At 38.3% G+C, this 72,089-nt stretch overlaps 2 protein-coding genes across 3 annotated transcripts in view; one reads left to right on the plus strand and one right to left on the minus strand.

Annotated features, from left to right (window-relative positions):
- Positions 1 to 4,206: 4,206 nt before the first annotated feature.
- On the minus strand, positions 4,207 to 41,072 carry QPCT (glutaminyl-peptide cyclotransferase). Its single transcript, XM_027865370.1, has 7 exons — positions 40,876 to 41,072; positions 25,232 to 25,378; positions 20,574 to 20,852; positions 11,461 to 11,637; positions 10,183 to 10,282; positions 8,430 to 8,546; positions 4,207 to 4,876 (listed from the first exon to the last, which is right to left on the minus strand). Exons 1-7 carry the CDS (start codon positions 41,014 to 41,016, stop codon positions 4,731 to 4,733), a joined length of 1,107 nt encoding a protein of 368 aa, XP_027721171.1. The 5' UTR covers positions 41,017 to 41,072; the 3' UTR covers positions 4,207 to 4,730.
- Positions 41,073 to 56,666: 15,594 nt separating this feature from the next.
- PRKD3 (protein kinase D3) overlaps positions 56,667 to 72,089 on the plus strand; it is a 96,689-nt gene continuing 81,266 nt past the window's right edge. Inside the window, exons 1-2 of one of the 2 annotated variants that reach the window (XM_027865122.1) lie at positions 56,667 to 57,046; positions 69,305 to 70,282. In XM_027865122.1, coding sequence (XP_027720923.1) covers positions 69,995 to 70,282 — 288 coding nt within the window. In that variant the 5' untranslated portion in view covers positions 56,667 to 57,046; positions 69,305 to 69,994. Of the gene's footprint in view, positions 57,047 to 60,711; positions 60,794 to 69,304; positions 70,283 to 72,089 lie in introns of those variants that run through there. The other variant, XM_027865121.1, reaches the window with a different exon arrangement.

Here is a 72,089-nt window from a genome sequence, read left to right on the forward strand (position 1 = left end):
CCTTACAATTGTTTCTGGTCCATCACCACTGGGATCCACCGCAAATGCCCTGAGACAGACCAGGCCTTCCTGCCAAAGTTACTGCCTACTCCCAGAAGCACTCTCAGTAGGAGCCCCTAGCAATGTGGTATGAGGGAGAATGGTAAACAAAATCAGACAAGCCCATAAGACCTGTTGAATCCAAATCATTTTGGTCGATCTTACACAGTGCCTTCCCTCTGAGATTGCTCTCCAACTACTCTGTCTATATCTTGTGTGTTTGTATATATACATACATATATATGCAATATATATTGTATACATGTATATACAATATATATTCATATATGTACATGTATGTAGTTGTCTGTATGTTGTTTCCCCCTACATATAGACATGGGAACTCCTTGAAGGCAGTATTTTTGCCTTTCTTCTCACTGGTTAACATAGTATTCAGCGTAGAGTAAGTGTTTAGCAAATACTTACTAATTTGCTGACAGTTTACGTAATCTCAGTGAGGTAGAAGTATTAGCCCCTCTGGCTGGGTCACCTGGGACTTTCCAAATCTTTGACTCATTTCTGATTCTGCTACAGAGCACAAAGTGATACAAATGGACCTCTCAACATCCCAGAAGGGACCTTATGTAGTACAGTCCATGCCTGAAAACGTTTTGCACTGCGACACACTTGACAAGTGGTGACTTCCAAAGGTTCTATTAAAGATGCTGCTTAGGGGCAGCTAGGTGGTGCAGTGGAAAGAGAACTGGCCCTGAAGTCAGGAGGACCTGAGTCCAAATCCGGCCTCAGACACTAGCTTTGTGATCCGGGGCAAGTCACTTAACTCCAATTGCCAAACAAAAAACAAAAAACAAAACAAAACCAAAAAAAAGATGCTGCTTAGCGTATTTGAGAAAGAGCTGAAAATTATCATTAATTGATGTGGAGACTATGTCACCACTTTAAATTTTTCTCCTTTTGGAAAGTATCTATCTTTTTTCTTCAGTCACGGGAAAGAGCAGGGATGGAGGAAGAGGAACAAACATGTTTACAGCCCCTACTGTGTGCTAGGCACTGTGCTAAACCCTTTATAATTATTATCTCACCAGATCCTCACACCAACTCTAGGAGATTGGTGCTCTTTTTATCCCCATTTTACAGTTGAGGAAATTGAGGAAACAGAGGTTAAGTGACTTGGCCAGGGTCACATTGCTAGCATCTGAGGTCACATTTGAATTCAAGTTATCCCGACTCCAGGCCCAGCACTCTACCCTCTGCACCACCTGGCTCACAATGGCAACAATAATAATGTTATTTTACATCCTCATAGTTCTTTACAGTTAATAAATAACTTTCTTTGCAACAACCCCAGGAGGTAGATCTTCCAAGTATTATTGTTCCCAATTTATAGATGAGAAAATCATAATTCGAGAGAACTGAAAAACCTTGCTTAAGGTCACCCAGAGGCAAAGCTGGGACTCAAAGCCAGGTCTCCATATCAATGCTAAAAATGTTCCTTTATTAATATTTTCATTTGAACTAATTTTCCTTGAAACGTAAAAAGGACTCTGTTTATTATAGGCTTGAAGATAATATACAAATTGTCCTCTTTTGAGCTGTACACTGCTTAAAAATGCACATAGAAATCTCTTAAATACAGTACAATATTTCTAACATACTACTTTTATATCTATAAAGTAAAAAATAATATCCTCTCTGGCATGAATTACATGGAGCCTATTTCAGATATTAACATCAGTGCTACCATCTTAACATTTCTCCATTTTGGATGTTATAATTTGCTTTTTCTACATCATTGCATAGTTTTACAGAATAAAATTTTAGGAAATGCCATTTGAACAATAAAGGAATAAGCAACCATCTAAGCTGCTTAATTTCTCCCCTTTTTCCCTATTTCAACATATCCTCCAACTTTATCTTCTAAAAATAATTCAGCTCACCCTGACTCAATGGATTATTGTAAATCTCTTACTAATTTTTCTTTGCTTCTCAAACCACCGTTTTTAGTTTTATTTGATAAGTTGCAATGATAATTAGGTTACCTGTCATATCTCCTTTCAATTTTTATTTTAATATCATTATTTTAAAGGTTTTCTAAAATGTAAAAACAGTAACATGTTATCATTGAAGCCATTCCAAATGTTCCTCTTCTCAAACAAGGATTAAGGGTAAACCTCCTTTAATACTATCTCATAGCTTAGATTCTTTAGCCCTGGAATCATTTCTGTTGATTTGTGTTTTGTCTGCTCTGATAAGATAATACCTTTTCCTTTGGGTAGAAAAAGGATTCTGAACATAAACTTTATGGTTTGGAGATAATCAACAAGTGAGCTGGGACTAGAGAGATAATTTATTTATTTACTTATTTTTGGCTAGGCAACGACATTAAGTGACTTGCTCAGGGTCACACAGCTAGTAAGTGTCAAGTGTCTGAGGCTGGATTTGAACTCAGGCCCTCCTGACTCCAGGGCCAATGCTTTATACACTGCACCACCTAGCTGCCCCTAGAGAGGTCATTTAGTACATGTTTTCAGATGAGAAAAACAAAACCTAGAGGGTTTGTGATTTGTAATAAGTGGTAGAAATGGGGTCTGAACTCAGTACAACCAGCACACTTTCCTCTGTACTCCACTATCTCAAAAAAATGTATTTTCCTTTTTTTTTTTTGATGGCAAAGAGGAAATTCTATGACATTTCTTTCCATATGTCTTATGAAAGCATGATATTCATTTATACATCTTCAAAAGCAAACTTGTTTTTTAAAATCCTGGGTAAATATAATTACTCAAAAATAGTTACCATTTAAAGACTCTAAGCATAACTTACTTTGCCTGCAAAGTGTCTTTCTCTAAGTGTAGGGGGTTGAAAAAAGGAATTCCCAGACCATCTGGATGAGCTCACAAGTAAGTGAGCCTTCATTTGAAACGTTAGAGAACATCTTCCTTTGGAAGATAGGAATATGTCTGTTGGTACCTGATTAACAGGACCCAGGACATCTCCTGCTTCATTCTCATTGACTCAGTGTGCCTTCAAAAGGAACTAGTTGGCTTGAACTCTCATATGATGGATTCTGTTAGAAAGAATTCTTTCATGCTGCCCAATAAAAGAGAGCCACCAGACCCATTAGACTCTTTTTGTCCATTAGTCTTGTTTGTATGATCCTGAGAATGGAGCAGAGCTAAGACCAAAAATGGATCTTGGGAGCTGGTGCTGTCTTGAGGAGGAAGCACCTAGAAGCTCCATGTGCTCTCACCATCACAGCCTGAGAGTTCCTAGATGCCAGGTTCTGGACCCCAGCCTTTGAGAAGCAGTAGTACAACTTCTCAATCAACTGGCATCTGTGAAGCAGCATGCAGGAGAGGCAAGAGTTTGGGACTGGACTCACTAGGCCTGTGTGACCTTGAACAAGTCATTTCCCTTCCTGGGGCTTCAGTTTCCTTATCTGTAAAGTTATGGATTCGAATCTAACTAGAATCTAATTAATCTAATTAGAACCTAAAGAGGTTCCCAAACTTACTTGGTCTACCACCCCATTTTAAAAAAAATTACTCAGTGCCCCCTAAGAAATCTACTTCTTTTACCCCTTTAATGTTCTTTTTTTAAATTAAAAAAAAAATTTTAAATGATACATCTTAAATTTAATAACTTATTATAAATTTGTGGGGTTTTTTCCTGCATTGAAATTTTGATGGCACAATGTGGTGTCATGTAACCATATAGTATCACATTGCAAATAAGTCATTACACATACATATTTCCGCTGATGCATGCTGGACTTCTTAACACACACAACATGCTCTCTGCCGGCACTTGCTTGTTAAGACCTGTGGGTGGACTTGACCACTGATAGGTTATAGCATGCATTTTGTGTGTTTATTTGGCAAATAACTTAATCACTATGACTTCAACTCTGTTACACAACAGATGAAATATGTATGGATGGTTTTTCAAAATTTTCTTCTCTTCTTTCCTTATGCTTTCACTGCCTCTTTATTTTTATTCAATGCCCCCCAATTGCACCTGAGGCTACTAGCACCCCCCTGGATCATTCCAGCGCCCCCCCAGGGGGTGCTATCTCCCACTTTGGGAACCTATAGATTAGATGATCTTTCCCAGCTCTAAATTCCATGATCAAAAAGGAAAAAAATAGTTCAAAACTGCTTAAAATTGTGCAATATAATTCTCCAGTTAAAAAAAAAATTCACAACACAGGATTTAGTTCTGATTTTAATTTTCACACACACACACACACACACACACACAAAACATACACACCCCTAGAAACAAAACCCCACAATGATTTCTCAAAGAGAATTTGAGTTCCTTCAACTATATCTCTACTTTGTCTTATATGAAATTAATTTCAATGTGTGAAAAATCACAAAACTAACTCTACAAATTGCACATAACATCATCATTAAGTATTGTTTGGAGACCTTGGAACTGAATATGTGCACTTAATTTGTTCCAGTTGTTGGGTATCTGGGGAGGTTTAAGGCTATTCCTTTGAATGTTTTATGCCTTTGCCTCTAGGAGGAAATTAAAGAATGAGGCTCTTTTAGGACCCAGAAAGAGTGTAGATTTTAAGGACTACATATTCAAGACCATCTATAGAATAAGTTTCTATAGGAATTGCCCATACAGAACTTTGTTAGGGTAAGAATTTAAAAGTGGACACAAATGTCTGACACCACACTGCAAGTAATTAATCCCCCTTCACCATAATGTGCATATTATAAATGAAGATACTCGGACACAAAGACTTGTAGGATTTTGTTGAGATGGTTGATACTTGGCTTATCCAGATTTTCTTCATTGTCATCCATTGTGTGCCAGACATCAGGGAAAGGAAAGGGTATCAGATGTAGAATTGGAACACCTAAAAAGAAAGAATTGATTTGTAAACAAGTAAGCACTTCATGCAATGAGAAAACTAAAGAACTGTTGTACTACAAGTAGAATTTTAAATGGAGCTACCAAAGCACATAAAGGCAGCAGAGTTACTCATTCTATTTTTGCAGAATTGAATGAAAATTTTGATTGAGTACCTACTATGTGCAAGGAACTCTGCTATGCTGAAATATACAGATCAATAAGATACTCCCTGACCTCAGAGAGTTTAGAAACTAGTAATAAGAATAGTTAGTAAGCATTAATATAGTACTTAAAGGTTTGCAAAACACTATGCAAAGACTATCTCATTTTATCCTCAAGACAGCCCTAGGAGGTAGGTGTTATTATTAACCCCATTTTAGAGATGAGGAAATTGAGACAGACAGAGGCTAAGTGACTTCCTTCAGGGGCCACAGAGCTAATAAGTGTCTAAGGCTGGATTTTAACTTAGGGTTTTCTGATTCCAACTCCAGTGCTCTATCCTCTGTGCCACCTAGCTGCCTCAGTAGATAAATCATGTACATAAATGACTGTAGTATAATATAGAATGTGATATGTGGAGAGAGACAGATAGAGAGACAAGTGTTCATGGGACCTAATTTATGCCTAGGAGCAATGATTCTCTAATTTCATGTGATCATTGAGAAAAGTAAAGCTTAGATGTTGCTAACTGTAAAGACTATAGCCGTAATAGCTCCTATTTCTGGGGCAGGTTAAGGTCTACAAAGCCTTTTCTTCATAACACTCCTCTAAAGTAGGAATTATTATTATTATTATTGTTCCCCTTTACACATAAGGAAACTGAGGCCTAGAGAGATTCAGTGACTTGTCCATGCTAACCAGATATTAAGTATTAGTGCCAGGTCTCCTGTCTCCAATGTTCTCTCCACTACAGCAGGGAAAAAAAAAACAACTAAGAAGAGCAGTGGTCCTTCTTACTTGAAATATTTTTTGTGCTAAGAGCCACATGTCAAAATCTGCTTCATTTTCACCCTCAAATGCTCCCATTTACCTGCACTCAACTAAGTTCTGAGCTATCTCTGCCCTGGTGATTGTTCTTACTCTAGCAGGCATCTTTTTCAATTCAATCTAAACACACTGGGTGCCTACTTTGTCCAAGGCATTTTGCTTATAAAAAGCTTCCAGCCAGAGACAGAACTGGGCCTTGGTTGGTGAGATCTTGGTGCTGATGCCTCGGGTGTGTTCTATATTGTTTCTTCTGCTTCTTCAGTTCCTTTGGATTTCCCAATTCCTGACTATCTGTGACTTGTCTTCTGGTATTTGTGTCCCACTGGCTCCTCACCTGGCCGTGTGTGCACTGACCTCTAGTAGGTCTATCTGCCTTGACTTGTGCTTATCTGTCTTATTGCTGCCCTAGAACTTGCTCTAACCAAAGAAGAGACCATCAAAGTTGAAAGGGACCTTGAAGATTAACTAATTCACACTCCTAACTTCCCTGTTCCTATTGAGGTTAACGCCATTGTGCCAGTCACTCAGCTTGAAACCTAGGTGTTATCCTCAACTTCTCACCCTTTCTCAGCCTTCCCCCACCCCATAGCCAATAAGTTACCAAGTCCTATTATGTCTATATTTCCAACCTCTCTTGTATATGACCCTTTCTCTCCTCTTGACACTGCCACCACCCAGGTGCATGCCCTCATCACCTCATACCTGGACTACCAAATAGCTGCTGGTGGGTCTCCCTGCCTCAAATCTCTTCACGCTATAATCCAGGGGTGGGGAACCTGTGGCCGCGAGCCCACATGTGGCCTTCTAGGTCGTTGGGTGAGGCCTTTTGACTGAGTCTAAGTTTTACAGAACAAATCCTTTTATTAAGGGGATTTGTTCTGTGAAGTTTGGATTCAGTCAAAGGGCCACACTTGAGGACCTAGAGGACAGCATGTGGCCTCAAGGTCACAGGTTCCCCACCCTTGCTCTAGTTCATCTGACCCTGAGCGGTCAAATTGCTCTACCTAAAGTCCTAGTGTAACCATAACACTTCTATGCAATCAATTCCAGTGGTTCCCTATCACCTACAGTAGACACAGGACCAGGCTGCATGCAGCCCACAATAATGAGGAACTTGATTAGAATGTAATTGAGAAACATTTAACCAAATAAATAATCATACAAAAAAGTATAGATAACACCATATTTTAAAACTAAGTCAATACTTGGTCCACAGGGATCCTTATGTATGTATTGTTATTGTTGTTATTCAATTGTTTTTCAGTTGTATCTGACCCTTGACCCTATTTGGGGTTTTCTTGACTAAGATAATAGAGTGGCTTGCCATTTCCTTCTCCAGCTCATTTTACAGATGAGCAAACTGAGGCAAACAGTTAAGTGACTTGCCCAGGGTCACACACTTAGTAAGTCTCTGAGGCTGGATTTGAACTCAGGAAGATGAGTCTTCCTGACTCTAGGACCAGTGCTCTATCCATGGCACTACTTAGTTGCCCCAATCCAGAACTATCTCTGACACTTTAAAAATCCTTAGAGATAGCCCTGTCATACACTGACTGATCAAGCAGGTCATGAGAAGGACCAAGCAATGTCAGTTCCTCCCTTTTAAGACATGGGATCTCTAGCATCCTCTCCCCATAGAAAGGGTTCTTATATCTTGCCATCCCTAACAGAGCTGTATGCTGACTTGTCATCTAAACATGTGGCATCTCTCTCAACACTCTCCAGAAGCTTTCCATTAACTCATAAGTTTTACTGGAAAATGACACATTGTAAATTCCCTCTTTGAAGACACTGTGTATGAGCAGAAGTTGTGGTGTTTGAAAGTTATTGCTGGGATGGCTGGAATTCTTCATGAAAATTCTAGGCAGCTGAGAGGTTTCTGAGACATCCATGTGAACTGAAGGGGAAAAAACAACTGCCCACCTTATAGGGAAGTCTCCATTGACTAGAGATGGGCAAGTTACAGGATGATCATGGACTTGTATTTATACGTTGGCCCCTCTTTCCACTCACTCTTCTGGAATGGGTAAGGATTGGGCTGAGGGGGAGCCCTCATTATTTATATGGAGCCCTCATTCTGAGCTCATTTTCTCTTGCCTGACTCCAGCTGTGCCTTTTCAGCAGCTAACCTCTCAGTACATAGGCAAACCATCAATCACCACATGGCAACTGAAGTTGAGTCAAAAATGTTTAATTCCAATAAATCCTTATTAAAATCTGTGCTCTCTGCTGTTGTTTTACTGTGTTGTCTTTCAAATCCTGTTAGCTTGCTTTGTATGGTTAAAATACTTACACGTTTTTTATTCATCAACTTCTGATATTGATTTGAATTTTGAATACATTATAATCAGGAAGAAAGAACATTTGGTTACTCCAGAGTGGACTGTGTTCTTTTCCTTAAACATAATATACTTTCTAATACCATCTAAAAATGATTATATCTGGTTGCACCGACTTTATTTTGGTTGTATTTGATATAGAAAGTTCATGTACAATCACTAATCATGATTCCTTATTCTGAATCCTAGAATGAAATGAAAATTTGTAATGCTATAAAAAACATCTGTTACCTCTTCTTAAAAATGGAATATGGTCATCCTGAATTTGTTCTCGGTACATACGACCCTGGAAATACTGTGTCTCCAAATAATGATCCTGAAGGAAACCCAATTCATGTAGCTTTTTTTCTGCAATTCACAAATGAAACACCAGGTAAGCAGCTGTGGGAATATCTGTTCAGAGCTTAAAGTGAGTTCATAAGCAAAGAGGTTTGGGTCTCTTCAACAATTCTGGCATCATTCTGAAAGCCTTTATTGTAAATAGATAGCATAACCAGACTTACCACAATAACCACATGAGGGGCTTTACTTAGGTCAGAGATTCTTAACATTTTTTGTGTCATGGACCTCCTTTGGAAGTCTACTGACATCTACGGTCCCCTTCTTATAATAATGCTTTCAAATGCATAAAATAAATACATAGAATTACAAAGGAACCCAATTATATTAAAATAAAGATGTAATTATGTTTCCTAACCATGTTCAGGGACTTCCCAGAATCTATCCACAGACCCCTCACAGATCTTAGGTTAAGAGCCTCTGACTTAGAAAGATGACAGTGAGAATAGAGATAACTCAAAAGATATTGGATTGGTAATATATATGGGAAAAACTAAATGGATGAAAAATACTATATATAGTATAACTACATATAACTATAACAGGCTATTGGATGGCCAGTCCATTGAGTTTTCAGAGGCATCACAGAGATATCAAGAACAACAGAAAGACAGTCATCTCAGAAGCAAAAGTGATGAAAAGAATGATTGGTTTGCATTTGGGGAATTTCATAGTAGTCTTTTTCTTTTCAAGACTAGATCTCCCCATCATACCAGTCTGAGAGTGTTAGCTGTCACTCTTAGGCCTAATCCCACTGATGATCAGCATAAAAGTTTTGATGATTTGACCCTTTTACTCTTTCTTTTTGTGAGGCAATTGGGGTTAAGTGACTTGCCCAGGGTCACACAGCTAGTAAGTATCATGTTTCTGAGGCCGGATTTGAACTCAGGTCCTCCTGACTCTAAGGCCAATGCTCTATCCTCTGCGCCACCTGGCTGTCCCTCATTTAGGCAGCCTAATATCTGCCTATCAGAGTTGTGCTCTTTGCAGTAGAGTTTGAATGCTTGGCAGTTCAGAGGACCTCAGTGTTCAGTACCTCATTTTGCCAGGTAATCTTGCTAAGACAATTCAAATGGAAGCAGTTCCATTTTCTGGCATGGCACTGGTAGACTGTCCAGGTTTCACGGGTATACAATGATGAAGATGTAATTTTAGTTGGGACTTAAAGAAAACCAGTAGATGGAGATAAGGAGGGAGAGGATTCCAGCCATGGGAGATAGCCAAAGAAAATGCCCAGAGTCAAGAAATGGAGTGTTTTGTTTGTGGAACAGACAGGAGGCTTGTAATCATTGGATTACAGAGAATATGTGTGTCAGGGAGTGAGGTGTAAAAAGAAGATGGCATAAAAAAAGGGAAGAAAAGTCAAATAAGATTCCTAGTCACAAAAGAAGAATGTATATGCTCCACTGATATCCCTTGGATGTCAGGCAAACTCAAGGAAGGTTCTTATCACATTGGGTAGGACTCCTACAGCAAACTTAAGGGAACATATGGACAAGCGTCCTACAGAAAGGACAAACATGGATATTTTGTGATCTGTGTCATTGAAAACACCACCGTCAATAAAATCACATATTCATCTGAGTAGCAATTTGTTTAGTACGAATCTGGCCCATCGTAATATACAATACTAGTAGTATCTTACCAATTGCCTGAAGTCTTCTATACCATCGAAGAGAATTTTGAAGATAACTAGGAAAGGTTGGGTTTGGAGCACCTATTAAATCCAGTAATACAAGCAAATCCTATGAAAGAAAAAAATGTACCATTGTTTTATCATTGTTGTAGACTGTTCTCATATATGAATTCAATATTTTAATCATTGGTGATCCTATGGTGGAGGAGGTGTAAATGAACAAATGTATTACACATATATTATCAACAGTTGCATAGGTGATATGTCTCACTTTATATTGGAAGGTTAGGATGTCATATATATATATATATGCATATGTATACATATTTGTAAACTGCAACCTATCTATATTTCAATACGGCATCTTCATGAGTATTGGTGGCCTAAAGAAATGATTACCTAGTGGCCAACCTTCTGGTGATAAGCCTTTACATACTCAGGCCCTCAGATGACAGGCATAGGTAGCTCACCCCATACTCTAGGCTGTTCCAGGAGGAATAGCTATTAGACTTTTGTGCTCTGCTGGCATAGCTAGCCTTTGAGAATTCAGGGTCCCCCAGACACACCTCGGTAAGATGCCAAAGTAGGAATTTAGTGGAGAAGAAATGCTTATTATTTTTATTTGGAATGGCAAAATGAAATCCCATTTTGAGGTTAACACAGAAATAACTTTGCCTGCCATGTCCAGAGGTCAGACACCTTCCCCTACAGCTCCTCCTTCCTGGTTCCAGATGCTTTGAAGTCCATATACTGTTGCTACTAGAATGTCTTGTCCCTAAGAGGAATGATAAGAAACTAGAGTGACAAGGCATGTGTCAGGGTCACAGAAGAATTTTGAAGTGCCTTAGAAATTTTTCATTCATTCACATTCCATAACTGCTACACATATATACCTCCCATTCCCTTCCATGTAGCCCTAGATTGAAAGTAAAGAGAATTCATTTACTCCAGTCTTAAAGACGATCTTAAAAGAAATGGGAATATGTTCTTCTACATTCATATGCAAAATAAGAATGGAGTACTATGGAACAAAACTAGATTTTCCCTTTCTCTGTGTAGGGAGATCAGCGAGGATTTTTTAGGCCAGGTCTTAGACTATATGACCTCTAGGTATCTTCCAAATTGTATGTGTGTATATATGTATAGGTATGTAGATGCAGATGTATAAACATACACACATGTACATATGTGTGGGTGCATATACATACACACATGTACATATGTGTGGGTACATATATTATATTGTAAGCGAATGCATGCATATATCCATCTATCTCCCCCACTCACAATGCCATGCAGTTGGTTTGTATCTGTTGCTCCGGGAGGATGTGCAGTAAATTCCATTTTCTCTGCTAAGTGCCGAGAGCCGTAGAGGGAATCCTGAGGAGACCAGTGAAGAAAAGCCTCTTCACCATCAAAGAAAATAAGCTGGAGAGATAGATCTGGCCTGGAGGCTGAAGAGTTCTGATTTAATAAACACATAAATAAATAAATAGAGTGAAGGTTATTTATAAAAATAACTTTACTACCTAAGACTTTTTTTTAAAATTTGAAAAGAAAAACTATAAAGAAAAAGAAAATGTAATCTTACACATACACACACACACACACACACACACATTTATACTTTATGGTCCAGCAAATATAGATCCTTCCTCCACCAATCCAGATCCCAACTTCGCTTCACTCTCTCATCCTATGCAATTTTTGTCCTTGTTTTACCATAAATTCTCCATATAGGATCTGTCCAACATGCTAGAGGTATTCCTCTGGTTCCTTAGAGTACCACTAGCATACTTGGGCTCCACCTCTGTCAGCTCTCATTCTAATTATGTTAGCAGTTGACCTCCTCTCCCAGGCACATGTGTTGAATGTTACATACACAGATTCTTGCAGATGTCATCATTGCTGCAATTCAACAGCTTTTGGATAACTTGTAATTTTGATTCCTCTGAGAACCTAGTCTTCGTGATTCTCAGTCATATCACATCACTGAAATAATATCAGTGCTAAAATGATGGGCTTCTGTAGCAGTAAGTAGTTTGGAGATTACTGCCCTTTGGAATATTTTCCCTTAGATTACTGTCCCTTAGGAATTTGGGATCTTTTCATTCTGTAAGTGTCTGTCTATCTGTTATTCCTTTTGTCCTATGGCTAACAAATCCCAACCTCTAAACCAGGAATTTTAACCTTTTTTTATATCATAGACCCTTTGGGCAGTCTGATAAAGACTATAGATACTTTCTCAGAATAAATTTTTTAAATTTATATTTGGAAATGCCAAATTTCAGTTAGAGTTTAGTGGAAGTAAAGATGTAATTTTTTTCTCCCTTCTGAGTTCACAGACCATGGATTCTAGGTTTAGAACCCCTGTTCTAAAATTCAATCTGGACCAATTCCTACCTAGGTAAAAATCCTTCTCCCCTGTACCACATATCCCAGTGACTTCAGTACCTGGATAACTTCCTTAAACTATCACTTGAAACTGCTCTACCTTCAAAACGCAGAATTCTGAAATTTCCCTCTTTTATCAAAACTCTTGCCTTTCCACCTCTCTCACTACTTCATTCATACTGCACCTGCCCTTCACCCTCAATGTTCTGTGCTGTCCTTTAATCATTCCCCTCTTTCCTATGTCCATTATTCTTATACTAGCTTCATTTCTCTGCCTTCATGATCTTGACTTTAATAATAAGTTATTTAGAAAAGGCATTGTCTACTCTTTCTTTTATTTTTATTAAGTTTTTTATTGATGTCTTAGTTTCCCATACCATAATAGTTTTCTCTAGTATCCCTCCCCTTCCTCCTATCAGAGGTAGGAGCATAAAGTATATGTATATTATTATAGATACATATACATGAATTCAGTTCAATTCAACATTAAATTAATTTCAATTGTCAAGCACCATTAAGTTCCTACTATGTGTAAAACACTATGCTTAATTGAACTGAATTCATGTATATATATCTATAAAATATACATGTACTTTATACTGTGGGTGTATACATATACACATATATGTAGACATACATATATTATGTATATAGCAAATAAGCAACAAGTAACAAAATTTTTTAAGAAAAGTAAAGAAATACATTAGAACTTATTTGTCATTTACTTGGTCTTAGAGTCAGGAAGATCCGTGTTCACATCTGGTCTCAGAAACTATTAGCTGTCTGAACAAACTACTTAATCTCTGTATGTTTCAGTTTTCTCAACTGTAAAATGGGAATCATAATAGTGTCTACTCTATAAAGTTCTTGTAAGTAAGGAAAAAATGAGATAATATTTGTAACCCACAGCACATGCCTAGCACATGGTAAACTCTTAATAAATTCTTATTACATTCCTTATTCACCTTTACATCTACTCACTAACAAAAATCCAGCTATTACCTGATAATACCACATCCCCCACTACCTTCTACCAACAATCCTCCATCCTATAACTTGTTCCTAATCAATGGATGTCAGAAAAGTGAATTGACTTTTCCCCTTACTCTTCAGTGTCCTTTCCAGACTTTTAAAATCCTGTCCTCTGCTTCTCATTATTTGAAATCTATGTTATTCATCTACAACTATCCTGCTCAAATTATTATTCATTTTCTATGGTCCACCAGGGATCATTTCAACATCTGACTTCTGTTTTATATTTCTGTCCTATTTCCCACTATCATGACTTAACTCCCCATATTGATTTCCTCCAACTGATGTTGTGACCCATTGGTTCTTTATCCTTCTTGATTCTGTCAATCTTCATCTTTATTCCATATTAGCCATGAACCAGCAAAGCCTTATCATCATTAGACCTTATCATCACCCTTGAGATCTCTGAACCTGACACTCTCTCTTGGTTTGGATCACCAACCATCCAATCTCATTCTTTTCAGTTCATTAGCCATGTCCTGGCTATACTTTTTATACTCTTTTACCCTACTATTCCAATGCAGCTTTTATCACCATCCTAGTCTCCCATACCCTCCAATAGCTCACTATGCCCACCATTGTTAACTTTGGATCATTTCCATTATTACCTTTCTCCACTGCTGCTCCTAGGCTATAGACAACTTCTGAAGAAAGAAGAAAACTGTTCAGAGTTGATTTATGGTAAATATGCATTGCCCAATTTCAACTGAGCTCATGCTGCTATTTGTTATTTCTTTTATTCATTTTTTTGTTGATTCCTAAAAAATTCTCTTCATTGACTATTCTAGATCTATTGTCTCTTCATATCTGTATACCCACTTAACTTAGTTTCATGGTTAGCTGATGGCCCCAACTCTTTTTCACTAAGAGATAGACCACCTACCTCCAGTATTCACTGGAATCATTTTACATGCTCATCTAGGGTACCTTAAGTCACGCACTCATTTGTGAGCAGGCACTGAAGAAAAGCATATTAAATCAAACCCTACGTCCTGCTTTATCTACCAAGATTTACTATGAGCTCACTGTGACCTATTTCCAAATCCTCCACGTTTGTGGGACTCTGTTTTGCTCACTTCATTAGAAATTCTGGATTATCTATGCCAGATTATGTATGGCTTTGGAAACTGCACCTCAATCTCCTCTTCTCATATTTCTCCTGCATGATTTCCAGCAGAAGACCCCTACTTGCGGGCTATCATGTTTCATCTTTCTCCCCAGCACTACCTACTCACTGGTTATAGAAGAATTACAAGTAGAATGCTGCTCATTCCCACCATGACACATCTGTCTTTATGCCTATACTCTAGAAGGAAACTTTCTATTGAACTTTGAGCCACTTGTATTACATTAATATAATACATTTGTATCACTTTACAATGTAATGCATTTGTATTACATTTGGGGAGGCAGAAAGGTACACTGGAGAGTGTTGAATCTAGAATCAGAGAACTTAAATTAGAATTTCAGCTCTGTTACTTACTGTCTGACCTTTGGCAAGTTACCTAGTTTGATAGGCAATTAAAGTTGGATTAGATGACCTTTTCTGGGACTTGATATAGTCAATACACTATCCTGTACTAGCAAGGGCATTTGGAAGATGTCATCATCTACAAGGAATCTCTCATTTGGACTCTCAACAGGACTTCCTGCACGACAACAACAAATGCATTTGGCAAACATATGCCTCCCTCTTTCATGCCTCTCTTGATGTTAATAATCAGAGGGTCATCAAACCAGAGTATCTCTGCTGTTGTATTTACCAAGAGGCCTTCGATGATCCCAGTACATTTTGCTGTATTTGGTTTATTTTTTTTAAATTAACAAACAATAATCACAGAGGGATTTTATATTTCATGCACCTTTTGGGCAATTTTGTGACTATAAATATGGGTCTATTGCAGAAAATCATTCAAGACTGCTGCTTCACTTTCATAAAAAGATACCTATAAAGATTATATAAAGTCAAGTCAAGTCATCAACCAATCATTAAGTGTCTATTATGTGTGTCAGGCACTGTGCTGCATCATGTAATGATAAGAAAGGAGGCGTGTAGATCAGTAATTGTTGACATCCTCTCTATCGCCTTTTTAAAAATAAAAATATAGGCTGTGATCCCTTTCTTCATTCCTTTGGTATCTATCCCTCCCTAAACAATCTTGTGAAAAAACAATCCCTTGACAACTTCAAAATTGTGTTGCCTCTAGTACATATTCTTTAGTGTGTTCTTGGTCTGGTCCAGCAAGTCTTCCCAACTTCTTACATGCTATCTCCATTTCTTCATACAGCATATCAAGTATATAGGTATTAGAGTCTAAATTGATTATAAAAATTGGTTATTATAGAAACGCTGACAGACTAGCTTCATTTTATATTCATGTTCTGTTCCCATTAATCCATCCATTAATGTTCTTGGGATAACATGGCTTAGTTGGGTTTCATGCCAATTTTGCCATAAGGTTGCTTGTGGTTCCAGTGCCTTTTGACATTTTATGAGGCAATACTACTTGCAGTCTTTATTTATCTTCTTGCACAGTCTTTTATATGAATTTGTATTCTAAATTGGCATTTCCCATAGCTGCTTCTTCTCTTCCCCTCCCCTTCCCTTCCCTCTCCTCTCTTTTCCTTTCCTCCTTTTCTCTCTCTCTCTCTCTCTCTCTCTCTCCTCTTCTCTCCTCTTTACAAGGACAGCAATTATTGGCTAGACAGAATGGCTTCTATTATGCTCTTTTGGCCTCCTCATTATGACAATTTCTTTATGTGGTTTCAATTTTCACAGGAAATAGTGATCATCTGAGTCAATATATATGTTTTCTTCATTGCCCTTCTTTTGTCACTGGTGGCTTGCTTGATGAGGGCAGGTTGAAATTATTGCAATTGCACACCATGTCTTCTCATCATTAACCTTTCTTTTAATATGATCTTCTTTTAACCTTTATCTAACCAGTCAATAATTTGACCACCTGTCAACATCTGATTCTAACATGACTCCCACATTAGTAACTACTCATTTCCTATCTGTTGAGGCATAGCCAATTCATTATTTTATGATGTTGTTTAGTGCTCATCATGTCCAGGACCTTCCATTCCTCTTTTTGAGTGCAGTATTCCAGACACAGAGGCATGAGTCTTCTGAAGCTTTTAGTCTATTATATCTCCTAATCTTGAGTCATATTTTCCAACATGATATCATCATCTTCCCCTGTACCCACCTCCACAATAAAGTCACTGGTAAAAGCATATATTGATTTGGTTTGAAGAATCTTGCCAAGTTATTCAAAGGATTTCTCTATATTTTCATTTTCTACAGCAAATGTTGGTATAAACACTACAATTAACTTTTAGCTTAGGCTCATCAGGAGTACCACAAGATAAGAGGATTTATTGTCCCAACTATCTTTGGACACACAGTGAAATCAAATCTACCAACACCTTAGTATGCTTCCCCAAGAAGAACCTATAAACTATCTTTTCATTTCATTCAACAACTTTTTGCTATCTGGTTTCCATTATTATTAGAATATCAGTATTAATGTGGTTCAATTATTCTAATATCAAGTAATAAAACAATGAGCATTTATTAATCACTTACTACGTGTAAGGCACTAAGACAGAAGTAAAAACAACCCTGGCCCTCATGGAGTATATAATCTGGCCAGGACAGATATGTAGATCTATAGGTATATACATAATTGATCCCCCAAAATAGGTAAAATGGGATGGAATGGAGCACTAGCAAGCAGCAAGGGGTGAAGGAAGGAAGAATCAAGAGAAGTCTCATGTAGAAGGCAGCTCTTGAGTTGACCCTAGAAGGACACTAGGGATTGGATTCTGAGAAAGGGAGATGACAATGAAGGGCATTCTAGGTATGGTGAATACCCGGTGCAAAGGCATGGAAATAGGAGGTAGAAATTCATTATAAGGGACAGCAAGAAGGACAGTTTATCCGAATCACAGTGTACATGGAGGAAAGCAATGCATAATATCTATAAAGGCTAGATGGGGACAAATGGCGAAAGTCTTTTCGTAGACTCTTTATCATATAAAGAGTAGTTTTTTTTCACCCCGGAGGTAATAAGGAATCACTCCTGTTTATTAAGTAAGGGAGTGACATGGTCGATTTCGCATTTTTGTAAAAACAATTTGACACCTGTGTGAAGGATGAATTGGAGAGAGGAGACACTTGAGGGAGGGAGACAAATTAGAAGATTATTACAATAGTTTAAGCAAGAAATGAGGATCTGATCTAGGGTAGTGGCTGTGTGAATGGAGAAAGAGGAAGGAAATGAGAGATTTGTGGTGGTAGCAACAAGACACGACCACTGATTTTCTGGGGTTTTGTGGAGTGCATCAAATAAAGAAGCATTTACTAAGCCCTTATTACGTGCCAGGTACTTTGCTAAAACTATGAAACTAAGAAGTTGTTGATGACACCGAGATAAACCTCATCTCCAGAAACTCATCATCCCACAAGAGGAAATTAGCTCGGAAACTCATACCTCCTCAGTACTCAGTACATCCATCTGATGGGAGAGGACGGGAGGCAGATATCGGGGAGTTTTTCCCTGATTGTCCTCCATTTAAGGATGGTACCCAGGGAATTCTTCTCCTCATTTCCTACCCAGCTACTTCATGGACTTCATAACTCCAGAAATTCATTATTCTGCAAGCTGAAACAACTCAGAAACTCATACCTCCTCAGATCATGTCCCACTTCAACTTCATGACTTTATCATGTCCCCTAGAAGGTAACCTCTCCCACCTCTTGTTTTTCTGCTTTTTTTATGTGTTGTCTCCCTGATTAGATTGTGAATTCCTTGAGGCCAGAGACTGTCGTAAGCCTTTTTTAAAAAAATACACATCCTGAGTAATTAGCACTGACAGACAGTAAGCACTTAATAAATGTTTATTGACTCTGATGGAGAGAAAAATGATGCCTTTGATAGAAATAGGGAAGTTCAAAAGAGGGGTAGGTTTTGGGGGAAAGATACCAAGTTCAATTTTGGACTTGCTGAGTTTGAGTTGTCCTTAAGATATACAATAGTATATTGATTGGACAAAGATCATTGGACTGATTTTTGGACAAAGACCTCAAATTTGGTCTATCTTTAAGAGTTAAGTTACTGGTAACAGTCTAAATACTGGATGACTCTTAACATTCACTACTCTTCTGTTTTCCATCATCTCTGCAGAAGCAGGATGGGGTTGCAACAGACAGACCATTTAAAATTTTTTACTTAGTTTACTTAGTTTCATAGATTGCCATGACCAAAGAATCTATCACCTAGTAGCCAATCTTCTAGTAATGAGCTGTTCCACACCCAATTCATTTGCTCCTCAGAAAGAAGATTTGATCTGTTTCTAGTACTTTATCCAGTGTCTTTCCAGTAGGGTCAAACATGCCACAGTTCACATTCTGACTTGCATAGCTTCCAATAATCCTGCTTATCACACCACACGAGGATGAGTAACAGCATAGCAGCTTTAGAACCAGAAGACACTTCAGGAGATATCTAGTCCAAACCTCTCATTTTACAGATGAGGAACTGAGGCCCCAAGACATTAAATGACTTGTTCAAAGTCTCAAGGAGTAGCACAGACTTAAGAAGTAGCATAGACAAAATTGAAACTTAGGTTTTCTGACTCGGTAGCTAGCATTCTTTCCATTGGCTCACAGAGGCTTTACCTTGGTGATATTATGACTCTATGGATGAGATTTTAAAGGTTTTTGAAGCCCCTCCCATGTTTGGTCATCAGAAAACAGATTTTCACTAGATCTAAAGTATAATGAATCAGATCTAACTAAGTACCAGACAAAACCCTGCCCCTTTTAAGATAGATGCATAACCCAATGTGGATGAGTTTTCAAGTTCCTCTTTCAGGTCCCTATTGGTCAAAATGTAATGATAAAAATGAAAATATACTACATAGCCCCAAAACTACTCACTTAGGTCCTACTAAAGTGAAAAAATAAACCATGCTATTAATTTGGGCAAACAAGAGAATGAGACTGCAACTAGACTAAAGAAAAAGCCAAAAACAACTCAAAAAGAAATGAAGAAAAGTGAACAATCTACAAACGTTTTGTGTTTTTTTCAAGTGTAGTATATCCAATAAAAGAGAGCTAAATGTCTTTATTGCTTCTATTACATGATAAGTTTTTTTAACCTCCTTTCCCCATTAAGCTAATAGCAGCATTCTCCCTCAAGTTTCAAGAAAACAGGCTATTTATTACCTGTGAACAAAGTTAGACTTTTTTTTCACTTTGTTTTGTTTACTTTGGTTATAAGTGATATTGGAATAAAATACCTTCATTCACTCTAGCACATTTTATTTTTTCAATATGCTCTTAAGAACACAGAGACAGAAATCACTTTTGAGAGCCCCTTGGGTACTTTGAGCTGAGAGTGTAACAAAAGCTCTGCTATACTACCCATAATTGAGCTAAGATTTCACAGATAATAACAATGCCATACTTTTGCTTCATGTTTTCCATCTAGATTAAGTCTAAAAGTGCTTTACCAATGATATAACTTAGGAGCTGCACTCAAAAGCTTCCACCTCTCAGATCAAAAGTTTGTGATAAATAAAATAGCTATGTAAACAACATGAAATGAACATATTTTTCTGAGTTATACCCATTTCAACCCACCTCATTTGATTGTGTTCCTTAAATTTTTTTTTGGATTTAATTCACCTAGCAAATAAATCTGAACAATGTAAAAGTGATTAACGCCCCCCACATCTGAAAATTAGATGAATCTATTCACAGCAGAAAGTGCCTCAAAGGATATAATCTTCAAATTAATATTTTTTCAACAGCATTTCATGTTATAACGTCATTTTTTAAAAGTACGAAATGTACCTGAAGACTGTTTCTGAATGCCCGTTTTAATCTCCTAGGACTCTAGAATTCATTCTGAGCAGCTGGTAAGCTAGCTGTTCACTTAAATCAACAAGAGGAAAACAAATACCTTCAGGGAAAGGAGTTGATTGTCCAAGGCCCGGGCCAGCTCCAGCAACATCGCACAGGGTACTGCTGAATCGGTGGCTCCCACAAATATTCCGCTGTCCCACTGTGGAAAGTACTTAGAGTCATAGTGGCAAGCAAGTACCAAGCGGCGTTTGGCATTGGGGTCAAGGGTGCTGATGATATTGGAAAAAGTCCGGTATCCATAGGGTGTGTAACTCAAGAATGTATCCACTTCTAAGTTCCAGTTGGCTTGGAGTCTGTGAATTCTCTGCATGATGTGCTAGAAAAAAAAAGAGAGAGAGAGAAATGAGTGCCTCTGGTCTAGATAGACATAGTTTTCAGCTGCAAAGTGTTTTAATGTTTTACACTTTAGGAAGCCAAGAAGAAACATTTAAGAAGTTACGTGTACCCTGACTTTCTAATGTCTTTCTATAACATATGTGCTCTCTGTCTGGAGACAAACTAAATTCTGACAGCAGGCACTCTCTCTAATACCTCTTGTATCTCTAGTACTGAGCACAGTGTACTGCATATAGCAATTTTTAATGAATATTTGTTGACAATGATGCCCATTATTTGGGAGGTAACTGACAAAGTGATTCCCTTAATTTGTAGCAATTGAGATAGAATGGGAAATTTTTCAAAGAAGAAAAAATAGCAAGGACTGGGGGAGAAGGGAGGGCAAGGCACTATGTGATACAATGAAGTAAGAACTGCACCAAGAGTCAAGGGTCTGTGGTCTGATTTTAGTCTGGCCGGTAACATGCAGTATGACGTGGCAAATCATTGAATTTCTTTGGGCCTTGGTTTCCTCATCTGTAAATGAAGGGATTGATTTAATTATTAAATGAATAATCAAATTAGATGCTTTCTAAGGTTCTTCACATGTCAACACTTTATGGTGCTGTGTTTCTAGGTCCATGGCTTATACATTTGAGATCTGTGTAGCTCACTAACGTTTTAGGTCATGTAAGATGTGTGGTCCATCCGGAACCACGTATACAGGAATCAGATACAAGACTATGGGAAAGGCGAAGTCAGTTGCTGTCTAAGGCAAAATATGCAGAGGAGCACAATCAAAAAGAATCCTTTATAAAACTACTTTTTTAAAAAAATAGATAGGGAGAGGGAATAGACTTGTGATTTCATTGTACAAGGAACTCAAAAGGTAAAGAAAAAACTCCCTCCACCAATTCAGATCAGCACCTTCTCTGTATTTTAGAATCTTAGAGAGTTGCCTTGAGTTCTGAGTGGTAGTGACTCTGCCTGTGATCACATAGCCAGTCAGTCATCCAAGAAGCATTAATTAAGCACCTGTTCTGTGCCGGGAACCATGCTGAGCCTTAGGCATACAAATAAAGATAAAAACACAAGAAGCTCATATTCTCAGGGGGTGACAATATGCAAAGAAGCATGTACATAATAGATACAGCCTCGATGTGTGCAGGTAGGATTCAAACCCAGTTCTTCCTGACTTTGAGGGTAGTTCTACATCTACTATATCATGATGCTTCTCTTAAAAAAAAAAAAAAGACATACTTTAACGTCAGAAAAATTTTATTCTCAATATGTACATATTAAAGTTTTTTAACAAGTCATCCAGTGTATTACCAAGAAGGCTCAAAGTTTCCCGTGAACAATAAGACATGGGAAGAACAATTTTAAGCCTTAACGACAGGATACAAATGCCTTGACTCAGCTCAGGCTCTAGCCTAACCCCTATAAGCCTTTGCCTAGTCTCATATTTTAAAAATGTTAACAAGGTCCCTGAGAGCAGCAATCATGACTTACAATTCCTTGTATCCCTCTCAGTGCTCCATGTAAATGGCTATCTTTATTTAAAGAAAGTGTGTATCATGAAGAACATCTGGTAGACAGATGGTGTATTACTCGAGAAATTGTCTTCGTTAACAATGGCAGCCTGAATGTCTTTCACAAAACACGCTAGGATGGAAAACGGGATTTCTGATAGCATGGCACAACTGTAGTTATAATGTTGCAAATTCACTCCTTAGCTGGGAAATAGGTTTTCAGTAAAGACTTTTAAAAGCTATGAAGATACTAAAATCAAAGAACAGTAGCAAAAGGCTTATCAGGATTCACTGAATTGACCCTTTTTAGTTACTATTTAAAGCTATCTAAATATCTAGTTTCTATAGAAAGAATCAAATTGTCCACCAAGTCTATTAGCTGAAGGGTAGTTGTTGTTTTTTTCTCCTGATCTGATGTTTTTCTAGTAAAGACTCATCTGGTGAGTTTCAGGTGCTGTTCTCTGCAGTAGGATAGAGAAGCTGATCACCTGTCACTAGAATCCCTTGAATAGGGAAATAGCTGCCACTATACCCTTACCATATAGATAGATAATGTAAAGCCTGAAGCAGCCATACTGTTCTGGACTCCTCACAGTAAAAAGGAGGACTCTTTGGGCAGTAAGAACTACAGACTTTATTTTAGAATCACCCTAAATCTATAGAAAAGAAAACAATGAAGGGTTTCTTTACAGTGTTATAGCTTGAAAGTATCTTTTCAACATTTGGACTTAGATATTTAAGTTTATTAATAAGATTCTATAGTATTTATACACAAATAAGGCCATAAGTATTTGTTAAGTGCCAAAGATATGCCAGGCACTGTGCTAAGTACTGGGACACAAAAACAATCCCTCTATTCTCTAGGATGTCATAGTATAATTGGGGGGAAAACATGCATACAATTATGCACATTCAAGATACATGGAGGACAAGTTGGAAATAATCTCAGAGGGAAGACATTAGCATTAAGAGGACCTGAGAAAATCATCCTGTCAAAGGTGGGATTTTAGCTGAGATTTGAAGAAAGCTAGAGTAGCCAAGGGGCAGTAAGGTGGCACAGTAGATACAGCACTGAGCCTGGGGTCAGAAAGATTCATATTCCTGAGTTCAAATTCGGCCTCAGATACTTACTAGCTATGGGACCCTGGGCAACTCACTTAACCCTGTTTGCTTCAGTTTCCTAAACTGTAAAATGAGTTGGAGAAGAAAATGGCAAACCACTCTAGTATCTTTGCCCCCAAAAAAACCCCAAATGGGGTCATGAAGAGTTGGAAATGACTGAAACAATTGAACCACAACAACAACAACAAGAGAGTCAAGAGGAAGAAAAGAGGAGGAAGGGCATTTTAGGAATGGAGGACAAGCCAGTGAAAATGCATGGAGTAAGGAGATGGAGTGTCTTGTGTGAGGAACAGCAAGGAGGTCAGTGTCACTGGATCAAAGTGTGTGTGGAAGACAGTAAGGCATAAGAAAACTGTAATGGTAGGAAGAGGCCAGGCCATGTAGATGTCTATGTGACATCCAAGTTGATATGTCTGTAGGAAATTTAATATGAGAAATGAGAGATTAGGGATGGACAAAGAGATCTGAAAATTACCTGCACAGAAATGATCATTTAATCCATAGGAGCTTATGAGATCATAAAATGAGATAGTATAGGGGGAGGAAAGAAGAAGAATTGGGACAGAACCTTAGGGGATATCCATGGTCTGTGAGCATGACCTAGACCAGGGATCAGCAAAATATGGTAAAGTGCAGCCATTGGGCCAATCTAGCCCATCACCTATTTTTTGTGTGACCCATGAACTAAAAATGTTTTTTTGACTTTTAAATAAAGTTTTTTTGGTGGGAGTATCTTAAAATGTAAAGATCATCCTAAGCTTGCAGGCCATACAAAAATAGGCATCAGGAGATGGCCCTTTGGCCACAGTTTGCCTACGTCAACCTAGATGAAGATCATTCAGAGAATGTGAGGAATGATCAGACAGGTGGAAAGAGAACCAGGAATGAGAAGTGTCACAAAAAGATGTAAGAGAAGAGAGCATTATGGAGAAGAAGGTGATCAACTGTGTCAAAATTTGCAGAGTGGTAAAGAAGGAAGCATATTGAGAAAAGGCTATTCAATTAAGCAAATTTTTAAAAAATCACTGGTAACTTTGTAGAGAGCAACTTTAGTTAAATGATTTCCAGATTTTGAAAAATCGCTGAAATTTAAGTCAAGCATAAGAAAAGAGTCTAGTACAGTAACTGAATTTCCAAAACATTACCATTTTAAAATTTAATCTTCTATATATACGCTATATTAATATGTTTGTGATGCCATCAATGTGGGAACTCTGTCCAGCAGTACAGATTACATACAATCCACATGGAGAGGTCTTCGTGATCCTATATGATCCTTAATTAAGTCCTCTTATAAATCTTCTACAGGAAATTCAACTAAAATGGGACCTTCCCAAAGCAGTCTCGGCATTCTTGTTAATGTAAATGAATAGTCTACACATCAGACAAAGGCTAAAATTAAGATTAGCCAGCTAATTCAGTTGCTAATGTTGACCATGATATCACCAATTCAGCATTTCCAAATGTATTACTATGGCTTTTGTTGACAAATAGAACTGTAATGCTAAATGTTCCCCATTTACAAAACAAATTTTCAGAATAGATCATTGCATGTTTTGGCACTTAGCTGAATCATTTTGGTGATTGTTGAAAAAATTTAGATAATACAAACATTAGACAATTTAGACATTAGCCCAAATATTTCTTACTATTAGAACAAGATTCCAAATTGGCTTTAAAAATCTGTATCATTTATTTAGCATAAAATATTCCTAGAAATTCTTACCTGACGAGCAGCATAACTTCCTGGTGATCCTGGATATCTCTCTATAAGTAGTGGTTTTAAGTCATTCTGCCACATTTCAGAAATATTTGTGCCTTCTGCAATTTTCTGGATATCAGTTGTATTCAAAATAGCTGGCTGATGTTGATTCTGAATATTAAGAAAAAATTTAAAAATGGGTAACCGTCACACCAAAATGTGCTTAAGAATTTCACTTAAACATAGAATTGCAAAATTATTCCCTTCTACATTAAAAATAGAAAGATCATTTACAAGTAATTTTTACCACTAAGCAATGAAATCTAAAAATTTTTAAACCAAAACTTAGAACTGATCATTTTAGCAATTTGCTTTAATTTTAAAATACATGATCTAACAAGCTCAGGATTATTAGTTAACATTTATAATCAGCAGTCACCTTAAGTGAGTATACTAAGAGTTCTACTCCTTTGTAGGAATAAGAGTAATAAAATAAACACATTGATATACCCTTTGAAGGAAACTATGCATATGTTTGAACTTCCATATCTCCAAATGCATTTCTAATCATAATGGGAAGCTAAGTGGTATGATGGATAGAGTGCCAGGCCTGGTGTCAAAAAGACTCATCTTCCTGGTTCACATGTGGCCTCAGACACTTACTAGATGTGTGATCCTGGGCAAGTCAGTTAACCCTGTTTGCCTCAGTTTCCTCATCTGTAAAATGAGCTGGAGAAAGAAATGGTAAACCACTCCAGCATCTTTGCCAAGAAAACCCCAAATAGGGTCATGAAGAATCAGACACAACTGAAAAAATGACTGAACAACAACATGATCACATAACAGAAATGATTCAACACGTTGCAAACTTCTTTATGATAGCATCCATTTGGTGATCTATCCAATTGTATATAAAATATGATTCAATTACAAGAGTTCAATTAACATTCAGTCTTTTTGGGGACACATGAACTGAGGCACACCTTTATTTAAAATTCTAGATGTACACAACATTCAAAGATGTGGTTTTTAACATTACATTGTATTCATGCATCACATTTTATTATGACACTGGAGATAATGATGAAATAATTGTCAGTCCCTTTTAATGATATTTACAAACTGCCCATTTACGTATATGTCATATGAAGAGCTGGAAATTGTATAAAGAAATACAGAAAATATATAGATCCTCCTTTCTTTCTAAATGTTTAGTAGAGAACCTATTTTCTTCCCAGAACATTTTTGGTGCTACATTTCAACACATTAGATTTAACTCCAGTATGTACAATAATTTCTCCATTTAAATCCTACTCAATGCAGTGCGAAGGTCACATTAGCTGCTCAATGGCTGTGCTAACAGAAACAGACTCTAAATAACAGCTCCTAGGGAGCTGCAAAGGATTTGAGTATGAATCCCCCCAGAAAGGCTCATCACCAGAATTTTAGCCACTGGTAATGAACGTATTTGATCACAGTCAGTTCATGATGATTGTCCACTAAGGTGAGGAGGGGTTGTGATTTGCACTGGAGAAGGAATAGCTATACCAGTGTTATCACAGATCTTTCATAACTGAAATCACCCAACTTCTCGTTTTTACTTTATTCTCTGTATATGCCAATTCAGCCTTTCTTGAAAACTTTACCTGTTCATTTGTTTAGTGTCATTAGTCCACATCACTGCTTCCTATTTTAGATTGTGAGCTGAATTTTCCTGTTTGCGTGTGGGAGGATATAATCAGACGACCTTCCCATCACTCAGGTTTATCCCTGACTAGAGCAAACAGTATCTTAGAGATGAATGATAATCAGTCACGGGCAAGTCATGAAGCATTCCACCTTGAAACAGCGTTGTTATAAATGGTGATTAGGTTCTCAGGTCAATCCACAAAAGCTACAAAACTGCACTACTAATAATACTTTACTGAGTTTTGGTCACTGGAACCAAAAGTCATGGGGATCAAAGCAAAGGAGAAGGAAGACTGCAAAGAGAAGGATAACAATGGAAGAGAATGTCCTCTTCCCTTCTCAGGAACTAATGCCAGATCAGATGCCCGTTCTTCAACCACCCACTCTCAAAGAGACATAAAAGAAGTAGAAGTCGTGATGAGAATTCTAACAGTTAATCATCAGGACATAAAAGAAGAAATATGAAGTTAAACTAGGAGGGAAGGGAAGTGTTCAAAGTCAAATCCTGAAGGTGACAAAAAATTCCAATCAATAAAAAAGGGATACTTGTCTAAAGAGACCAATGTGAATACACAGGGGACTATTTGAAGAACTTAAATTCTTTTAGAGACACTTCTTTGGACAGTGGCAACAAGGGCTGATAAATTAGGCTGAATATTCAGGTGTGGCAGGGTCCAATAAGAAAAGTGTATGGAACAACTGGGGTGGAGCCCAGATGGCGGAGGGAAAGCAATGACTTGCTAGAGCTCTCCCCCAAACCCCTCCAAATACCTACAAAAATGGCTCTAAACAAATTCTAAAGCAGCAGAACCCACAAAAAAAAAAACAGAGTAAAACAAATTTCCAGCCCAAGACAACCTGGATGGCTGATCGGAAAGGTATATCGCGCCAGGCTGGGAGAGGAGCGCAGTTCGGCGTAGGCGTGCAGGTGGCAGCCAACCTGGAGCAGGGCTCAGACGACTGAATCGCAGGCAGCTGTGGCAGTTTCCAGACTTCTCAACCCACAGACACCAAAGACAGCTTAGAAGGTCAGTGGGAAAAGTCTGTTACTGCGATGAGAGAAGAAGCAAGATCTCAGCCGCCCCGAGGGCAGTGGCTGGCTTCTGAGCTTCTGGACCACAGACTGAGGGGGAATCCAGTGGCTGATCAGAGTGGGATTGCAAGGATCTCTTTGCCAGTGCTGAGGCAGGAATCTCTTGCTTTACCTGTGCTTGGATCTGGGTCACAGTTCTGAGCGGCAGTCCTGGGGTGAGGAGGAGCGCGGGCGTGGTGGAGCTTGTTGTAGCGGTGGAGAGGAAACACCTCACCCTTCATCATAGCACCTTGGAAGAACTGACACTTTTCAGGTCCCTGGAAGTATCTCTGAAAACAGCTGTACAAACCCCCAAAGCTTGGGACAGTACATTCTCCACATTGGAAACAGACTCTTACCTTAACAAAGAGTTTAAAACTCAAGTAATTGGTTGGGATCATGAGTAAGCAGCACAAAAAGAGTCAGACTATATTATCTTACTTTGGTGACAAAGAAGATCAAAACATACAACCAGAAGAAGAAAACAAAGTCAAAGCTCCTACATCCAAAGCCCCCAAGAAAAATAAGAATCAGTCCCAGGCCTTGGAAGACCTCAAAAGGGATTTTGAGAAGCAAGTAAGAGAAGGAGAGGAAAAACTGGGAAGAGAAATAAGAGTGATGCAAGAAAATCATGAAAAGCAAGTTAACAGCTTGCTAAAGGAGACCCAAAAAATACTGAAGAAAGTAACACCTTAAAAAATAGCCTAACCCAAATGGAAAAAGAGGTCCAAAAAGCCAATGAAGAAAAGAATGCCCTAAAGAGCAAAACTGGACAAATGGAAAAGGAAGTCCAAAAGATTACTGAAGAAAATACTTCCTTAAAAATTAGAATAGAGCAATTGGAAGCTAGTGACTTTATGAGAAATCAAGACAATGTAAAACAAATCCAAAAGAATGAAAAATTAGAAAACAATGTGAAATATCTCATTGGAAAAAACAACTGACCTGGAAAAGAGATCCAGGAGAGAGAATTTAAAAATTATTGGACTATCTGAAAGCCATGATAAAAAAAAAAAAGCCTAGACATCATCTTTCAAGAAATTATCAAGGAAAACTGCCCTGATATTTTAGAACCAGAGGGCAAAATAGAAATGGAAAGAATCCACCGATCTCCTCCTGAAAGAGATCCCCAAAGGAAAACTCCTAGGAATATTGTAGCCAAATTCCAGAGTTCCCAGGTCAAGGAGAAAATATTACAAGTAGCCAGAAAGAAACAATTCAAGTATTGTGGAAACACAATCAGGATAACACAAGATTTAGCTGCTTCTACATTAAGGGACCGCAGGGCATAGAGTATAATATTCCAGAGGGCAAAGGAGATAGGATTACAACCAAGAATCACCTACCCAGCAAAACTGAGTATAAAATGGTCATTCAGTGAAATAGAGGACTTTCAAGCATTCTTGATGAAAAGACCAGAGCTGAATAGAAAATTTGACTTTCCAATACAAGACTCAAGTGGAACATGAAGAGGTAAACAGGAAAGAGAAATCATAAGAGACTTATTAAGGTCGAACTGTTTACATTCCTGCATGGAAAGATGATATTTGTAACTCATGAGACCTTTGTCAATATTAGGGTAGTTGGAGGGAAAAAATTATATGTATGTGTATATATATATATATATATATATATATGGATAGATAGATGGATAGATGGATGGATAGATAGATACATAGATAGATAGATAGAGGGCACAGGGTGAGTTGAAGATGAAGAGGTCATATCTGGAGATTAAAATTAAGGGGTGAAAGAGGATTATACTAGGAAAAGGAGAAAGGGAAAGGTAGAATGGGGTAAATTATCTCACAAAAAAAAAACAGAAAAGAAAAGGCTCTTACAGTGGAGGGGAACCAGGGGAAGGTGAGAGGAAATGAGTGAATCTTATTCTCATAGGATTTGACTTAAGGAGGGTATAACACACACACTCAACTGGGTATGGAAATCTGTCTTACCCTATAGGAAAATAGGAGGGGAAGGGGACAAGAGAGTAGGGGGATGATAGAGAGGAGGGCAGATTGGGAAAGGGGGTAATCAGAAGCAAATACTTCTGAGGAGGGACAGGGTCAAAAGAAACAATAGAATAAATGCGGGGGGCAAGCTAGGATTAAGGGAAATAGAGTTAGTTTTTCACAGCATGTCTACTATGGAAGTGTTTTGCATAACTGCACAAGTATAGCCTATATTGAGTTGCTCGCCTTTTCAATGAGGGTGGGTGGGGAGGGAGGAAGGGAGAAAATTTGGAACCCAAAGTTCAAAAAAAATACATGTTTAAAAAAAATGTTTTCACATGCAACTGGGAAATAACAAATACAGGAAATGGGGTACAGAAATCTATCCTGCCCCACAGGAAAATAGAAGGGGAAGGGGTGAGAGATAGCAGGGAAAGCAGACTAGGGGAAGGGGTATTCAGAATGCATGCTATCTTGGGGTGGGGCAAGGGGCAAGATGGGGGTGAAAATTTGGAACTCAAAATCTTGTGGAAGTAAATGTTGAAAACTAAAAATTTTTAAAAAATTAAAAAAAAATAACAACCTACTGAATGAATTACTTTTGTTTTGGGACTACAGGGATTTCTATACCAGAATAGAAAAATGATCTGTCTGGTTCAATATCCATTCAACTACTTTCAATCCTGGATAAGTCATTGGAGAAACCAAATTACTTTGGGGCAGCCTATTGTCCTGTTGAATAGCTACCTCACATTCTAGGATGGAACATGCAGAATGCAGATGATTTCTTATACACAAGTTTCTTGTGTTAATCTTCTTTATTACTGATAGAAAAGAAGAATGTATTAGGAAACTGGCATTGGTACCATGAGAGAAGATTTCTTGTTCCACATGCTGAGGATCAGCATATATGTTGAAATTCTAAGACTAAAATTTTGCCTTAGCTGTCATTGTTATTCTTATAGCAATACGTTTTTGAGTTTTACTAAACCTTCTGCATCAGAAAACTCCCCATAGCAATGAAAGCTAGAGATGCATCATATGTAACATTCATGGAGCTGAGTTCCTTCAAGCTATGGGAAGAATGGTTGGCTCTACCTTTGGGAGGATAGCTGTTAGCCAGGGAAAGAGATCCCCAAAGGAAAACTCCTAGGAATATTATAGCCAAATTCCAGAGTTCCCAGGTCAAGGAGAAAATATTACAAGCAGCCAGAAAGAAACAATTCAAGTATTGTGGAAACACAATCAGGATAACACAAGATTTAGCTGCTTCTACATTAAGGGACCGCAGGGCATGGAGTATAATATTCCAGAGATCAAAACAAGCTTGGGAAAGCTTGTTTTGAGTTTTCAGTAAAAGTAAGATGAATGGGTATCTTGGGTAGCTTACTTTGTTTACTATCTATCTGACTGCTAATGAAAGCTATTTCAGTTCAATGCAACTAAATCCATTGGATCATGGGATCATGGATTGTGAGTTGGAAGGAACCTTAGAGGCCATGCAGGTCAGCCCTCTCATCTTACAGATGAGGAAACGGATTTTTTGTTTACTTCTAAGTCAGGCAAGGAAGAGACAGAGTGTCAGGGACTCTCCTGGTACAACTCTCTTGTTGGTATTATTAGTCCATGTGCATTGTCTAATGGCTTGTATCAGATTGTGGTGTAATGAAATGAGTCCTGAATCAGGACTCAAAGACCTAACTTCTGGCCCTGGCCCTGGCTCTTTCACTAAGAAGCTATGTGATCCTGAGCAAAATGCTTAACATTCTGTGTTTTGATTTCCCCTTCTGTTAAATGAGGATAATAACATCTGTTCTGCCTACCTCATAGGACTCTTGTGAGAATTCAGTAAAATAATGGATGGGAAAGAGTATTGCAAAGTATAAAGGATTATACTACTATACAGTGTTATTATTCTTGTTACTATTGTCATTATTGTCATTTATGTTAGTTCTACAAACTCTTACGTGTTGTACATTACTGACTATAGTAATGTATGGGAGTGGCTATGAAAAAATCAGTTTTTAGGGAAATGGTTTTATGTCTATAATCATCATTCCAAAGAGCCCTGGAATTGGATTCAGAAGACCTTGATTCAAAAGTCACCTCCATTATGTTCTGGCCATATAACTGGGTACATTGTTTATCTTACCACAATCTCTCCATTCCTTACCTGTAAAATGGGGATGATGATATTTGCTTGCTCTACCTCATGTAGTTGTTCTAAGAGTAAAATAGGACAATGTATGTGTAGTCGATGAGAATATTTTGTAAATCTAACTGCTCTATAAATTAAAATTATTGTAAATATTATTATTGGCATATCCTGTCCTTAAAAAAATGTTCTGTAAGAGTCTAGTCTACTTTGAAATTTTGCCTTATCTTTTCAGCATGGATATGTAGAGTTGTTTTCTTACTCTGTAACCTTTTCAATTTGAAGTGTACATAGAAGGGGAATATCATAACAATAAAATATAGTTGCTGTTTTAAAAAAAGCATATAGAGTGTAAAAGCTCAAAATGAGCTAAGGCTGAATGAATGATGAAGATCAGAAAAGAGGCACTGTTATTTTTCAAAGCTATATTGGGGGAAAGAGTTGTCAACAAGACTGCATTCTGGGTTCCCAGGATGATGATAATAGATAGCAAAGGGAGAGAGTTTTAGGGTGATCTTTCCTCCAATTCTTCTTTCTCCCTAGCAGTTTTATCCAGCACATCCTATTAACAACAATTATATAAATTTTAGCCTAGGGCCAACAATAATGGCCCCGAGTTTCATCTGATTCCTTTTTCTATTATTTCACAGAGTTTATCTCAAATGAAAATTGTGGTATCATCATAACAGCTAAGAGCCCCCATTTGAGAATATTCTAACTATATATAAGACAAAATCAGGATACAGAAAACATTTAGGTAAGGGGAAGGGAATAAAGAAAGAGGATAAGCATTTATATAATTCCTACTATGTGCCAGGCACGGAGAAAAACTTTTTACAATTATTATCTCCCTTGATCCTCACTATGTGGGAAGTAGGTGCTATTATTATCCCTATTTTATAGATGAGGGAACTGAGGCAAAAGGAGATTAAGTGTCTTGCCCAGGATGACACAGCTAGTAAGTGTCTGAAGCTGGATTTGAATTCAGGTCTTTCTGACTCCAGGCCAGGGGCTCTATCAACCATTCTAGTAAGCAGAGTATACTACAATATCTGTAACTGGACAGGTCCAGGGAGGGGAAGTTGGGGAAAGAGCAGACTTTTCTTTAGACCTTCCATTAGTCTTTAAAGAGGCAGGTGCAACCAGTAACTTCAAGTTCCAGTCTTCTACTTTGAGGTGCCCTAGGGGTCTAAAGACCCTCCTTAATCTCTCTCTTCTCCCCCCAAAGCTCAATCCTCATTTCATTTTCTCTCATTTCTCCTTTCAGTTTCTCCTTTAGATTTCTCATTTCAATTTCTTCTTTCTCCTATGCTTTCAGTTCTCTTCCAGTATGGTTTCTTCAGTTCTGGGCTGGGGATACCATCTCCCACTCCTTCCTCTCGATCTGTCTTTAGCAGATTGCATGTGTGTCTCTTTAAGAACTCTCAGGCATGACTCAAGTCGGCCCTCTGACTCAAAGATGAAAATAGTCCTCCACCAGATATCAGGGCTTAGACAGAATCATTGTCCCTCTGAGCTACAAAATTACAGGCTTCTAGTCCGTTCTCCAACCCCTATTACATTCACAAAATAATATACATAGGAGTTTCTCAGCTAGGGGCGGGGCTGTGGGTATTACCACCTTGGGGGAATTAGGAAAAGATGCTTGTAAGAGATAGCACTTCTGTTTAACCTCAAATGGAAAGAAGAGTTCCTAGAGGAAAGGAGAGATAATGAGGAAGGGCATTCCAGTCTTGGGCAACACCAGAAGAGAGATGGAATGTTGTATACACCACTCTAGTAAGCCTGGCTGGATCATACAAGGCATGAGAAGGAGTCATGTCTAATCTAGCTGGAAAGATAGCTGGAGGCCTGTTTAAATGCCAAACGAAGGGGTTTGTATTTTTATTCAAGAAGCTTTAGGGAACCACTGAAGATTCCTAAGCAAAGAAGGGACATGATCAGACCTGTGTTTTAGAATATCAGTGTGATGGCTGTGAGTAGAATAAATTGGAGCAGGGTGGGGTCAATTAGGAGGTTACTGCAATTGTCCAGGTGAGAAATGATGAGGATCTAAACTATGACAGAAGTTATGTGAATGAAGAGATGGTGACAGATGCAAGAAAGATTACAGAGATTGAATAAGAAAGATCTGGAATCTGACTGGAGTGAGTGGTGAGGTGGAGATGAGAAGCAGTGACTAGTAGAAGATGGACCCTTGTTTCTAAACCTGGGTGACTGGAAGAATAGTGGTGCCCTTGACAACAGAGAAGAATTTCACGGAAAGTAACCCAGACCCTTGAGGGAGGGAATTGTTTCATATTTGTCACTGTCCCCAGAATGTAGCATAGTCATCTACAAGTGGCTCAGGAAGACTTAAGCTCAAATGCTGTGTGACCCTGGGCAAGTCACTTCACCTCAATCTGGCTCAGTTTCCTCATTTGTAAAGTGGGGATAATAATAGCACCTACTTTCTAAGGTTGTTGTGAGAATCAAGTGGGATAAAATTTGTAAAGCACTTTGCATTACAAAGCACCACATAAATGCTAGCTATTAACAGGTAGCTATTGAAAAGAGTATAAATACACTCATTTAACTATTTAAAACACATTCCTAACACACTGTAAATAGAGTATTTGACTTGTCTAATTTTTTTGAATTTTTAAATTTGCCTTTTCCCAGAAGAATTCAAGAAACAAGAAAATTTCAAACCAGAATTATTCTTTATTTTAAAAAAAAAGTCTTCATGGAAGGCAGGGGAGTAGGTAGGAATAAGAATAAAAGGAAGGAGTAAGAAGAGAAAACCAAAAAAGGGGGAATTGATATGTAAGGGAAGTTACTGAGAGAACTAAAGAATTATAGCAGATAGCAACAGAAAACGGCAAGTAATCTTTGCTCCTTCTTAGCCAGGAGGCACATTCTTCAGACAGTCTTGTGTCAAGGTCCAAGTAATCAATCAATCAATAAACATTTTATTAAGCATCTACTGTGTGCCAGGCACTATGCTAAGAGCTGGAATAAAGTTTTGCTGCAGGGTCTCTCCTGAGGAGGAGAAAGTATGGTAAGTCTGACTGGGGGCAAGAACTAATCTTGTAGTACAAAGCAGGGAAAGCCCATCTTCTCTGGGTCAAATGCGTAGCACAAGTCCCAAGATCATTTTAATTACAAAATTTGTGGAGTCAGACCAGTTTGTGAAAGGATTTGTGGTTCCAGATCATGAACTCATAGGGAAATTATTACAGAAATGCAGCCAATTCAGTCTCAGCTATCCTGCAGTCTGAGAAGCTTCTAAACAGCTCACACATTGATCTTGCTATTTAACTCCAGACTGGAGTCACTATAACAGGCATCTACTGAGGTCAAACAATGCACCCTGCAATGAGCACCAGAAATGTTGCTGCAAAAGAGCAAGGAATGAAGAAATTAAAATCCTTCCCTTTTCCTGTCTCTTGATGTAGAAACAGACCACACTTACCAACAGCTCGCCCTAACCAATGCTGTTGCCATAAGCACTATTTAGGGGGTGGGGAGGAGAGGAAAACAACTTTAAGCTTTTCAAAACAATCTGAAGGATCAGAAATGGAGATGGGAATGAAACTATGGAAAGCAGGAAACCTGAAGTTCCGACTCTGGGGAACTTACTCATAGAATTGTAGAATCTCTCAGTTGAAAAGTACTTTAGGAGTTAAATAGTTTAACCCCCATCCCCAACCCTGCCACTTGAAGAATGAATCCTCTTAACAACATCCACCATAAGGGGTTATCTAGCCTTTGCTTGCACATGCCTAATGATATGGCAGTCCATTTCATCTTCAGACAGCAATTCTTTCTATTGCTAGCTTCCTTCAAAAATCAGATCAACATCTGACTCCTACATGAGGTCTTTCCTGATCCATGTATATATATATAATGTATGTGCATATGTATACACATATATAGATATATGTATGTGTATATGTGTATATGCATACATACACACACACTATATACACCCTCTATACTACTTAATCAACATTTAAAGTACCTACTATGTGCCAGGCACAGTACGAAGCATCCCCCAGCTAGGCACTCAAAATGAAAGGCCCTATCCCCAAGGAGGGAGCTGACTACTACTCTTCTCAGGCTTCTAGGGGAAATCATAAGGGGCTGCAGTTTCCAGTATTATATTGCTCATAAACCCCAACCAATGTTCTCCCGAGCAATTATCAGCACAATTTATTTGCATTTATAAAGGGGTAAACAGATATAGTGAACTCAGGCTTTCCAAAAATAATCCCCCTCAATGAAAACATACTCTTCCCTTGTATTCAAGGTCCTTGGAGAGAATGAGCTTAAATTAAAAGCAGGTGTCTAGAGCTCAAAGCCGCTAGTTACTGGGAGTCCTTTTCTCCCTTTGTGGGGTCTTCATGAAGTTCCCTGTAGGTCCCCTTAGTTTCTGCTGGGCTTCAACAGTCAGTCCCTTTACAGAGTCCTGAGGTAGTGAGTGCTTTTTCTCAGTGCATCTAATTTGTCTTCAGGGTGTCTCATATTTCTCAGTGCAGACCCTGCCATTAACCCCTCCCCCTCCATGCTCCAGGGACCCTGCTACAGGCTCTGATGGTCAGACCTGCACCACTTGGCAGTAGGTAGAGGTCAAAAATAAAATAGGCTAAACTTCTTCAGGCCACAGATAGTTTAAACTAGAGACAGATTGAGATGACTGGTGCCTGGGGAAACGTGACAAACAGGAGAGTGCACAGTGGCAACCCTACATTTTTCACAGGCCACCTGAAATCTTCTGGTTGTCACCAAGCAGCCCTCGGGCCCAGGTCTGCTCTAGGTCTTTCAACATTTCAAAGTTCAGAAAGATTGTTATCCAATCAATGGTTGGGGAAAGACAAGTTCATTCTTAGGATTCCTTCACCAGTGGATTTAACCACTACCTGACTGAGCTACTGCTGGAATGACCCACTTCGAATTGGCTTGAAATGTTACATATAGACACAGAGGTGTGTTTCAGCCAATTCTAATACACTTTGGTTTGGAATTTCTCTGTCTTCATCCAGTGATGAGAGTACTTCACTCCTGCCAAGTTGATTTATAGACATTCATATCTAATATCTTTATAGACATTTATATCTAATATCTTTGATTGATTCAATTGAGAATTCTAAGCAAATTAGTTCAATCATGTTGTTTTTTCCTCAGGAAGACTCATCTTCCTGAGTTCAAATCTGGCCTCAGACAACTGTGTGACCCCTGCCAAGTCATTTAACCCTGTTTGCCTCAGTTTCCTCATCTGTAAAACAAGCTGGAGAAAGAAATGGCGAACCATCCCAGCATCTCTGCCAAGAAAACCCCAAATGGGGTCACAAAGAGTCTGACATGACTGAAATGACTGAACAACACTAAAGGAATGAGAGTTTTGATTGAGTGGTGAATACGTTTAGAATCTGGATATCCTCAAAGTAGAAATGCCACAAGGGGTGGCTTAAAGAACCATGAGATCACGGGGGAGAGGGACATTGGGATGTGTAAGAGAAGTCCAGAAAGGGAGACGAAAGTATAGATAAGATAAACTTCACGTATTTCAAAATACGACCCTTGACCCCAGGATGAGGGAGAAAATTATGTTGCTCCTCTACCCTTCTGTACTACATGATCACTATTTTCAGGATTCAGAATTATTCTGCTAGTGCCATAGTTCAGCTATAGAGACTTTAAAAGGCCTTTATGGTTGACTTTGAACTTACTCATGGTCTATAATGTTCTACCTTTGGGGAAATGCCTTTTTTGTTATTGCTGTTCAGTTGTTTTCAGTCACGTCTAACTCTTCATGACCTCAACTGGGCTTTTCTTGGCAGAGATTACGGGATGGTTTGCCATTTCTTTCTCCAGCTCATTTTACAGATGAGGAAACTGAGGCAAAAGGGTTAAGTGACTTGCTCAGGGTCATACAACTAGTAAATATCTGAGGCCAGATTAGAACTCAGGGAGAAGAGTCTTCCTGACTCTAGGCCTGGTGCTCTATCCACTGTACTACCCAGTTGCCCCTCCCAGGTTCCAAATAACCAACTTATTAGCAAACTTTTGAAATAAAATTTCATTCATAAGTAGATTTCCAACATTTTCATATTAGGTGCTACCATAAATGAGACACACCCTAACTTCAAAGAGACAGAAGCAAATTTTCAAAATCTGCTTTCTTTACCACACCTTACAAAAACATGGGCACACCAATGTACCTAGACATTCCTCATGTTATTAAAATGGTATACTTGGCATGACTCATTTGACCACTCACCAGATAGTGATAATCAAGAAACTTTTTAAAAGCCAACAAGAGAAAATGAAGTAAAATGGAAATTTTAAAAGACTGCTCTGGCCTTTTGGTTATACCGTTTGAAAATGTTTTTTAGCTTACATTGATTTGAAGTAAATGTTTAGTTGCTCACATTTATATACCATTTTAAGGTTTTAAAATTCCCTACATGTATTAATCTCATTTAAATTTTAGGAAACTGAGTTTCAGTTAATTAACTTATAACTCAGGTAAGTAACTTGTTTGTGGTTACACAACTAGCAAAAGTTGGCATTGGGATTAGAACTCAGGCCTCTGGTGACTCCAAGGCCAGCACACTGTCCACAATGCTTTTTAAAGTTATTTCAACCATAATTATTAGTAATAATATCTTGAAATTTGATTGTGCTTTAATACTTAGAAAGCATTTTCCTTATAACACCACTAGGAAGCAGATTATACAAATAGCATTATTTTCATTTTATAGATAAGGGATCTAAGGAAGATAGAGTGTCAGAACTGGAATCAGGAGACCTGCCTTGGAATCTTGACCCTTAGAATGTATGGATCCATTAATAATTAACTTATCTATCACTCACTTTCCTTATCTGAAATCCTTGTACTCCTTAATTTGCAAGGTTTGTTTTAGGGAAATTGATTTGTAAACCTTAAAACACTATAAACAGGGCAATTATTAGAGAGGGTAATGATGATAGCAAGTGTCAGAGCGTAGACTTGAATGCAAATTATAGTTTAGTTGACATATTACAAAATCACAGCACCTTCTTCAGTATACAAGATTGTTCTGTGTGCACATATCTGCAAATGGCTCTTACAGGAAAAAAAAACTTTGAGAAAACTATTTATAAGCACTCTTTACTAGCCAACATTAGAGACACTCTGTATATTGCAAAGAGTAGTTGGTGTGTCTCCAAGTTCTTGTTTCATAATTCTACTTTGTCAGTTTTTCCCAGGAGGGTGAAGATGGTGGTAAGCATGATGAAGAGAGATTGGATAGTATCTCAGAGATGTGTTCATGCATTTATAAATTAAGATGATAATATATAAGGATATTGCTGAAACAGTGGTAATGGCTTTTGACCGTTTCTACTCACACTCTTGCCAGAGCCCCCTTTTGGATAATAAGGTAAAATTACAATAAGGTAAAATTGGCAATAAGGTAAGATTGCAGACTGTGATTATCAAACAAAGCAAAACTAAATTTAAACTCAGGAACTAGATGTCCTCAACAATTTTCACAGAGCACACGTGAATCACAGTGTTAGAGTTCCAGGGTTCACTAGAGTGGGTGAACACAAGTCTCTATGTGCCCCAGTAAATTTATCCCTGTACCTTGTACTTTTAAAAAACTGAAAACTACATTGGGTTTAATCTATGGATTTTTAAAAAATGACTTGGTTTGCATTTAATTTTTTTTAAATCTCCCATAAACGTAAAGGTCTCTCAAAGCGTCTCTTTGGATGTCTTGCCACACCAGTGGGATGTTTACCACAATGAAATAACACCTCAAGTTTCACAAGCCTTTATAAATGTAATGCAATTTCAAAATCCAATTACATAAATAATGAAATGAGCATGAAACTGCTTGCTTCACAAGCAAAGCCATTTAATGGCTTTCATCCTAGCTTTTTTAAGTTTTCCATCTTCCAGTAGTACAAACCTCTCTGAAATCTGTACTTTTTAGCCTACTTCTATTTATAAAAATAGTATTTCCTCCCCACCCCCCAAATGCTTGCAAGCACCATGAATTGCTTTTAAAAATAATATGTCTCTAGTTGATACATTTGGTTTTTCTCCAACAAAAAAAGGAGAAGAAAGGAAAGGAAAGAAGAAAGGGAGGAAGGGACAGAAGAAGGAAGGAAGGAAGGAAAGAAAGGAAAAAAGGAAGGAAGGAAAAAAGTAAGGAAGGAAGAAAAGAAAGGAAGAAATGCCACTACCTGAGGACTAACCTAATGGAAAGTTCAGCAAAGGGCAGGTTTTCACTCATCAATTAAACAGCACAAGAGTGCTTCCAGGAGTACCTAGCTCTTGCTCAGGGCTGTGTGCGTAATGAACCCTGCCATCCATCATCCAGAGTGGGTGGCAGAGCCCAAAGATGAGCTCTTATCTCCCTATCTTTCACTGCCCGTCAAGGCAGACTTCCTGTGCCTGCCTTCAACACCCCCAATCGAACCACAATAGGGGACATATCATGACATCATCTAACCACTCTTTCTGGGTCGGAGACAGCCAAATCACCCACCTGAGATATCGGGCCCAATAACCCAGTCCCAGTTGCTGCTGTCGGAGCGAATGGTGTGGGGGCGTCTTTCCCAAGACTGGGAGGGGTGGGGTGGGGAACTCATGAAAGCCTAACTAATACCGCTTAGGCTCCCATCCCTACCTATCAACTCGCACAGACAGAGCCCGTCATCCTTCTCACCACTTCTCCAACCCCCTGCCCCTAAATCTGCATACAGCTGTGTACATGGGCGTGCCCTTCGCGCACACACTCATTCTCTCATTCACTAGCCCCCTCACCTTCTCCTGCGTCCAGGTGGTGGAACCCCTTTTGTACCCACACACATCGGGGAGAAGGGAGGCTGTTGCCACTAGCAGGTAGACGATCCTTGTTGGACGCCAAGGTTTTGCGGCCCCATTCCTGCGCTCACAGCCTAGCATCTCTGATGCTGCCTGCCCAAGGCTGGGCTCTTACTCCCGCAGCTGCTGACGGTCACGAGCCAGAGAACCCCGAGAACGCGCCTCCTTCCCTTCCCCTCCTCTCTTCTCACTACCCCGCCCTTAGGTCCGCAGACTGCTCCCGCCTCTCCATTTCTTCCTTCCCACTCCCACTTTGGCTCCCGCCCCGCACAAACGCTTTCTGTGGGCAGCTTCAGTCGCTGACTTGCTCTGTTTTCTCCGGATTTTGGGAAACCCAGGGGACCAGGTTGCTGGAGGAGGCGGAAGCTTCAAGGGAAACAAAAGCGACCACTTTCCACGTTGAGAAGGTTGGAGAAAGGCTAGGATAAGGGTAGATGTGGAAGGGAGTGCTAAGATGCCACGTCTCCTTAGCTGATCCCGGAGGGGGTGTTCAGAAAGAATTCTCCCAGGCTGCAGGGGTCATGCAGTGCTCTCCTGACAACTCTTGCTAAAAGCTGTCTAAGGGAGCACAATTCACCCATTCTTCTTCACATATTTTTTCATCGGGACCTTTAAATCCCTTTGATCAATGCTAACTTACACGCAGTAAACCCAACTCGCACCTTCAGAACTGGCAGAGACATCTGAGGCCATCTAGTCCAACCCAGGGCTAAGCAGGAATTCCTTTACCTTTTCCCCAACAAGAGGCTATCAGGGACTTTTTAGACCTTTAGCAAGTCAAGTGCACAAGTATTTATTGAGTCCTGACTATCTGCCAGAAGCTATGCTAAGTACTGGGAATGCAAATAAAGACAGAAAATAATCCTTACTCTCCATGAACTCACAGTTGAATGAAGAAGGAAAAAAAAAACCAGTCCAAAAAAAAAGTTCAAAAAAGATGTAGGGAGGATAAATTAGAGATAATCTCAGAGGGAAGGGATTAGTGTTAGGAGAATAAACCTTCTACCTCCCAAGATAGACCATTCTACTTTTGGATGGTTCCAAAAGTTAGGAAGTTTTTACTCATATGCATCCTAAATCCTTTTGCTCCTACTTCTACCCTCTGGGACCAAACAAAAAAATATAGCCCCTCTCTTATATGGCTGCCCTTCAAATCCTTGAAGAGAGGAGTCAAGTAGTTCCATAATCTCTCCTCCAGGCTACATACCCCTATTTCCTTCAACCATGCATGGGCTCTAGTACCTTTACCATTCTGGTCTCCCTACCCTAAAACTCCAACTTGTCAATGTCTTCCCTAAAGGTGATACCCAGGAAAGAACATGATATTCCAGATATTGTCTGACCACAGGGGCTATCACTGGTTGTGTCACAGAGACTTATACTTCAATACATCTTTATTTATGAGAATCAGTGAAAGAAACGAGTATCTGGATTTCCCTGACCCAAACCGACCACTAGACCAACTGCCACCAACAGGGTAGGGGAGCCATCCTGGCTGGATTAGGAAGGCATGCTCAGTTAGTGACAGTGAGTCAAATGATAGGTCGGGTGGGTCAAACCACTGCTGCCACCTGACAGTGGTTGAGCAATCAATCATATCTGCCAGTTCTTTCAGTACTGCAGGGTGTTGTTCATCTGGGTTTAGTGACTTGCAGCTAGATTCTCTTTTATTATCTCCTTACTTATCTTGAGAAACAACTCTTTATTAGCTATTTTGACTCTGTCCTTTTCAGTCCAAATATTTTTTCTCCTTGGGAGAAAAAAAGAGAAGCAAAATGAAATTTAAGCAACTCTGCTTTTTCTCTGTTGTCTGGTATTGACGTATCCATAATGAGAAATCCTATCAATCAATCAATTAATCCTATATACAGCTCATTTGTATTATACTTGTTTACATGCTGTCACCTCCATCAGATTGTGAGCTCTTTGAAGGCAGGAACTATCTTTTGTCTCTTTTTGTATCCCCAACACTTAGCATAGTATCTGATGAGTAGTAGGTGCTTAATAAATGTTTATTAATTGATTGACCTGCTAAGTGCCAAGCATTGTGATTGGTCTGTGGATATAAACACAAAAAACAAGTAGTTCCTGTTCCCAAGAAGGTTACATTCTATCAGAGGAGACAACATATACATATGTAGGTATATTCAAAATAAAAAATAGGTAAAAGGTGATTTCAGTGGGGAGGATACTAGCAGCAGAGAAAATCTGGAAAGGCTTCATATCAGTTGAGCTGAGACTTGAAATAAATTAGGGATTCTAAGATGTAGGGGAGGAAGAGCTGCATTCCAGGTGTAGGGGATGGCTAGTACAAAGATGTGGAGATGAGAAACAGAATTTCATATATAAAGAGGAGTAAAGCCATATTGACTAAGTTGTGGAAACCATAAGAGGAGTAAGATGTAATAAGGCTGGAAGGTCGGGTTGGAGCCTTTTTGTGAAAAGCTTTGAAGCTTTTATTTGTCCTAGAGGTAATAGGGAACTTTCGGAGTTTATTATGTAGGGAAGTGACACGGTCACACCTTTGGCAGCTGTAGGGAGGAGGGTGGACTGGATTGGGGTCCGATTTGAGGTAGGGAGATCAAGACCATTGCAACAGTACTTGAGAGAGGCAATGAGGGTATTAACTCGAGTGGTCGTTGCATAAGCAGAGAAAAGAGGAAGGATGGGGGAAATGTAGAAATAACACAATTTGGCACCTTACTGGAAGTTCAGAATTTGGAAGAGTGAGGAATCAAGGACAACACAGCAATTGTGAACTTAGATTGCTACAAGGATGGTGATACCTTCAACACTATTAAGTTCAGGAACTAGTAAGTTCAGAAGTTTAGGAGAAATATTCTGAGCTTGAGGTACCTACAGGACATCCAATTCAAAATGTCCAGTAGGCAGTTGGTGATGTGGAGGTAGGGGAGAGAGAGAGAGAAGGACTAGATATGTAGATAAGGGAATCGACTACACAGAGACAATAATTACTTCCAAGAAAACTGACAAGTTCATTAAGTGAAAAAGGTTTATAGATAAAAGAGAAGAGGATTTAGGACAGAACCTCGTGGAGCAAGCACAGTTAGTGGGCATGCCATGGATGAAGATATAGAAAAGGACTGAGGATTAGTCAGACAGGTGAGAAGAGAACCAAGAGATAGCAGAGTCATTAAAACCCAGAAAGAAGATAGTATCCAGGAGGAAAAGGTGGCCAACTGTGTCAAATACTTTAGAGGTCAAGAAGGATGAGGATTGAGAAGAAATCGTTAGAAAATAAGCTGATTATTTCATTTTTTTATTTGTACTCCCAGGGCCTAGAAAGTGTTTGTTACAGAGTTGCTGCTGCTATTTGTCCTCCCAAAATACTCAAATTCATGCTCTCTCTAACATCAATTTCCTCTGTAATTATTCAATTTGATCCCAGTGTTCATCCCATTTTTTTTTAGTGCCATTTCCTGCTTTTTGTTTTTTGGGTTTTTTTTGGTAAGGCAGTTGGGGTTAAGTGACTTGCCTAGGATCACACAGCTAGGAAGTATCATGTGTCTGAGGTCACCTTTGAACTCGGGTCCTCCTGACTCCTGGGCCAGTGCTCTATCCACTGAGCCACCTAGCTGTCCCCATTTCCTGTTCTTCCTATAGAACATTGAGAACTGAGATTTTAAGGTCTATGATATTAATGTCCAGGACACAATGTCTCTCTTAATGCCTCCCTTAATGAAGCCTGAGTCACATTAGGTCACATTTGGCTACCACATTGTACTATTGACACCTGTTGAGTTTGCAGTCCATCAAAACCCCAGATTTCCCTCCCATATACATTTAGCAATGTCTGTTTTCTTCAAAGTGTATCGTGGATTGAGTAAAGAAACAATTTCAAAAAAGGTTAAGAATCATTTCCAATACACTGATTGCACGGTTCTCCATCATAATCCATGCCAACTCAAGGTCTTTAATATATTTCAAAAGATCCCTAATTTCATCTGTATGGGTGTTCCACCAATGCATATCGAAGCCCCTTTCCACCTTGCTAAAACAGTCTTCATGAGTTGCTGTGGTCCCCCATCAATTCACTACTTAGTGACCAACTTCCTGATGATGATGATCCTCTCCAAACTCTGGCCCATCCTGGGAGATCAGGATAATCTCTCTCAGGGTCTGCCTTCTAAAGTTTTCTAGGTTGGTATGCTCTACTGGCATAGTCTTTGAGAACTGAGGGGTCACTTCCAAGACAATATACGGCATCAGAGGGAACTTCAGTGTAGGAATCTGTAAAAACAAAACAAAACAAAACAAACAAAAAAAAAACAACCTTCCTCTGCTCAGAAATGTCTTGGCAATTGTCTCTGTTCCTTGCTTTTTTGGTCAACCTTTTGTTAAGTACACAGAGAATTAGAATATAGTTGTATCAGCAGATTTCCCTCCTTGATTCACACTTGAAGTGTGTAATAGTAGAGTCATTCTTGCCCTAGCTTACCCTTATCCCTGCCTTTCTCTGCCCGCCTCAATCAAACAATCAGTAAGTATTTGCTACATACCAACAATGTTCCAGGCAATGTGCAGGATCTGGAAATACAAAGATAAAAATGAAACAGTCCCTACTTTCAAGGAACTGCTATTCTACCTGGAGTGGCAACCCAAACACACACACACACACACACACACACACACAGGCATACATAAATAGTAAACCTTTGGGGGCTGGAACTAGCAGCTTAGACTTGCAGGAAAGGTTTTGTGTAAAAGGTGGCACTTGAGCTGAGCTTTGAAGGAAAAATAAGGGATTCTATTATGAGGCAAAGAAAAGGAAAGAATACACTCACACATAAAACTAGGTCTGGTTATTGGTGGGAGTTAGAAATGGGAAGTAGTGGGTAGATTGCGGGAACGTAGCGTTAGAAGGGACCTTAAAAGGCTTCTAGTCCAAACTCTTCATTTTACAAATGAGGAAATGAAGTTCAAGGACAAACATCAGATGGAGAATTAAAACCTACCTCCTCTGACTCCAGACTCCAGAACCAGGGTTTATTTCATTCTACCATATGTTGCCCTGTTCCCTACTAGAGTTAAATGGGAGATATGTTCTTGCTCAGAAACTGATAATCCTGGTGCTGTGTGTTTCTGAAAACTTGAGCGGCAGTTTAAATCCATGATTGTGAGTTCTTTGGGATGGGGAATAAGATTAACTAGTTTCTTTACAATATTCATGGGCAGCTCCTCAAAATCTATTATTTACTAACAGTTTGCTTACACTTTAAATTTTAAAAACTCTTTTGTTGGAACAACATATAGTACAAAGTCAGTATCTCAAACCCTGTCCTATTTCCTCCCTGGCTGCTCACTGCCAGCTGTGAAGGAGCGGATTTCCTGAGTGGCTGAGTAATAGACTATTTATGCTCCTTACTCTCTTGCCACCTTTGTATCTTTCCACAGATTGGCCCTTGTTTGGAGGGTGGTGGTGGGTGAGTGGGTGGCAGAGAAGGTGGTGAATCTCTATAAAATTAAACATCAGAAGTGACTCTAATTCCCCGCTAAGTAGAAGCAGTTGAAAACGAGAAAGTCAGGAAATGCTTGAGTAAAAGTTTTAACATATAAGACTCCTTCACATTTTTAATCTCGTCCAGGTTCCTTTGCTTTCTGCTTATCATATTTAAGTGAATCATATATATACTTATGAAGATATTACATTTAATAAAATAATTCAAATTCATCTCCAATTTCAACAAGCATTTATTAAGGACCTATTATATGCAAGGTACTATGCCAAGCATTAAGGGTACAATAAAGACCAACCAGAAATAAGCTCTGGGAAGACTTGTATGAGCTGAAGCAGAGTGAAATGAACAGAACCCAGAAAACCATTTCTACCAAAAGAACAATTTACACAATAACAATTTTGCAAAGAAAAATGACTTTGAAAGACTTCAGAATTCTTAGTAAAGTGATGATGAGCTACTATTCCAGAGGGTCTATTGATGAAGCAGGCTGCTCACCTCTTGATTGAGATTTGGATTTAAGACATAAAATAGTATTTAATTTTGGACATGGCCAATGTGGGAATTTGTTTTGCTTGGCTACTCATATTGAATATGAGGCTTTGTTTTCTTTTTTCAAGGGAGGAAATGGGAAGAAGTAGGGTGAAGGATAAGGCAGATTAAAAAAAAAGAAAAAGAAAGAAAAGAGATCCATCGACGATTTTTTCAGTGCACAGAAAAAAAACAAATTGGAGGCCAAAAAGAATCACAAACAAGCAGGACAGCTTTGACTGTTGTACATTGAATATATTATATATTTCAAAAGAAAAACAAATTGTACATAATAGAGATGCACACTTCTATGTACAATCCTCTTTGTTCTAGTAAGCGCATGAAAATGTTCATTTGGCTTGGTATTTAACTTCAGAATAAAAAAAATTAAAATGATAAAAATTGGCTCTCCAGTTGAATTCTAATACCTAATGCCTCTTCAGGTCCCTTGCATATTATTAGCTCTCCCTCCACCCATCCCAAATTAAAACCAGTCTCATAAAGCATTTATTAGTCTTTTATACCTTAGAGTAAAAAAAGTATGTTTTCTCTGCCAGGAGTATTTGTTTTTTAAAGCTAACTTCTAATTGTGGAAAATAAAGGTTCTATTCCGTATTAAAGAGCTTTTAAGGTTCAATCAAAGAAGTAGGATAGCTAATTGGGGGAAAGGGATATTGATGTCACTTATCACACCATACTGATGTTACTCCATACGTAAAGTTAGTACTGCTAGTTATTTTCATGAAGAAAAGTCCTGGACAAAAATCTGCATTAAGTGAAATTTTCTTTGGCACCTTGCCCTCCCTCCTCACCTCTTTAAGCACTTTTTCCCCCCTTAATCACTCTTAAGCATCTATTCTGAGTACCATTTTTTCAAGACTTAATGGATCAGTGTCAGTAAAACTTTTCAGTAAAAGCTAATAAGATTTAAAATCTCTCAGAGAAGTTATTTGCATTTTCATAGAATCATGGAATCAGAGTCAGATAATCTTAAGGATAAAATAAACTTTAATGACAGACTCTCTAATTCAACTCTTTCATTTTACAAATGAGGAATTGAAGGAGGGGAGACAAGGACTTTCTCAGGTTATACAATTAATTAGTGACTAGAACCCAGGTCTGGATTTCTAGTGTGGTGCTCTTTCCAACACTCCTTGATTATCTCAGACTTGGAAAGGAACCTCAAAAGATCATGTGGCAACACACCATCATATTCACTTTATTTTTCAGACAATGTTCTTCTACTAAAAGCCTTGTTCCAAGGCTCCATCATGTTGTGAATAGTCCTTTGGGAACAGGAACTAAAGACCCAGAAAAGAAAGTTTCTTACCACCAAACTCCTTGTCATTGTCAAATTGTTCAATGCATATAGTTTTATCACCCAGTCAATGGCAATAAAATTTAAGCAGCTACTACATACCAGGCACCGAAGGAAAAAAAAAGGCAAAAGACAGTCCTTGTTCTCAAGGAGCTCATAATCTAACGGGGAAAGACAACAATAAAAAGGAGCAGGAAAGGGGGTGGTAACTGGAGTGGGGGGGAGGGCGGGGATAATGAAGTCCTGAAGCTGCCTAGAAAATGATGACATGGCTGCCCTGGCCCCCTCCTTAAATGGTAAGAACTCTCCACGTTCATCTTCCACCACCTCCAATCGGAGGGGAGGAGGGGCCTCAGAGGCAAGGAATACAGAGAAGGTTTAAGTTTCAGAGCTGAGGTCATCTTTCGGGGTGATATGTAGTACAGTGTGAAATGGAAACAACATTAAAGGAGACTCATTAAGTCAGTGCCACCAAAGACTTATTTTATAGAGTTAGAGAAAATAATAAAACTTATCTGGAAGAACAAAAAGTCAAGAAATATCAAGGGACTCAATGAAACAAAATGTGAAGGAAGGAGGCCTAGAAGTACTAGACTTCAAATTATATTACAAAGTGCTAATCATCAAAAAATCTCCACTGGCTAAGAAATAGAGTAGTGGATCAGTGGAATAGATTAGGTACACAATATAAGGAAGTGAATGACCACAGTAATCTAGTGTTTGATGAACCCAAAGATCCAAGTTACTGGGGCAAGACTCATTATTTAACAAAAACTGCTGGAAAACTAGATAGCTGTCTGGCAGAATTGAGGCATAGGTCTTTATCTCACATCATCTACCACAATAAGGTCAGAATGAGTACATGATTTAGACATAAAGGGTAACATCATAAGCAAATTAGGGGAGCAAGGAGTAGTTTGCCTGTTAGATCTTTGAGAAAGGGAAGAATTTATGACCAAACACAAGATAAAGAGGATCATGGGAAGTAAAATGGATAATTTTGATTATATTAAATTAAAAAGCTTTAGCAAAAACAAAACCAATGCAGCCAAATTAGAAGGAAAGAAACTGGGAATACAAGTTTCTCTGATAAAAGCTTCATTTCTCAAATATATAGGAAACTGAGCCAAACTTGTAAAAATAAGAGTCATTCCCCAATTGACAAATGGTCAAAGGATATGAATAGGCAGTTTTCAGAAGAAGACATCAAAGCTATCGATAGCAATAGGGAAAAGTGCTCTAAATCACTAATAGAGAAATGCAAATTAAAACAACTCTGAGGTACTACCTCACATATCAGATTGGTTAACGTGAAAGAAAAGAAAAATCAGAAATGCTGGAGGACACGTGGAAAAATAAGTACGCTGACATACTGTTGGTGGAGTTGTGGACTGGTTCAACCATGCTGAAGAATAATTTGGAACTGTTCAAAGGGTATATCCTAACAATACCATTACTAGGTCTGTATCCCAAAGATATTAAATAAAAAAAGGATCCACATGTAATAAATATTTTTAGCTAATCTTTTGTGGTGGCAAAGAATTGGAAACTAAGGGGATATCTATAAATTGGGGAATGACTGAACACATTTTGGTACATAATTGTGATGGAATACCCATGTGCTATAAGAAATAATGAAGGGGATGGTTTCAGAAAAAAAAAAGTGGGAAGACTTATATGAATTAATGCAAAGCAAAATGAGCAGAACCAGAACATTGAACACAGTAACAGCAATATGGTAATGATAATCAACTACCACTACTAAACAATAGCGACTCTAATCAATGCAATGATCCATGATAATCCCAAAGGATTTGTAATGGAAAATGCTATCCACCTCCAGAGAGACAGAATTGATGAACTTTGAGTGCAAATTGAAGCATGTTTGTCTTCACTTTATTTTTCTTGCTTTTTTTTTTTGCAACAGTTATTATAGAAATGCTTTGTATGACTTTACATGTATAATGGGTATTATAATGTTTTCCTTCTCCCTCCCTTTTTGATGTGGGGGAGGAGTTGGAGGAAGAAAGAGAATTTGGAACTCTAAATTTAAAAAATGAATGTTAATAAAAAGAGGGGGAAAAATTCAATAACTTCTATTTTTGCCACTTTACCCTAATGACCACAGAACCTTTCCATTTGACTTTGTGCTGAAATTTCCTATGTGTGAGTTATTAGAATGTGAATTCCTTGAGAGCAGAGACAATTTGTTTTTCCAGGGCTTTCCTCGTAGTAAGTGCTTAATAAATGCTAATTCATCAGTTTGTTCATTCATTCATTCATTCATTCATTCATTCATTCATTCATTCATTCTCTAAGGCTATTCCAGGAGAGAACAAGTCCTGCCAAGTCCTACAAAGGTTTTAAATATAGGCCCAATGATGGCTTGTCTGCCTTTCATCCAAGGGCCAACCTTGAAATGTTTAAAGACGATGCTCGTTCCCAGAGACCTGGCCACTAGATGACACTTGACTAGCTCTTCATTTCTCTGGGTTACCAAACTGGAAGAAGAGGCAGATGAGAAATGCGAAAGGCAGATTTTGCCATTTAAATGTTTCCCATAAACATGGGCTATATAATGCCGAGTATTTGGTTATAAGGTGAAAACTTGAATAAATGAACTTGAATGTTTATTCTCCAGTATACAAAAACAACAGGCCCAGAACTGGACAGGAGGCAGTTCCAAGGGCAGTACTGCCTTTGAGAAAGTTGGCAACACTTCTAGTAATCTGTGATGAATGAAAAACCCAAGAGACAGAGTTTCTGTGTAATTAATAATCAATTAATTAAAAAGGCTAGGTAATAATCTATAAATTGATGGTCACTGGTTTTTCTTGGTAAACCAAAGACTCCTAATGAAGACACTGAAGGCCTTAAACATTTTTTTTTTTGAAAGGAAATGCCCCTGACAGGAGAAATCAACCCTGATTGGTGGGCATTTAAATGAGGAGGTGGGCTAGAAGTCTTCAGATCCTCTTGCTCACAGCCATGGCTAAATCACAAGACTCAGCCGTGTCCAGCCATCTGGACAGGGGGCTCCATCTCCACCCAGACCATTCTGGTTGGTTTTCTCCTCCATGAGATGTTCCACCCTAAACTCCAATGGAGGGGTACAAGGACATAGCCTTATTCCCTAAGGGGAAGAATTCACCTAGATCAGATTCTTTTTACACTCACTAATAGAATTTCCTCCATGGGTGGGGTCCTGCCCAAGATCAGACGATGAGGACAATCTCATCTGCCAGTCATGTCCTTCAGAGTCTGACTTTCTACAGATGCTGGGCCCTAAACAAGGAAATAAAAGCCTGGATCCTAATTAATAATTGGTTATTAATAAAATAGAAAATAATAATTTCTCTCAGATTCCAGGCTTCTCTCTGCAACAAAATTCCATTTTTTTTTGCACCAATATTCTTCTAGGTTTGCTACATGATGGCAAATCATTGAATGTTACAGTCTCTGAAGGATTAAAGTAAGTCATCCATAAGGAATTGGAGAGAAGCATGGTAGATGCAAATGAGTGGCATCTTTGAGTTTAAATCCAGCCTCAGACACTTCCTAGCTGTGTGATCCTGGGCTAGTCACAACCTCTGCCTCAGTTTCCCCAACCATAAAATGAAGATAATAATAGCACTTACCCCCCCCAATGGTGTAATGAGGATCCAATGAATTAATGTTTGTAAACCACTTAGCACAGTGCCTGGCACATAGTAAACACTATATAAAAATGCTATTATTATTACTAATGAACATAACTGCATCTCAAAAGTGCCATAAAATACTTCATCAAAGAAATAGATGACTGGACCATTCCTGGAGCAAGAGCAAGGGATAAGTCAAGTCACCAAGTATTTCTTGACTGCTCACTATGTTCCTGGCATTGTGTTTTTCTGGGGATACCAAGGATAACAAAAATACAGTCCTTGACCTCAAGGAGTATCCAGAAGAAGAAGGTGGATAGGTCAAAGACTTTGGAGAAGTCAAGAAGGATGAGGATTGAGAAGAGGCCTTTGGATTAGATTTTGCAATTAGGAGATAATAACTAACTTTGGAGAGAGAATTTTCAATTGAATGATGAGGTTGGAAGCCAGACTGAAAAGGATTGAGAAGAAAAAATAATACCAAAGTTCATTTGGAAGAACAAAAGGTCAGGAGATTCAGCAGTATCAGACTTTAAATTATATCACAAGGCTAGAACATTGTTGAAGTGTAAAATGGATAATTTCAATTATTTTAAATTAAAATTTTCTTGTATAAATAAAACCAGTGGCCAAGAATAGAAGGAATGCAGAAAATTGGGGGAAAAAAACTTTAATGGATGATCTCTCAGATAGGATGTGATTGTGTTGGAATACTATTGTGATGTAGGAAATGATAAGCTGTTTGATTTAGAAAAATATGGAAAGACTTGGACCTATGAAGGAAGATGCTATCCACCTGCAAAGAAAGAGATGGAAAATGGAAATATGCATAGTACAGTCATATGTATATATTGTGTGTGTTTATAGATGTTTATGTACATATATGTATGTGTATATATGTACACGCATATGAATGTGTGTGTATATATATATATATAGTATATACATACACTCATACACACAGAAGCATTTAATTGTAGCCTTCCTTTTTTTTTTTTTTTTGCTTTTTGGTGAGGCAATTGGGGTTAAGTGACTTGCCCAGGGTCACACAGCTAGTAAGTGTCAAGTGTTTGGTCTGAGGTCGAATTTGAACTCAGGTCCTCCTGACTTCAGGGCCGGTGCTCTATCCACTGCGCCACCCAGCTGCCCAACTGTAGCCTACTTTAGGGTGGGGGTGGGGAGGAGGAAGGGAAAAAAATAAAGTAAAAAGTATACAGCAGAGAACAAAATAAAATTTATGAGAGAGCAATGAAAAGTGGGGTAGCTTTGAAAACAATGTGTAGTATTTACTATATAGGTTTTGGAAACCTATATGGATCTTGCCCTGGGCCACATGACAGGTGAGTATCAGGACTTCAAACCTAGCACTCAATATTCAGTATGCTGCCATTCCAATTAAGGGAGCAAAATATGTGAAAATGATCAAATATAACGTGCTAACAATACGTAAGTTCTCAGATGGTGAGTCATGGGGCATAGAATAAATTAAAAGTGACCAGAACATGAGCTAGAAATATCTCATATAATAGTAACTAGCAATTAGTAACTACCCATATAATACCCATAGAATAATAATACCTAGCATTTAGCATTAGGTATGGCAAGGAAGGATATAAGACTACTAAGAGACGATGGTTGTTTCAGGGTAGGTTTTTTTTTTTTAAAGTTGGGGTCTTTAAAGTTTACAAAATGTTTTATATATGTTATCTCATCAACTCTGGGGGGTAGGCGCTATTAATAATAATAAATAACAGTTTTATTACACTTACTATGTTCCAGGCACTGTGCTAAGCGCCTTCGAGGTAGATGCTATTATTATCCCCATTTTACAGATGAGGAAACTAAGGCAAACAGAGGTTAAGTGACTTGCCCAGGGTCATACAGCTAGTAAGTTTCTGAGGCTGGATTTGAACTCTGGTCATCCTGACTCTAGGTCCAACACTTTATCCACTGTACCATCTAGCTTGTAAGTAAACCTCTCTTGTTAACTGTTCAATAATTTACAAGTGTCTTATTTCATTCCCAACTCAAACCTGAACTAACAGGGTACTGGTGTCAGGCTTGTCCCTAAAAGTGGAGAAACACTATCTGACAAAAACTGCTAGCAAAACTATAGATAGCAGACTGGCAGAAATTAAAGTTAGACCAATACCTCACACCATGCAAGATAAGCTCCAAATAGGTACCAGACCTAGATAGAAAGGGTCACATTAAACAAATTGCCTTTTGAGTATATGGATAGGGAATGAGTTCATGATATCATTAAGTGACAGAGAGGATCATGTAAGATGAAATGTACAATTTTGATTACATGAAACTATATACAATTTAAAAAGTTTTACAGAAACCAATCTAATGTAATTAAAATTAGAAAGGCAACAGGTAAGTGGAAAAATCTTTGCAATAAATTTCTCTGATAAAGACATATACACACAATATGTATATATATGTATGTAAAGAAAAGATACATAAGGAACTGATTAAAATTTATAATTAAAAGTCTTATTCCCCAAATAGATAAGTTGCCAAAGGATATGGACAAGCAGTTTTCAAAAGAGGTAATCAAAACTGTCAACAACAATATGACAAAATGCTCTACATCATTAATAACTAGAGAAATGCAACTTTGAGGTTCCGCTTCATGCCTATCAGACTGGCGAGCATGACAAAAGAAGAAAATGACAAATGTTGAAAGTGATAAGAGTCACTATTGTGCATTGTTAGTAGAGCTGGGAACTGGTGGAGCCATTCTGAAAAGCAATTTGGAACAATGCCCAAAAAGTTACTAAACAGTTTACACCCTTTGATCCAGCTATAGCACTATTTGGCCTATATCCTAAAGAGATCAAAGAAGAAGAAAAGGACTTAGGTTTATAATTGTGTGTGTGTGTGTATATGTGTGTGTGTGTGTGTGTGTGTGAGTGTGTGTGTGTGCATATGTGGAGTATGTATGTATATACATACACAATATATGTTTTATATCAGCTCTTTTTGTAGCAACCAACCTGAGAAACTGAAGTGGGGAATGGCTAAACAAATTACCATATATGAAAGTAACATAATATTGTTGTGCCTTAAGAAATGATGAAATGGACAGTTTCAGAAGAAATTGGGAAGACCTATATAAACAGACGCAGAGGGAAGTGAGCAGAATTAGGAGAAATTTTTAAGATGACATTATAGAGAAAAAACAACTTTGAAAGACTTCAGAATTGAGTTTATGCAATGATAAACCCAAGTCCAAAAACACTAAGATGAAAATTGACACTTGCCTCCTGCCAAAGAGACAATTCACTTAAAATGCAGAGAGACATATATTTTTGGACATGGGCAACGTGGGAATTTGTTGTGCTACACTATGAATGTTTATAATGAAGTTTTTATTATTAGCAGTATTTTTTGTTGTTGTTCAATGGGGTGGGGCAGTGGAAAGGCCAGATAATAAGGGCATGTAAAACTAAATTTATTTAAAATGATAAGTATATTTTCATTCTAAAGCTATAGATAATAATATAACCTAAACTCTGCATTTCACATGCACACACACAGAGGCTTATGTGTAGACTGAATTTATGTCTTTTTATTTATAAATCTGAAAACATCAACATGGTTTTTTGGGTGTTTTGGTAATGCTAGGAAAGCAAAGAATATATTCATACAAATTCTTTCACCACTACTGTTAGCTATTGATGCTCAGACTTTGTCAACTGTTATAAATTAAATGAACTAATACATCTGCAATTTCAATTTATGAAAAAGCCATTGTGATTGCACCAATCCTACAAGACAATATACAGCTGAACTTCCTTACAAAGAAGCTTAATTGCTCAGCAGATGATTGTGAAAATACTAATACCCGTCTGTTGCTGTTCAAACCTGGTTATATTAAAATTAATGTTTAGTATGTTACATGCCTATTGCAATAAAAGACAAATTTGAATTTAGATGTTTGGAGGAAGATGAACAGGATGAATCAGTTACCTCGAACATAGTACCTTATACGTATGGGTAGCCCTCCAAAAAGAAATCCTTTCTACTAGAACAATTAAAATAAAAAAACATAGACATTTGAAATGAATATTTGATCCGAATGAAAATTTAAATTTATTTATTTTGATGGCAAAATTGTTGAAAAATGTTTCAGTAATCAGAACAGTGGGACCTTGGATACTTTTTGTCTTCATTATGTGGATACTGAGATAGGAAAAAGGAAAGAGGGGATTAGATCAGGAGAGACTAAGACCAGAAATGGATGCCTAGAAGCAAAGTTGAAGAATGGAATTTGTAGCCATACTCTTAATTATTGCTATTAGAATGAAGCTTAGCAATTATGGGGAGGGAAATTCAGTGAATGATAAAAGTTCTACCAGAAAAAGACAGAATGCTTAAGCTTTTAGAAAAAGGAGTGGCACAAAATAACCAGTAACGAGCATAGATAAGAAGAATCAGTAGCCTTTCTAGAATCAGAGGGAGAGGGGCTGAGCATCTAATATGCACACACCACTTGATAAATAACTTTTTGTTGGGTGGATGGATAGAAAAATATTGCCAAGAGATAGAGCAAACTATCAGTATGGATGATTGCAGATATTTTATTAGGACTTGAGGAAGAAGGTCAGATTAGACGAATTTAGAGATACCACAAAAGACCCTTCAGCTAAGCCCTGGACCATTATTTATAGAAATTCAAGAAATAATTTAAAAAGCCCAGGGACACAAAGTCATCGTTCTTGCCAGAGAAATGATAACTCCTAGGAATTTAGAGTAAAAATGAGCAGGATTCAAAACTTAGTTTAACATTGTGCAGCCATAAGCTAGGAGAAGTTTTGATCTGTCTTCAGTGACAAATAACTGGCTCACTCTTCTCTCTGGCCTAGGACAACGCATCAAGAGGGGAACATAGACAATGTTGCAGTGACACCTTCTGGTCACCCGAGGGCCCCCTTGAGAAAATCCACAGGCACTTCCTCTTGAAGACTTAAAAAGGCCTTGGGGCCTAGGTAGGACCTCTTGGACTGAAATGCTTTGTTACTCTTCTGACCCTGGCTTTTGAAGGAGGAACCAGAAACTTTGCCCCTCTGCTGCCATAAGCCAGAGGGAAGCTGACCATCTGGACAAAGGACTCTGATACCGAATGTGAGCAGGTAGGAGGCCTTCAACCCGCTTTCTTCTTTAGGCATGGTTCATTGGTCAGGTGTGCTGTATTTCTAGTGACTCTTTAAAATTCAGCTATGATTAATAATTTTATTAAGTTTTAAATTTAGTCTTCTATCCAGTTCTGTGGCTCCCTCTTTGTTTTTTCTAGTTGGATGTCTTCATCTCAAATCCTAATTTGGGTCCAGAATATTTCACAAGATGATTTTAGATTAAAATTCATTTAAAGTAAACATTAAAAAGGCCAGGTTTAAAAAAAAAAGATTCCACAATAACAAATGCAAGCTTAATTTAATTCTACTTTTGATTCTGTAAGTATATTTGAGGGATTATCTCCTTTACCTTCCCAAAGGACCTTCTGAGGTCTGCAGTCAAAATAGCAAATAAGAATGATTCTTTTCCTTTGCTTTGAAAAAAATGTTATTCTGTGTGCCCTTAAGCTACACATTCAGATATAAGCTGAGGCCCAGGGAGGTTAATTAAGTTCCTCTGAGTTGAAGCAAGAGTTGAAATTTGCACTCAGGTTTTTTTTATTCCAAATCTAATGTGCTTTCCATTATACTGGGCTACCTCTCTTTAAAAAACAGTATACAAGTATTTATGTGTGTGTTATGCTTACAATACTATACTAGGTTGTTGTGAGGAAAACCAAAGAAATTTTTAAAAATATGGTTTTATTTCTCAAACAATCTTGTTGGGCAGAAAAGATTAATACACAGGAAACAAGAGGAAAATAATTCAGGTCTAAAACTGTTTTCAATTACTTACTAAATTGTGCTACAGGACATCACCACCATTGATTTACACACAAAAAGTGGTATAAAAGAGATCTCAGGTGATATGTATGCATGTTTAAGTACAGAAGTATATGCTAAAATATAACCTACTGAACTGAGAGAAGGGATTGGGGTAGTTGGGGAAGATTTCTTGGAGAGGGTGGAACTTGAGTTCCTTGAAGAGAATCTATTTGAATGGGAAAATAAGGGGGAAGGGGTTTCAGGGAGAGTGAACAAAAAATGCAACTAGATTACAAATGGTCCTTGAGTTTGGATTTAGTATGCTAGGCAACAGAGAATAGTTATGCATTCACTTATTGGGAAATGATTTGATAAAAAATAGTTATTTGAAGAAGATTAATCTGGCAGATGTTTGCTGGTTGAATTGGAGAAGATGTCTAGTAAATCAGCTAGAAAGCTATTGTAGTAGATGTGAGGTAAGAAGAGTCTGGGCTGGATTACGGCAACAGGATGAAAAAGGGATGCATTTGAGTAATATAATGACGACAAAGATGATGGCCGTTTGCTGACCAATACTGCCTCATCTGGCAAGGGGTAATTTTCCCCAATAATCCTTTCCATAACAATCAGTTGTGTCTCCCACACCCACTGTGCGAGCACCCAAATGATTTCTGAAAAATAATCTAACTCTATGTCAGGCAATGGATGTGGGCACATGGCAATACCAATTTTTCAGAAATTCGAAGTTCCTGTTTGAAGTTTTCTAGCAATGTTTCCAAATCTTAGCAGCTTAAGTCATTAGACTGTTGACATTGAAGGGACTGGATTTTATAGCTCTCTCTCTCTCTCTCTCTCACCAGCAATAAAGTAAGCCAACGTTCTTCTGCATGTATATAGGCCTATTATGTAACACATGAATATGGTTATTAGGTGTTGTGTCATACAGTAACCCACTGTGTGTGTCATTTGGGAACCCCAGTAGGCGAGCAGTGGTGAGTAGGTGGTGTTCAGAATGTGTGAGTAGGAACAGGAGTGATGTGATTGCAGCAACAGAAGAGGAAGATGGTAAAGCTCTTGGATTTGCATTAGTACAATTAGAAGAGATTAAAAAAAAAGTCATCGTTCACTAGAAGATACTGAGGAAATCACCTATTACTCTCTAATATAAAGTACTCTTATGGCAATAGGTGTTTTTATGATGTCCTGTCTATTCCTTGATTGAATGTCATCTACTATTAAAATGGAAGGTCCTGAAGAAACTGAATTTCATAAAGCATAAAAAACCTTTGTTTAAAAGTTAATTATTAAAGTGTTCATCTTAAATTGGGCAGAGAAGAATGGATGAAGAGAAGGAGTTAGGAGTTATAGAGATCTATGAACATTAACTTAACTGTTGGTACTTGAACTTGAGATCCTTGTCCAAAGGAGGTGTCTGAAATGAGAAAAAGTCTCCTCATACATGGAAGTCTATGCAGTGCATCATCTTGGCTCTTTCATCTTTCAGAAAAGTGATTTCCAGGAAAAGTTACTTCTGTCTCTTTAAAGATCACAAGAGAAACTGGAAGTCAGTTGGTCTTTTCTGACTGGCTGCAGACTGTTCCAATGAGGTCCTGGGAATCTTGTTGAGAGATGCCATTTGGGGTTGGACTCAGAGCTGTGTTAGGCAACTGCAAGACAGAAACACAGACTTGGGTAAGAGAAACTTTTATATGTCTCTTCAATGAAGGGATTAAGATTCAGTCAGTATTATTTGTTTTTACTTGCCTCACTTTGAATAATGAGCTAAACAGTTTAAAATTACTCATTCTCAAAGATGAGAGGCAGATGCCTGGGTAAAAAAGGGTGTGTGTATGGGCAGTTAACTTGTTTCCTTTCCTTATTCCATGTCCCCCTCCCTTTCCCCAAGTTACCTCCTTTCCTTCTGTGCCAAGGACATTCTAGAGGGATCTTTCCAGCATCTCGAGAGCATCTTCTGGGAGAGATAGATTGTCGGCTGAAGACAATAGGATTGTTTGCATATAGCTTATGTTCTTAACAAATAAAACGTCGTATTTTTAAATTGTAAGTGGAAAATACACCACTTTCAGAACATCTCCCGAGACACCAGTTGCATGCAGGACAGTTGTGATTTTTTTTTTTTAAGTATGTATTATGTAGAAGATCCTTATCCACACCTTTGCATTCTTTCTTTGGAGGTGCCCTATCTACCAAATAAGCTGCGAGATGAGAGGGCACACCGGGTGCCCGGACCACGCTGCTCAGTTTGCTGTGCCACCACCTCTAGGCACGCCAGAGCTGCTGTACCAAGTGTGCTCGTGCCAGGGAGGAGGGATGGCACGGCCCACCCTGGGGAGGCCAGGGAGGACGGTGACTGCTCTCGGATAGTTTTCTGGGGACGCGGCTTTCGGCTCATCCCCCCACGCCCCAATTCCGAGGCTGCCACCTTGTCCCCTCTCACCGCGCCATTCCCTCCTGACCATAGCCAGAGAAGCAGAGCGTGGCACTGAACCCCGTAACCAAGCAGGCGGGAGCTCAGGGATGCCAGTCGATTCCACCTCAAGAAAGGGCCCCGCGACGCCCCCTTCCCCTCCCCTCCCCCAACCTCCCCCTTCCGTAGAGGAGGCCTTAGGAGCCGCCCCTCCGCCCACCCGGGGCTCCGAGCGAGGCGATAAGCGGCTCCCCAGTGGGGGGCGGCCCCCTTCCCGCCCCTCCGGAGGGGGGGCTCGGAGAGAGGAACTACAATTCCCAGCAGCCCCCGCGCCCGGCTTCCCCCCGCCCCCGCGCATCCCCTTGCGGGCCCCCCCCGCCCCCGCCCTCCGGCGGTAGAACCGGACGGGGAGGGGAGCCGGGGAGGAGAGGAGGAGGGGAGAAGAGGAAGGGGCGCTCGCAGCGGGCGGGATGAGGCGATGCGCGTGAGGCGGCGCGGGTTGCTCGGGGCCAGGACTGAGGCGGCGGTGGCGGCGGAGCTCCCCTCGCTCGGACCCAGCCCGCCTCGGCAAAGTAAGTAGCCACCGTCGGCGCCGGGAGCGCAGCCGCGGGCACGGAAAAAAGTTGGAGCGGCCGCCAGCGCGGGGCCGCCGCTTTGTTCTCCCGGCCCGGGGGCGGGCGGGGGGCGCGCGGGACCCCGGCCGGGCGGGCGGCGGGCGCCGAACGGGGGAGAGCCGCTCGGGCCGGGCCGGGGACCGGGCCGCGGAACTTTTCTTTCTCGCTTCTTTTGTGGCTGGTGCGGTCCCGGTCCGGTCCGGGTCAGGCGCGTGGCTCCGCGCGGGCCCCTCAGCCCCGCACTGGGACTCGCCCTGCGCCGCCCCGCCCGGACGGGGCTCGGGGGCTCGCCAGGTGTCCCCCAGGGTCACTCTTTGGGGGCCCCAGACCAGCGGGGAGGGGGAGGGGAGCTCTGTTTCATTGAGTGCCGGACCCGCGCTGTCCGGGCAGGAATTTGAGAAAGTTGTCGCACTTCAGTCCTGTCTTTTATGGTACCGTTAGCTCCAAATTGGTGTGAATGGTACTTAGAGAAATGTGTCTTTTCTCAATTAACAAGTATGTTTTCTTTTCCTCCAGTTGGTGAGAGAGAGACACAGAGAAAGAGAGAGATAGAGAAAGAGACAGAGAGACAGACGGGGGGGGAGAAAGAGACAGAAGTAGAGGGGAGACAGACCGACAGACAGCAGATGGGGGGGCAGAGAGAGACAGAGAAACAGAGACAGAGACGGGGGGGAGGGGGGGAAGAGTCAGGTAGAGGAGAGACAGACCGACAGAGAGACAGCAGATGGGGGGGGCAGAGAGAGAGAGCGAGAGAGAGAGAGAGAACATGCCTTTGTAATATGTGTGTAGTCAAGCAATACAAATTCCCACACTGGCCAGGTCCAATGTCTCATTCTGCATCTTGGCTCCATCACTTTTCTGTCAGACAGTGGGTGTTTTGAAAATCATAGGTGTCTCTTACTCTTGCCCCCACCCCGCTGCCCCCTTTCCTGATTGTTTAGATTTTTTTTTTTTTTTTTTTTTTGCGGATTGTTGCCTTGATGCACGTTGTTTTGAGCTGGTGTGTGTAGGGAGGCTCTTAAAGATTAGAGGGCTCAACTGTGCCACTGTTTGTTTTCATATTACAAATAAATAACTGTATAATAACTGAGTGTCTCTGGGCTATCTTATTGAAATACTCAGACATAGGCCTTGCCTTCTGAGCAGCTACTGATATAAATCAATTTGACTGACTTAATGTGACCTGCAGACCTTTCTGTTGATAGATGGCAAGACATGTATTTAACTGTCTCGTCAGCCACACCCATACACACAGGAAATGAGACTTATCAGTGTCATCTTTGATTGTGTAGGATAAATTATACATTGAACTACTGACTATAGGTTTAGGTGAGGTTGTAGAGGAGGAGAGGCTATGCTGATAACAAAATTTTAGTTTTTAAAAAGTTTGATAGAATTTTGTTAGAAAAAAATGTTACTGGTGTTATAAGGGGATATTGGATGGAATACCATACTTAGAGGCAGGAAGACCTAGTTTCATAATCTTGCTTGTGATGGTTAGTAGCTGAGTAATGTTGGAAAAGTCAAGTCACACAACTTCTGAACTTAGTGGTAACTCTCTAAGACATTAAGTTACAGAAGAGTTGTTAAAACTGCTTTTATTCTGTACTTAATATAGCAATTATTCTTTGATGTATTGACTGTAATTATTATTGTTAAAACTGCATTTCCTTCACGTGTAATTTAATACATAATCTTTGCAGATACCTAAACATTCAGAGCTAGCAGTTTTGCTTATATTGTGATTATTTTAAAAATCCTATGGCAGAAGATGAGGAGAGAGTCATAGTTTTGTCTTTTAGAGGCTTTGTAGAAGTGCATGTTTTATAGGGGTTTACTCCAATTTTACCTTTTAAAAGTATCCTGATAGCATTATTTTGGTGGAGTTTTCAATAAAATCTGAATTGAAATCAGTCATTGGGAATTCAGGTAAAAGATTCTTAATAAATTAATTTTGGTCAAAATAATATTTGGGCAACTAGGTGACAAAGTGAATAGAGCCTCTGGCTTGGAGTCAGGAAGACCTGAGTTCAGATGCAGCCTCAGACTCTAATTAGCTGTGTGACTCAGGGCAAGTCACTTAACCCTTTTTGCCTCAGTTTCCTCATCTGTCAAATGAGCTGGTGAAGGAAATGGTAAACCACTCCAGTATCTTTGCCAAGAAAACTCCAAATGGGGTTACAAAGAGTCAGACATGACTGAACGAAAACAAAAGTAGTATTTGTAATGTAAGTATCATTAATCACAGTTTTCAGTCCAGTAGAAGATAAGTGTATAAATAATGGCATGGCTGATGAGAAGAGCTTGTACTCATCCTTTGTAACAAATTAATTTCCCTGATATTCCTTATAATTTTAAATATTCCACATTTCATATCAGCATGGCTCAGATTCAAGTATGTTCTCCAGTTTACTTTTTAAAACTTAATTAAAAAATATGCCAAAGAGCCTTTTGAATATATAAAAACCATTAACTTTCAGTTTCATCAGGTGATCTTTTTAAAATAGAAATTGGTTCCTGTTCAGTGGATTAGTCTTAATGAACCATTGACATAAGTAAATCATTTGGTTTTTGTACAAAGTATTTTCCATGTAAAATTAATAGCAGTTACTTATATGAAAAATGGAAGGTATATTTAAGTCAGTTTCTCTGCTTTGGTTAGGAAAGAAACATTTAGTCTCTATTTTAAAAGACAAATCTAAAATTATTTGGAACATTTTCAGTGATTGCCCATTTTTAAAGAAAGTTAATTGATGCAGAACTTACTGTGTTGGAAAATTATTTGAGAGATTGTTAAATTATGTTAGAATTGTATTATAAAATGGGGGTTCATGACTTTTGGTTCTGGTGGTCTATTAAAAGTTAAATATAGCTCAGATAGGAGAGCTGTTGGTATCATATTAAGATTCTTCCCAATTACTTAAATCAAGTTGATCTTCTTAATGTTCTTGTCTGTTTAGAATTGTATCATAAAGCATATGTGGTGTTTTATTTAGGACACAGTAACGTTTAATTTCACTGTCAATTGCAAGAAAAACTTTGGGGGAAAAAACCTACCTGTTTCCTCTTTTTGAAGTTTTGCTCTTAAAGCAATATTTGAGAAATTGCTTCTTTGAATATTAATGAGTCATATATTTCAGCAAACATTGGTGCAGAATGGTGATAGATATATCAAGCCTGGCATACAAGCATGGATCATTCCTTCCTTGAGAACTTCTAGACTTGAACTTGTGCTGTTTGTGGTCCATTAGCTGAAAATTGGCTTGTCTAGATGGGTGGGGGTGGGGGGGGGTGGGGGTGGGTTGGTGTGTGCATGCCTTCCAACTTCCTTTATTCTACCTGAGAATTAGCAGATATTCACTCCACTTGAAAGCATCAGTCTTTGGCCACACGTGGCAAAATGGAGGACATCGAGTACTTAGATAACAGGCAGAAATTTATTGCAGCTAATAGAGATCTGGTAATTGATACCAGGAGAAAAGAGCTACTGTTGCTTTGGACTAATTTGTGAATAGAAAATCCTGAACATTGATTTTTGTCTTGGTAAAAAAAAATGTTAAAAAAGTCATGTAAAAATGTTTTTTCCTGGATCACTTTTAAATCACTGCAGTGATTATGAACTGATGTTAGGTATTTGCCATGAAAGTTTACAATCTAAGGAAAATGGAAATGGCCACATGATCAATATCTATCAAAACAGGCCACATTATATTCTAATTAGTAAACATATTCCTGCCAACAAAAAACAAAAGAATCTTTGGCTCCTCCACATTTCAAACATAAATGAGACTGAATTTAAATTAACAGGTTTCTAGTGAGGATAATTGTAAGGATTATTCCATTCTTCGTGTTCTAAATATAAAAAAAAAACTTGTCTCATTTTCTTCAGTACAAATTATTTTAAATATCAAGCTTCCTTTTAACATATTTTACAACTGTGTAACAGATTCAGAGGAAAAAAAGGAAAAGTCTTGAAATACAAAAATGGGAAGTATGCTTTCTCTCTGTAAGGGTTTTAAACAGATATAGTCCATTCATTTCTCCTTTGTGTCCTGTGAAAGATTATTTAAAGGGACTATGTGAGAGATACCTTTCAAACAGCACCAAAGAAGTTTTTAGTAAACAAAATAGAAGTACTTGCCAACTTGATGATAATATCAGTGGTTTGGGCTTTCTATTCTAGGTGTTAAAAACTGGCTTTTATCCAGTTGATCTAATTGGTTTGATAGAGAACAGGTACTATTTTCTTCATTTTATAATTGAAGAATAAAGGCATACATAGATGTTCCATGATGTGTCTGTATTGTTGAGAACATGACTCTATTCTGAACATTTAATGTAGGCCTCAGGTTTTCTGAATTCCAGTCTACTATTTTGACCCCTACATATTAACTGCCTTTTGCACAGCAAATCAGAGTTCCAATTAAGTTTATCACATAAACAAAGCAAGGAGAGGGAAAACAGATGGAATGAGTGGGTAGAAGCTAATGTGACAGCTCACTTAGTTTCTTTTATGTGTGTGCTTGTTGAAGTGCATTACAGTAACTAATTAAAATGTTTTCTATAAAAATTGCCCTGATTGTTTGGATGTAGCTTAATATAGAAATAATGTATATTTTGGTACTGAATTTAGTCATCTTATTAAATATTTGTGAAATTTTACTGTTATTTAGCTGTTAAGCCCTAATGGGAAAATAGAAAGGAAATTTGATGAAAAGGGCCCAACAAATAAGAAGTGCACCATTATTTAGTTTAAGAATTTCTATATATTTTACTTGTATATGAAAATATGAAGTAGCCTTTATGAGCAGCATTATTCTTTTAAGATTTACAGTATAGTATCTACAGTATGATAGATACTATTTGTTGTGTTATTACACCCCATTGACTGTTATGTTATTGTTTGGTCTTGCTCTTTAAAATTGCTTGAATCAGATATGTAATCTTAATATTTTAGGAAACTTTAATTCTATGTTTTGTCAGAGTCAGAAAAAGTATTTTTGTAATTGTCAATGAAAGTGAGCTAGCATCACATAATGTACACTTTCTACCTGCCAGATAACATATGTGTGTGTGTGTGTGTGTGTGTATATGTATATACATTTACATGAATTCCAAAAAACTTCTTCATAGTCATGGCAGAAACATTTCCCCCCTTAGAAAATTATCTAGAGTTTATTAAAGTGTACAAATAGGGATGGTGACACTTGCAATTGTGATAGGTAAATTTATCTGTTGCTCTGCCTTCCCTTTTTTAGATCCCTTTTTTCCACTTACAAACATTAACCCACTCCCTCAGCATTGTTATTCCTGTCTAGGGAAAGTATTTTATATTGGTCATTTCTGCTTCAATTTGAATGTGTTGATTCATCTAGGGAGTATTTGGGTTTTAAATCTAATGATAGATCTTAGAATTAATAGTGAAGTTGGTATATATCCAACTTTTGCTTGAACACCTGTAGTAGAGAACTTATTTTCTGAAAAGGCAGCTTATTCCATTTTTTTCAAATAATTATTAGAATGATCTTTATACTGAGATAAAATCTGCTTTCCTGTGACTTTCACTTATTGATCCAAATGTGTATATCCTCTGGAGCAATACAGATAAACCTACTCCCTCATTCATATGACAGCTTCTTAAATATTTGAAGATAGCTTTTGTGTCTCCCTGTTTTAGTCCCCTCATGTAACGCATTCCCAGTTTCTTCAATTATTCCTCATATGACATGGTTTCTAAATCCTTCATCATTATGATGGCTCCTCTCTCTACCTCCTAGTTTTAAAATTGTCTCTTATATAATGTAACATTCAGTTTAGAGTACAATATTCTACATAGAGTCCAACCAACACAAAATTTAATGAAACTTGTGGTTTTTTTTTGAATGTGGAAACTATATTTTTGCTGTTGTGATTTAGATTGTTTTAACTCCCCCCCTCAATTTGGTACCCACAAAATAGCTTAAAATGGCATTAAGACTTTTGGGACACTCTGAATTGCCTGTCTTTTATTAACCTTATGGTCAACTAAAATCCATAAGTTTTTCCCCCCATGAACAATATTCTTGCTATCTTAAATTTGCAGAGTTAATTAAGAAAAATCTAGGTGCAGAACTACTTCATGTTTTTCACAATTAAATTGCATCTCATTGTTTTTTGACTATTTTAGACTATCAAGACCATATCCAATCTTGATTATATTCTTTATCATGTTATTTATTCCTCCCAGCTTTATATCATTTTCCATATTTTCCATATATGATTTTTATAGTCTCTACTAAAATCCAACAATTTTCCATTTTATCCTTAAAAATGTAATGACTTTGCTAAATATTTTGTGAAAATCAAGATATACTATGTGTAAAGAATTCATTCATCTACCAATCTAGCAATTTTATTTAAAATATAGGAATTAAATTATTTTGTTTTAAATTGTTTTTCGTGAATTTGTGTTGTCTCCTAGGGATTACTGTATTTTTTCCTAAGTACTCTCTGTTTGATAATCCTACAGTATAGAGTTTTACTGAATATTGTCAAGTTTACTGGTTTTTTGTTTTTGAAATTCATGCTTTTAGTCTTTTTAAAACTAAATTTTTCAATCTTTAGTATACCTGTAGTACTTTGATTTTCAATGACTATACAAAAAATGAGCCACATCACTCAGCAAGATCCTTCCAGGGGTGGGGAACCTGCTTTAACTTATGGTAGTGTAATTTGTCTGGATCTGGAGACCAGTTTAGATTAAGCTGTTCTTTTGTTAGTTGTCTGACCATCATGGACTTTAGTTCTTGGATAATTGGTCTAACTTTCCATTTTGAATTTCATTTTCTTCAATGGAGGAGATGGAAGCAAAAGAAAAAATGAGTAGTTCTGATTTCTGCCTATCATCAAGTAATATTAGATGAGGATGAGGATGATGATTGATGGTGGTGATAGAGAAGGAAGCATAGAAATCGACCTGCCTTTTGCTTGGGGCACATGGCACCATCTTTTCCAAGCAATGGGCCTATGATTTCCTTGTTGAAAGGTAGCATGCAATGAGAAGAGAAAGCACCAGCTTAGGAATTGGATGATGTATATTCTAGTTTTAGCTTTTACTTTGTGACCTTAGAGAATTCCCTTAACTTTACTGAGCTTCAGCACCCTCATTTTTAAAGGGGTTGGAGGAAGAGATCTCAATGATAACTTGCCCATCCTACTGCAAAGAATGTTTCTGAGAGTTAAATGAAATGTGTAAAATATTTTGTAAACTGTGCAGTTCTATAAAAATGTATAGCATTATTCTTTCAGACTTAGCTTTAAAACCCCTTTTACTGTCTTTGTGTTTTTGCAAACCTCATTACTGGTTTCCTTGACACTATTCTTACAGGTTGTATTCATCCATAGTTGTATGTTCCACTTGCGTCTTTTGTTACATGTAAATTTTCATTCAACAAAGAATTCCCTCTGTAGCTACTAATTTCTTTAGATTATTTACTTACCTGTTTGACCTTAGGCAAATCATTTAATTTCCAGGTACCTCCGTTTCCTCATATGTAAAATAAGGGGGTCGGACTGGATGAATTCTGAAGTCCTTTTTTCTAGCTTTGCGTCTGTGATTCTATAATTCCTTATTTTTCTTATTGGGAGCATTTATAATTATATAGTCACAATATTTTTAAAAATCTCAGATCACTCATGAGACTTTTCCTTGTTGGATTTCTGCTTCAGATTCTTCCCAATTTATTAATGAATTTTTTATGATCTGCTTTCCCAAAGTGGAGAATACATGATGAACTATGCCTAGTACTCTGTTGCTGCACTATTACACACTCTTAAGATGATGCCAGTTTCTCTCAAGATTCCTGTCACTTCCATATAACCAACCAGTTCCTCCCTGTTGATTAGCATTAAATCTGTAATAATAGTTCCTTTATTCCTTATCTGATCTTCCAAGATGAAATAGTAATCAGGTCAAATTAAGAATTTAGCAGAATTGAACTTCTAGCAAATTTCAGAATAGTTGTAGTACCCCCATCATTGTTATATTTTTGTCTCTGTGCAAGCTTTCAGAACTTAAGAAAGCATTATCCATATCCTTCATATGACTAGGAAGTATGCTGCCACAGTAATATTTTTTTTTCTCTTTAACCCAAGTATTTTTTAGTAGAATGAAAGGCTTTTGTCTCTTGGATTTAGAGCATGTTGCTAGACAGTCCTTTTTGATTTTCTTGAAATGACCTCCATCTTAACTGACCCTGCCTTTGAGAACAGTTTTATAGTAAAAGAATGATAATTAGGCGGTGTTATAGGGAAAGCTAGTAGTCATTAGATGCTCTCAGCCAATACAAAAATGGATTAATCATAAATATATTTATAAAGGTAAAAAAATCACTGTACTCAAGGTATAAAGTGTTTGTATCTTAAATTTTTACTTTATGTCGATTTGATTCTAAAATGGTAACATTTCTTTTCCTTTTTTCCTCTTACCAGATAGACTGCATTTCAAAATGCTTCAGTTTTTCTGGATGAACCCTGTGATCAAATATAATATGCATGTACCCTTTTAAAAAGCTCTACATTTCATCAGAGAATATTTGTAGAAATGAAAATGAAGACATTTCTGAAGATCATTTAAACGTTTCCAATTATGTCTGTGAACTAAAGGATAGTTTTTTAATAGATTAATCTTAAACACTTTTTTAAAAGCATCAGTAACAATAGCTGTAAGAGTCTGTTACTTTTCTTTAAAAAAAAAGCAACTAAGGACATTTATGGAAGGAAACATTCAATATGCATTTTCTGAAACTAAAAGCGAGAGACAAGAACAGATTTAAAAGAAAACAAATGAAGATGCATGGTAAATAAAAATTAGATTTTGCTGTGGTAACGACAAGTGATGTTAAACCCTTTGCTAGCACTTGGTTGTTTTCCTAACGACACAGCTTTTTTTTTTGATAAAGGGGCTGATATTTAGGGGGAAGGACTAGTTACTCATAAAGTTCCTAGCTGAAGAACTTGTAATCATTGGCATGTGTGGCTTAAAAGGGAAAATAAGCACGAAGCTTTTAAATAAGTCAGAAAGTGAAAAAAAAAATTTTTTTACTGCTATAATTTTTAAGAGCCTCAATATAACATTTAAAATAAATTGACAGCCATTTCAAAAGATTTAAAGAAAGGCAGATGTCCGCAAACAACTCCCCTCCATCGGCACAGAAGTCTCTCTCACCTGCATCTCTCTCTGCCGTGCTTGCAACTCCCTCTCCATGTTCAAGTCCCAAGACAGGACCCTCTGGCCGTCTCTCCAATGGAAGCTTCAGCACGCCATCGCTTAGCAATTCCAGAGGCTCAGTGCATGCAATATCGTTTCTGCTGCAAATTGGTCTTACGAGGGAGAATGTTACCATTGAGGCCCAGGAGTTGTCTTTATCTGCGGTAAAGGATCTAGTCTGCTCAATAGTTTATCAAAAGGTACGTCACAAGATTTTAAATATTATTGATTGTTTTGATTAATGTTTCTTTTACTTGTGAGTAATACACCTAACAAGGAATTAGTACGCAGATAGGTCTCAGTACTAAGAAAAATATGAATGTGATTGTTGTAAATATTTTAGAAAGAACTCTAATATTTCATCTTGGGATATCAACCTGAATTTAAATGTTAATAACTGAAATAATATACATTGGGGTCATGGATTTATGTGATTTTGTAGTTTTCATATTTTTGAAAACTGAAAATTTTTGCTGTACAATATTAAACTTTTGCTTCTCTTGTCATTATTCTGGTTATACCCTGATTGCTTTGAATCATCTGTGATTTTTCACTTTGGGTAATCTGCAGATTGGAACCCTTCCATGCCTTCTCCTACCTAGATTATGCTATCAGAAAATTTCTAAGCTTTTCACTGCCTGTTTAAGAAATAGATCCCCATGGGATGGTAACAGGCTAAAATGATGTATTAGTCTCTTCCATACCTTTAATTTTGTTTTGCAATTTCTTGTACTTCTAATGGTTTGTCATTTTACTATGGAATTGCTTCCATCTTAATGCCACCCTCATAGACCAGATGAAAAGGTGTGAAGTCAGACCCAATCTTAATACTTTGCATGACTTGATATTGGAAGTAAAAGAGAGAAAGCTATGCACAAAAATGCACAAGGTTGGATTAAAAGCTGCTTGTCATATATAAAATGATAAAAAACCAAACCACCCTTGTAGCTGAATAAGATTAACTTTAAAACAACCAACCAGACAATTAAAAAAGTAATTTTCTGGCTAAACAATTTCTTTGTAACTGGGCATAAATGAAAAGTCTTCTGAATATTTGCCCTGTGTGCTCTAGGCCTCATTCTGAGGTGGGATCAGGAATAGAAACTTGCGTAGGATAAGTTGAGTGTTTCCAAATGCAGGCTGCCATTAAAGGATAAGAAAGATAGAAACTAAGAGGTTTCCACTCAGAGAGGAGTCATACTCTGAATGAATTGTGGGCAGGTACTGAACCATTGAGGCCAGAAGCAAAAAGTATTGTTTGATTTAGAAGCAGGGGCTTTCTGTCTGGATCATCAAGAGGGTCTGAAGGGGACAAGTGAAGAGACAGTCTGGGATCAGGCCGTTGTATTCCATGTTAGAATAATGAGGATATCAGTTCTACAGAGTTCCCTACGTTCTGTTTTCTGTGGGTGGGTACATGTTTGTGTACCCTGCTTTTAAGCTTCCACTAATTTCACTGTAGCTGGACAGCTCCAACCAAGGCCTGCATTACTTGCCATGGAAACTGCAGCTAAGTGGAAGTGGACAGGCACATTGGCACTATGGAATATGTCTAGAGCTGGGTGACTAGCATGGTGAGGTTGCTCAAAACCATGTCATATGAGAATCTGTTGAAAAAAAAATTAGTGATATTTTACCTGGGGAAGAAAAGACTTGTGGGGAACATGCTGTCTTCATGTACTATCACATGGAAGATGAAATCAGACTTTGTACTCCGTGACTCCAGAGGGCTGCACCATTGCCAATAGTAGAATTAACGAGGAAGCATATTTCAGTACAATGCAGGCAGAACTTCTAAATGATTGCAGCTGTCTGAAAGTGAATGAATTGCCTTCTGAGGAGAGGAATAGTGAATCAGTGTAAATTTTCAAATAAATCAGCGATGTTGTGGGAGTTGAAGTAGAAAACCTCTAGCTAGGATTCTCTTCAATTCTGATGCTAGTTGCCACATCATTGCATATTTTAGAATTTCTTTGAGTTTCTTATTTCCCGCCATTCTCTATAATC

Source organism: Vombatus ursinus, unplaced genomic scaffold (assembly GCF_900497805.2).
Source record: "Vombatus ursinus unplaced genomic scaffold, bare-nosed wombat genome assembly UNPS02014778.1, whole genome shotgun sequence".
Taxonomy (NCBI): domain Eukaryota; kingdom Metazoa; phylum Chordata; class Mammalia; order Diprotodontia; family Vombatidae; genus Vombatus; species Vombatus ursinus.

What these genes read in the sequence shown, in the direction of transcription:
- QPCT (XM_027865370.1), bottom strand. Translation starts at nt 41,016, where the DNA reads ATGCTAGGCTGTGAGCGCAGGAATGGGGCCGCAAAACCTTGGCGTCCA. An exon ending in ATCAACTCCTTTCCCTGAAG is followed by an intron (nt 11,638 to 20,573) that starts GTATTTGTTTTC and finishes TTATTAAATCAG; the next exon opens with AACTCTTCAGCCTCCAGGCC. An exon ending in TAGAAGACTTCAGGCAATTG is followed by an intron (nt 8,547 to 10,182) that starts GTAAGATACTAC and finishes TGTGAATTGCAG; the next exon opens with AAAAAAAGCTACATGAATTG.